This window comes from Merops nubicus, unplaced genomic scaffold (genome assembly GCF_000691845.1).
Source record: "Merops nubicus isolate BGI_N331 unplaced genomic scaffold, ASM69184v1 scaffold6389, whole genome shotgun sequence".
NCBI classification, from domain to species: Eukaryota; Metazoa; Chordata; class Aves; order Coraciiformes; family Meropidae; genus Merops; species Merops nubicus.
The window spans coordinates 17,600-89,349 of NW_008628952.1; the positions used below are offsets into that span (position 1 = coordinate 17,600).

General features: G+C 41.9%; 1 protein-coding gene across 2 annotated transcripts; it reads left to right on the forward strand.

Annotated features, from left to right (window-relative positions):
- Positions 1 to 3,237: 3,237 nt before the first annotated feature.
- Positions 3,238 to 55,954, forward strand: CHL1 (cell adhesion molecule L1-like). Of its 2 annotated transcripts, XM_008946830.1 has the most exons (26): positions 3,238 to 3,411; positions 4,948 to 5,053; positions 6,656 to 6,846; positions 15,470 to 15,592; positions 16,636 to 16,806; positions 19,281 to 19,328; positions 21,197 to 21,317; positions 23,974 to 24,158; positions 29,786 to 29,917; positions 30,457 to 30,594; positions 31,154 to 31,265; positions 31,936 to 32,102; positions 33,458 to 33,623; positions 34,380 to 34,504; positions 37,184 to 37,285; positions 37,470 to 37,667; positions 38,502 to 38,572; positions 40,892 to 41,114; positions 42,904 to 43,019; positions 43,184 to 43,388; positions 43,614 to 43,736; positions 45,082 to 45,261; positions 51,939 to 52,100; positions 52,742 to 52,873; positions 53,693 to 53,765; positions 55,672 to 55,888. In XM_008946830.1, the coding sequence occupies exons 1-26, from the start codon at positions 3,321 to 3,323 to the stop codon at positions 55,886 to 55,888; spliced, it is 3,678 nt and encodes a 1,225-aa protein (XP_008945078.1). In that variant the 5' UTR covers positions 3,238 to 3,320. The 2 variants fall into 2 exon arrangements, with proteins under 2 accessions (XP_008945078.1, XP_008945079.1); XM_008946831.1 differs by lacking the exon at positions 51,939 to 52,100 and having other exon boundaries at positions 55,672 to 55,954.
- Positions 55,955 to 71,750: the final 15,796 nt, after the last annotated feature.

Genomic DNA, 71,750 nt, shown 5'->3' on the forward strand with positions numbered 1-71,750 from the left:
AGAAAGAGGAAGAGGAGGGATCATAAATGTAACATTTGTGGTAGCAACACCTGATCTTTCACTGTGCCAAGGGAAGGTTTTCCTGCAGTGATCTTTTGCCCCCCTCCCCTGCACAAGGGGTGCTGCAGCCAGCTCCTTGGGAGAACAAAGGAGAATGTGGGATTCCTGGGGAAAAAAAACACCTCATTTATTTCTCCAAATTACTTAAGCAGCTAAACTGTTCATTTGCTAGGACTGGCATGAGATGAGAAATTTTGATTTAGAGTTTAATCATCGTCGGAGTGAAAGATTGTGCTGGGCAAAGTTTGGGTGTTTAAGGCGGGGATGGATGGGGTGTCTGCAGGATGTCTGAGGTTGGAAGGATGTCTGATGTTGATGTGTCACTTAGGAAGGGGCTCGGGGTTGTTTGGGGGCTGGAGATGAGAGGGAAGGGCAGTGATTTAATCAGGGACTCAGCAGTTTGAGCTGAGCTGGGGGCCTGAGGCTTGGTGGGGCAGTCAAACGTGTGACAACCATACCAAACGCCTGACACTTGGCAGCCCTGTCTATCCATCACCTTATAGAAGGCAAATCACTTGACACAGGCCTCCTTGGGAGGAGGAGGAATGTCTCACCTGTCTGGCTGCTGAGGGCCATCAGTGTCCAGAACAGGGCACAGAAGGGAGGCCAGTTGAGTGGGGCATGGAGGGGGAGATGTGCCTGAAGTGTTAGCCTTCCACATTAATTGCTGTTGCAACCAGCACAGCCAGGGTAACACCTCTGCTATTCATATATAGAATTATTATTATATATTTTATAGATATACACCCCATTATTTAATATATTACCTCTCATATATATACCTATATAATATGTATGTAACATAGGACCAGGAGATTTATCTTGCTTGACAATGATCACAAAGCAAACACCTCCCCAAAGATGCTGTTGCTTAATTCCCATCACCCTGGCACTGCCCCTTGTGGAAACCACCCCAGAATAACCCAGCAGGGGTTCAAAGCTGCTGCAGGGAGATTTCCAAGTGGCCTTTGGAAGTCTCCAGCTGCTGTGTGTGTGAGTCCAGCACCTTCAGTCCCCAAATGCTGCTTCCAAATGCTGGTGCTGTCAGCCCCTCCATTAGTATTCTGCACAGGGAAAAGGAGCAAGGCACTAGACAGAGCAGCTAATTGCAGCAGCCTGCAGAGGCAAGTCCTGCTGTACCACATGATGAAGGATATCCTTTTCATTTGCTACACTGCTGCTTTGCTCTCCAGCACTTTATTAAAAAAAAGAAAGGGGAAAAAATAATAAAAAGGGGGGAAAAAAAAGGAGAAAGTGTAAGCTAATGGGTTTGGTTAAGGAATCAAGCTGTTTTTCTGGGTTTTCTTGAATTTAATCAGAATCTTTACAATGCTTTGTGATGTTCATTAGGAAAAAAAAAAAAAAAAACACCAAAACTTTCTGCTCCTCAGTCTGCCACCTTAGCAAGCAACACATCTCCTGTAATCTCAGATGCCTTTCCTCTGGCTGGCATCCTGACACGGGCTGCTCTGGTCCCCAGAGCTGTCAGCAGATGGGGGGAGAAGAGGGTTTTGCTGCTGCTAAAGCACCATCTGCAAGCAGCAGCACTGGGCAGATCTTTAGGAGCCTCGATTGCAATTGTGTGGACAGAGGGTTTGTGGTCAGAGCATCTGTTGTAGCATGGATGACACAGATCTGGAGCTGAGCATCTGCCAGGACCAGGTAAAGCAGAGTAGGAGAATCCTGTTCCTGCAGTGACACAGTTTGGGGGGTGGCATCTCAGTCAGCAGGTCCCAACCCCTCCAGTGCCCTTCTGCAGAGGGAGGCACTAAGCAGATTAGTTGGCTTCTTCCATCAATGCCTAAGATACTTATAAGACATCTGCTTTTTAGCCTCATTTCTCTAGAAATGAGGCTTATGTGATTAGAGTGTCTGTCTCTTGTCCTCTCGTGGGCCAATTTCAACCTTCACCCCTGGATTTTAGTCTCAGAGGTGTTAATTTCTAGAAAGTTTTCACTGCTGGTGACTGAGTGATCAGGAATGATCCTGCTAATGTCTCTGGAGAAAAGGGCTCCAGCACAACCTGTTGCTCATCTCCAAGAGCCCTTGTGAGAGGGAGCTCACTGCTCTCTGCTCCAGCTGCAGCCAGCTGTTGGTGGGCAGGACCAGCATCCCCAGCACGCTGCCCAGGTCACTCCTGCCTGTCCCCACATGTTTTGGGTGATCCTAGAATTGATTTTCTGATCAGGGGATTCACTGGGTGGTATGTGCAAAGATAGGGGAGACATGTGTGAGTCTGGAAACACCTTGCCATGGCTGCACAGCTCTGCTCCTGCACTCAGTGGCTTGGCTCAGGGCTGTGCAGGTCTTTGGGCTCACCTCCAGCATCGTAGCCTCCTCTGGAAAATCCCTACTGCAAAGTTATCTTGCCAACTGAAGTCTAAATTCCCTTGAGACTGATGTCCACTAAACACTTAAAAGATGCACAGGTACAAAAGTGATGCTAGTTAAAATTTTGCTGAGAGGCTGTGAATGATGCTGACAACTGAAATCCTCCAGACTCCTGCATTTGTAGAATTCTTTCTCCACTGCTCCTCTGTGAATTACACTTAAGTGCTCATTAGACCTGAATATGGGCCTGATAGGTTTTTTTACTTTGTAAAATACTCCTAAGGATGTATAATGGGTTGTGTAAAACCCACCTATGGTAGTTCTGGGATTATGGAGGAAAAGCAAAGGTTTTGTGTTCTGGTCCTTAATAATGAACTAAAGTAGATTATGTCCTTTTCTGAAGACATAAATGAAAGATAAAAGGCATATGAGATTTATGAACGAGGTCATTAGTGTACCAAATTTCTCTCATTAGCTCTGTTACATTACTTTCCAACTTATACAACTCTCATTAGAAAAATTTATGAAGTGGAATGATTACAAATATACCATCTCTTCAACCATCCCTCCTTTTAACTGTGAACCAAAAAAAACCAATTCTATTTCTAGGTCATAATGGAGTTGTGCTTTTTTTGTGTGTATATATTTTTTTTGTTCTTGTTAGAAATTTAATAGAGGAAACTCTCCCAGCCAGGGAGGGGGGAGAGAAGAGAGAGAATTGTACCACTTAGTGCAATTGGCAATTCAGCAGCAGCTCCTGAAGCGTTGCTTTAATTTAGTAACCTTGTTAGAGCCCAGTTAATACCACGAGCTAATGTGCCTGTTTCTTCTCTTCACCAGACTTTCCATTCCACATCCTCACGTCTGATTTGAAGGGGAGGGATAAGATCCCTCTCGTTCTGGTTGGACTCCTTGTTTACAGAAGAGAGATGGAGATGCTATTAAGCACAAAAGGGATCACCATATGCCTCTTTTTCTTTGTATTGAGTTTGGCAGCTGCTATTGAAATACCATTATCAGGTGAGTTGTATTTTCTGAGCAATTTGCTGGTTTGTTTTAGTGGGTTTTTTTTTCCTATAATCTTTCCTTTAAGAAAAAAAAATGAAATCCTGCTTTTCAGTTGTTCCATTGTGAATTTAATTCTCCCAGAAGAAGGCCTTTGGGAAATTCAGGTGTGATAAAACTGTAAGCTGCTTTGTTTGGACCTGTTTAAAGGTAGCAGTAAACTTGTCTAATAACAGATACCTGGTGTCTGAGATCCAACACACCCCCTGGCTCCGTGGGTTTGCTTGTGTCCTTCCCATAAATTCCTCATTTTTGGCTCTGAATCCCCCTGAAGCTTGTTTGATGTATCTACACCCTTACTTGTCTTGCAACCTGCTGTTTCAGTCTGCAAAAGGAGCAGGTGTATGTCTCGGGGTGTAAAATACTCCCTGGAGAGTGTTTCCTATGCCTCATAAACTGCCCCCAGGAGCCTCTCCTGTAGCCCTCCCCGGCTGTGATGCATTCAAACTGCCTGTTTGACACGGCTGGTGTGGCTTCAGGACACGTGTAAATTATGGGATGAGGCTCACAGAGGATAATCCAATGAAAACCAGTGGACCCCATTGCCTGGAGTACAGCCCAGACCTCCCAGCTTTGCATTTTTCCAACATAAACGGAGCAAGAGGATTGCAAGCTGCAGTTTGCTTGGGTTTGAGGGGGAAAAAACCCACCACCACCAAAGCCAAATTCAACAATATTGGCTTTTTGTGAATTATCATGGAGAAAAAAATAAGTAAACCTAAAGAAAAAGAAATGTAGGCTTCTTCAGGAATCCTTTTTTTTTTTGAGGGAGGTACCACAGTGGCTCCTTTTTGTTTAAATTCGTTGATTCTGATTCTGTTTTACTGATTCTGATTCTGTTTTAGCAAGTAGTGTTGGCTCAATGGTGGGACTTGATGATCTTAAAGGTCTCTTCCAACCTAAAGGATTCTATGGTTCTAAATAAAGCCAAAGTGGAGCTGTGCTGTGAAGTGCAGGGCAAAATGTTTGGACATCCATCGTTTTAAAGTGCCTCCACTGGGGAACCATCTAGCCTTTAATTTGCTTTAATGAAGCATTATTATATTTTAATAAAAAGGAATCACATCTGATCACCGAAGCTGGTGGGCTTGGCAAGTATTCAGCTTTGAGACTATGTGGTATGGCAAGACACCACATTTCACTCCAGCTTTGAGCTTCCTGGACTTAACAGAGAAGCCAAAGAGCCTGTTAATTTTCTTTGTGGGTGTTTATAATGATGGGATGATCCCATTATCCCCCAGCTCCACTGCAGGGAGCATTCTCCCTCGTGCAGCTCTATTACACAGGCATTTGCAACACTTTAATTCCCCTAGAAGAAAAAAAGTTAGTAAAACATCATTGCCATGTGACTGGTAACATGTACCCTGGATGGGGGCATTAAGTCACCCTTGCAGTAGAGCATCCGTGGTGTTGTCCCTTTCCCAGCAAGGACCTGAATGCTGCAGAGTGTTGCTCAAACGTTGTTTTAACCTCATACCCCTTTGTGTTCAGTGGCACAGCTTCCAACCATCACGGAGCAATCTCACACCCAGGTTGCCTACCCTTTTGATGAGGATTTTACAATTAAATGTGAAGCTAGAGGAAACCCCCAGCCCACGTGAGTACTGCCTTCACCTGGAGCAGCAAACAGACACTGAGCTTGCTTTAAGTCTTTGCTTAACATTGCTCTGCTTTTGAGGAGAGGAGGAATAGCTGATGTGCAATAGCTTGCTTATCATCCTAAGGTGGTGGGGGGAGGTTTGGGTTTCCATTTAGGCCATTCCCTCCCACTCTGTGCATAGATCTCAGCACAGCTCCTCTTGTTGGGAGATGTTTGGTTTTGCTAGCCTGTGCTAAGGCCACCCCATGATTTAAGAGCTCCTCTGGGTCGTGCTGCAGAAGATAGGAGATGTGTGAGGTAATCAAAGGGTCTCAGCTATTCTTCTGCCTCTCCCACAGCAACCCTAAAAATACCAAGCACACTAAACTGTGCCTTCAGAGACCACATTTGCATTTTATCAGATACCTTGTCTCTACCTGACATCATCCTGGCTGTGCTGATGGTACAAATCTACACAGGAGGACTTATTCAAATAAATATCCAAAGATAAGATTTTTGTGTTTTACAGCAGGGTTAAATGGAAAAAAAAAAAAAGATTTTTAATGAAAAAGTGATTGACAAAAATATAATAATAATAGAATAAAAGCTACACCTGAGACTTTCACTGCTGGATGGTGTATGGGCTAAATTAATAGCTGGTTTCCAGGTCCTTTTTACTCTTTAATCCTTCTTCTTTCTCTGGAACACAATTTAACCTTGATTGGAAAAGGCTATTGTTACTTTATATCAAGCCAATTCGATCATTTTTAATTGGGCTCTGAGTGGAGATTTGTAGCATGGTAACAAATTTCCTTTGTTTCACTGTTTGGCAGCAGATCAATGAGAAGTTTTCTGGTATATTTAAATGTATAGAACAGTGCTGGTTAGGCAACAGGAAGACATATTCCCCTCCATAAGGTAGCAAGGCAGTATTGCCAATACTGGTGGAGTGCCACAACATACATTTCTGTTGACATTAATTTATTCTCTTAAAACATTGCAAAACATTGAAAAAAAGCAAATCTTCAACTACATGCATGTTAGGCTATAATTTCCAACTTTTTCTCATTTTTGAATGAGTTTAGCCCAATTTTAATCCATCTTGAGACTTCCAGATACATAAACTAGAACCAATACTTCAGCATTCATCAAAATCACACCCCAGTGGCATCAAGTGATTCTGTGTCCAGATCAGCAGAATCTTAGTTGAGTCATCTTGTTTTCTGCTGGGTTCAACCATGGTATCTCCTGTAGATGATGAGAACAGCTCCTGTCAGTCCAAAGTACCAGCTCTTCTACAAACACAGCTTCTCCTGTTCCTTTTGCTGTGTGGCTTTTGTTTTCCCAGACGCTCTCTCTCATTTATTGTCCTTGCCTTAAGCTTTGTCTTCTTATTTCATGTCACATTTATCCAGAAGTAAAGTGTCTGTCAAAAGAGACATGCCCAACAGCTAATACCAAGCTATAATAGCACAGTGGTCATTTTACCATTCAACTTTCTCCTCTTACATCAGGTTTTTCCTTTTACTTTAATATTGGACCCCTATTTACGACTGGTTTTGTACCATAGTGCTCTCTGTTCTGTGACCTGTCCTCTCTAACACTTGGGTTATTTTTCAGCTTTAATTGGACCAAGGATGGAAAACCATTTGATTTGTTATCTGACCCAAGGATAGTTGCATCTAACAACTCTGGAACCTTTGTCATTCAGAACCGTGGGATCATCACCAATTTCCAAGGGAAATATCGTTGCTTTGCATCCAACGTGCTGGGAACTGCCATGTCAGAAGAGATCGAGCTCATAGTTCCAAGTAAGGGCCCTTCCTTCACTTTGGGTTTGGTTTTTTGTTTATTTTTTTTAAGATGAAAACAGTCTTTCCTCAAATGAAACGGGTAAGAACTAGTTGCTAAGGTGGCCTATGGTAAAAAGTGCTGTTTGTTATTCATGGCTCTTGGAAGGGAAAACTCCCTGTGCTGCCTGGAATGATTTTATTTCAGTCCTGGGTTTGAGGACAGAAATCAGATCTGACTGCAGAATTTCAGACACCACCAGTGGACTATCAGCTCCTCACAGGTTTCACTGATACTGACACACCTTATCGACTTCAATCCAAACACAACTGGGTAGATTATGGGTATGTTTTCCCAGATATATTCATTTGGAAAACTATTTGTCATTTACTTTTGCTTTCTGAGCATTGCCTGCCCCACTTTGCCTCCAGGGCTGGGTTAGTGGGTAGACTTGTATAAACTTTTTAACAGCCATCTCAGGAGAACTGAGTGTTCAATCACAGAAAATTGTTTGCTTTGACTTGACTATTTAAATGCCTTTATAAAGCACTTGCTTTGCCTTTGCCATAAAACCCATAAGAATTCTTTTCTGACTTGTATTTGCTTAGAACCACCCTTGTGATGCTTCCACTTCTAATATTTTTTCTGTAAAGAAGAAAGCATAAATATTGATGAGTGTTGTAGTCTGCTAAATTCTCTACATAATCTGGGCAGAGACAATTTGTTTGTGAGCTGATGGCAGCACATCATGAAAACACAGAAATTAAAATATTTGGAGCTAAAACAGAAAGCAGAAAACCCAGCAGAGTAGTTATCTCAGTTGTAGTACAATTATTGGAAGATATTAGCATGAAAGACAGAAATAATGGCCAAGATCTTGAAATACTGTTAGAAATATGCTAAAAAATTAAAGTGCAGTGGTCAATAAAAGAATAGGAAGTTATTGTCAGAGAAAACAAAGCTGGTTTGAGCCAGATAATTTTGAGGATGTGTTGCAAAAGACGTTCTGTGCATTTGGAGAATCCCCTGAGTTAAATTTGGTGTCATCTCTTTAATACCAGTAATTTATTTGATAAAGAATGAGGCACTATGTGATGATTTCACTTTCCAAACATTTATTGGAAAGCAAATGCTGAGAAGAGTCCTAAGACTAGAATATTTCAGCTTGGCAACAGTGAGTGCCCAGAAACTGGGAGGACAATATGGTCTCCACCTCAGAGCAAGGAACATGAAATTAGAAGCTGAGGGGGAAGGGTGGGAGAAGTAGTTTATTAATGCAAATATTTGAAACCTCAAGGGGAAGTGATCCAATCAACTGTGAGTTCATTAGTCTGATGTGAGTTGTGTTCTGGGTTGGGTATAAATACTTCTGGGGGGAGTATTAAAGACCTGGAACTGAATGGAAAATGAGTTCAAATATATAGTAGTGAAAATTACTGATCCTTGAAACTTGTCATTTCATCATTAGCACAGAGGAAGAAATTGATGATTTTAAGGATCAGGTTTATAGAATTGAAATGGAATTTAGTGGTACGAAGTTCAAGGTCTTGATTAGGACAAAAATGATACAACAGAGTTTGTCTCAATACATTCAAGCATTTGTAGTTGGGCAGTAACCTAAAAAGATGAATACACACGTGGTCTTAAATTCAGGGTTGAAATATATGAAATTAGAAGAGGAAAATTTGAAGCAGAGCCTTCCTAGTGGGAGTAGAGGATGAGAAACTTCACTGGCTCCATGGTGGAGCAGAGTGAGAACATGAAGTAGAGTGTTTGATGTAGTTGAGTGGCATAGACAAAGAGGAGAATCAACAAATTGCAGTGCAATTTTTTTTCAGACTAGATCCTACATTTCCAATTTCATACAGTATTTTGTTATCAAACACTCTGAAAGCACCGTGCACACGTGGAATTGGAGTGTCCATGTTGCAGGAGATATCTCCAGTCTTCTTGGCCTTTGCAGTGACAGGAGATGGCTGCCTGCCTACAAAAAAAATGCTTCTACAAGTCAATGCAGATGAAATGGGTTATAAGGAACTCGTGTTATCCCTTTTTCATAGGCTATAACCCTGAGAAGCACTCTAGGCATTGCTGGGGTGGAGGAGTCGTGGTGCTGTGGTCACGTTGAAAATAACACACATCACAGGGGCTGGGAAGGCTCCTGGGAGAGGGCTGCTAAAAATATATCTGCATGGCATCCTCACGAGTGCAAGTCATGAAAGACATTGATTTCTTTTCCTTTCAGCCACTTGTATGGATTTTTTTTTTCCTTGGGAGATTTATTTCACATTGGACTGTGTTGCATTGAGTTCCCTAATGTGGTCACTTGCTGTTTGGAGAGGAATCACCAAAATAACAAGTGTTGCTCTGTGGTTTGGTCTACACCAATTTGCAGTTGCTTTAAGGGAAAAGCATTCCAGAGTAGAGAACTGCACAACATTTTAGGGCAGTAAGTTGAAGTTTGTGGAACTAATGATGATGTAAGTTGGCTCTGCAGGTAGGACAGTGCAGCTGATGTTAAGTGGACTTTGTCAGGAGCAGGAGAGTGAGTGATGCAGTTCCTCAGAGCACTAGACAGAAATAATTATTCATTTTGGAGTCTGGCCAGGGCAGTGGGGTTAATATGACTTCTCTTAAGCAAAGTCTCTCAGACTCATTAGTTTTCAGAGGAGTTCAAGACCTCAGTGTTGTGTTTCCATGAAGGTATGTTACCTCCAGCAGCAGAATATTCTGATACTCCATTGTTACTGAACAAAAAAAGATATTTTAAAATGGAAAACAAGAATGAAGTGATGTCTGCATCTGGAATTATTGACTCTGTACTCAGAGCAGGTAATTTTTGCTTTGAATGAAAAATTGTCTATACTAGCTTGAGTAGATACTAAATACACTGAGGGTAGTTAGCAACAAATTAACTGAGAAGTTACAAACACGGTTGTCATCAAATGCAAGAGGAATTTTAGTGATAATATATGCAAAATCCTAAATCCAGAAAATAAATGAATGGCACTGCTCATCTATTAGAGGGATTTACATGACTCCCACACCTTGTAAGGCACATTTACTTTTCTTCATACTCCTCTGCCATCAATTCTTTCATTTACTGGTGCAATGTAGATGCTGCAAGTTAAATCAGGATTCAGAGAGTAATAGAAGACACCTTTGAATTTCTAAAGTGCTGGATAGTCTACAACTGTGCTTAAGTGAAAGAGAGCTGCTGGTGCCCAGATCTGCTGTAAATTAGGCAATCACTGACACAGAAGAGTTTGGGATAAATTACCTCTATTCACCCTCAAGTTCTGAAGCAGAGACTGGTCCATGTGAGATCACTACATGCATTCATGATAATGATGCAGAGGTGGCAGTGCTTTGCCAGCTGTATTCAAGGAAACTGGAAGCTTCTTGGCAAGTCACTATGCCAATGAAGTGAATGAAGAAAAACCCAGCAAGTCAAACTAGGCCAGGTTCTTTTTTTTCCCTAAATTACTTTTACACTGCAGAAGTAGAATACTGGGTCTGTAAGTTTGCTGCTGAAAAGGAGAACAAAAGGCTGTTTACTCACAGTAGACCTTCCAGGAAAGCAATAGAAATGTCAGCAGAAATGATCATTAAATCTCACCTATATAATGAGGATACCACACCTCCCCTGTATATGGTGACATTAAAGAGAGTGGAGAAGAATGGGGTCTGAGGATCTCTATACATTTGCATCATTTGCAAAGTCCAGATTGGTACAAGATAGATGCAGCATGAAAATGAATTTAGGTGGTGAGAACAAAGAATTCAGCGACCCTCCTCCTGTATTTAGGGAATCTGTTGCTTGAATTATTGAGTAGGCTTAAAGCCAGAGGAAGAAATAGTACAGTTTAAACTTCTTTAATTAACTAGGGTGAAAGACACTTCATTGTAGACTGCATTAAGATTTATGCTGAGTATTTTCTAAAGTCTCTGCTTCAAAAGACTGAAGATCTGAACATGGAGACACAGCCTAAATAAAATTGTCCAGGGGCAGGCTGTGCTATGGCAATGCTGGGCCTTCTAGAATTCCCAAAGACAGCAAAACCTGTGTTAATGTTCAAAAAAACCAGATGTGAATGCTGTGAAGTCATTAAAAGATATTGAGCTGATACTAAAATAGGAGCTTTCAGTAAGGCCCTTTGTGAAGGTGTTCAGCATAGCCCTTATGGAAGAGAAAAACAAAGAGTAATTTGCTGGGACTTTGCAGATGATGGGAGTAAACTTTAAACCTCTTGCCTCTTAAACCAGCTTCCTATACCTTTTACAACTTCTCTGGGCATCTAAATCATTTGGATTGCTCTGATTGTCGCTAGTGACCATCGTTTTGGGAAGGGTGATAAAGAGAGATTTACAGAGAAAAAAAAGACCATCACTGATTCCACCATAAAAGCTTCTTTCAGACCAAGCCTCTGACAGCCAGACTCTCCTAACTTGTTCCATTTAATGCAATAATTAAAAAAAAAAATCCATAAATAAGCAGGCTCATATCTCATAAACAGTTCAAAGGCTGCAATGAAAATTACAGATTGAGCTGCTGCTTGTGCTACATGGATCAGAATATCAAGTGAAGCACTGAGGTGAGTACTGGAAGCTGCCCAAGCTGTATTCAGTACAACTCCTGAGACTGGTGACTAAGTCATGGTTAAAATTCTTTGATGTGTTGGGCTGTTCACTGCACAAGATATAGATCTGGATAACAAATCAGTCAGCTGCTAATTAAAGCGTCTGAGGAGCTGGGAGTTTCAGGATATAGAAATTTCTTGACTATTTTCATTATCCCTCACTCTTACATCCTTTAAGGATTTATTTGCATAGAAGAAATTAAGATATTCATGATGGATCAGGCTAAGCATCTAGCCCAAGTCACACCTCTGGCTTCTATAAGGCTTTTAAAAACAGACCTGTAATGTTTTCCCACAATATTTTCTCAAACTACTTGTTAATTGTAGATTTGTCATAATGAATTGAGTCCCATTTTACACCAAGTGCTGGCAGAAACCAAACGAGGGGATCTCAAGGACTTCTGCAGTTACCTGGGAAAACCCTTTTCTTCAGTTCAATCTCTCAGTGCTTTACCCAAAAATGTAACAAATCAGACTGAATGGGCTCCATTCTCATAGAAACTGCTATAAACTGCCACACTTAACACAATTATAGTTCTGTGAAGTGACTCCTCAGCAGCAGGACAACAACTAAGCTGTAGCACAAAGTGTTTTAGTGGGTATGTGAGTCAATCTGAAGCAATCCCACTGGGGACTGCAGTGCTCCACCTCTGATTGCTCTGTTTCTGAGTCTATAAAATTTAGATTTTATATTGCATTGTGTTGGTCTCCCTCCTGTTTGCTTTTTGTGGAGATATTGCATTTGCTGAGCAGATAAGTAGGAGGGAGTGTCCCAGCCTCCTTTCTGAAATTTCTCTTGGCCAGCCTAATTTGTCATTGCTCTTCCAACCTAATCTCAAATACAGTTCAGTCATTAAACTTTGAGTCACCCCAGGGATTAAGCAGAGCTGGATTCCTTGCACAAATGACTCTGGACACTGATAATCATCCATTTCCATGCTTTTCACACTGCCAAAGCTCTGTGATTCTGGGATTTGATCGTCGTGCAGTGTTCACAGTACAGCCTCATCAGGAAATAATAGTGGGGCAGCAAAGCCTTTCCCAAAACTGTGAGCTTTATGTCAGGGTGGGCTTTTAGAAGATGTCTCCATAACAGAAATCAGGTGCTCAGTTTTCCATCTTCCCTGTGGCCATTTCATCCGTGCCACTTGATTGCTTGTGTCACGAGAACCATCCTGCTGGCACTTCAGCTACAATTTCTGAGAGTCATTAAATACCAGTGTTCTCCCCTGTGTTATGGATGTGTGAGAGGTAACACTTGGAGCTACACTAGTTTCCCGTCCCTTCTCATTATATCTGTGTGTGGGGAATTGCATGAAAGATTGACATGACAGCTTTAATGGTATCGCTGCAAAGAGATCAATTGGTCGTAAATTCTACAGTGTCCATGTGCTGCATTGATAACTCCATGCAGTATTAAATGCTTTCATGGCACAATTAATCTGGTATGATGCTTTCGAGCTGTGATAGCTTCTGTGATCAGCCACAAATCAGGAGTGATTGATTCTGGAATAGCCACTAATTAAAACAAAGGAAAAAAAAATAGTATCGTCTACATATCTATTCTGAAGACTAATGTGCAAGAGCCAAAGTCTAATGAGATAGTAGCTTCTTAGATTTAATATATCTCCTCATACTGAATTCAGAAACAGTTATTTTTCTAGTCTTTGAGACTGATGGGACTCCAGGAAGAAAATACATTGGTCAGAACATTTGGCTCAGGAATTGATCAGGAAAGCTGAGCTTTCCTCTCTTGCAAAACTTCAAGGGTTCAAACCACACAAAGTTTTGCACTGGGGGGCAAGTCCAAGTTTTTCAGTGTTTTTCACAGTTAACTAAGCAAAACAAAACAGCATGGAAGAACCCAGAAGTCCTGACCACCAGTGGTTCAAGCACTTGCTCAAGGTGAAGGACATCTGGGTTCAAATTGTTGTTTCCTCAAGTGAAATCCAGGAGAAGACCTCTGGGCCACACACTGGAGATGAATGTCTGTGCTGCCAGCTAATGACACCAAGACCATGACTTTCCACTGTCTCCTGGTTGGAATTTCTATCTTTTTTTTTGGAATTCTGTAATTATTTGCTACAGAAGTTGACTGAGACCCAACTGTGATACCGGAGACCCAAATTTAGTTGTGTCAAATGAAGAAGAAAAATGGGTTTGAACAAGAGTTTCCAATGTCCTCAGTGAATGATCTCACTGTTTGTTTATTTACTGGTCCCCTTGGTTTAGTCAGAAATCCTCTCTCCTTCACCTGACCCAGCTTTCTTGAAGTTTTGTTGAGTGATGTGCTTTTGGGAATAAGTCAGTCTTAGATCAAGAAATTGGTGTTTTCCTATGGGAAACCCTCCACCTCTCCAACAGTCAGCAGATGTTTTCCAGGGCTTGAAGTTTATAGGTTATTGAATGTAATGGATTTGAATATATAGTCCCCTTTGCTACCTGAAATTTCACCTACAAAGAAGGTAATGCTCATTAGCTCCATTTTGCCTCTCCTAAGAGTTGATGATGTCTTAATTATCCTCCTAGAGACAAAAATCTATGCACAATCTACATGCAGGCAATCAGCATTATTGTGATTGCTTCTCTTTATGTTTACTAATTACTAATCCTACACTGTATAAAGTCTCCTCACAGTCCTGGCCCTGCAGTTCTCACCCTCCCTCCTTTGGTTGGACTCTTGCAATGTGACCTTGCAGATATCCTGAGGAGCTGCTGGACCACTGAAGTTTCAAGCTGTTTATTTGTTATGAGAGTTCCCTGCCATGACTTGAACACCAGGATGGCAACATGTGCTGTGCCAGTTTGACTCTGCACAACCAGGGTGTTTTCATTCCTTTCAGGTTTAATTGCTGTTAATTTTTTCTGTTTAATGCAGCTGCCTGGACTGAAACTTTTGCTTGTTTGAACTTGCCCAAAATGAAAGCAGAAGATGTCTTCCCTGAAACTGTCTGAGCTAAATTAATTTAAGGAGTGGTTATATTTTTCAGACTAATTTCTTTGCAATAAACTCTGAGCTGGGTTTGCTGGGGGGCTCCAGCCCAGCTCTGCTTCCCCTCTACTTGGATGTGCTCTGGTTGTATTTTGGGCTCCCAAGGCTGACCAGGTTGCCCAGGTTTGCCAAGTATGAAACAGGCTTTGATGCTCTGGGTGATTAAACAATTGATCCTTGATCCATTAATCATTTGACCTATATTTAAGCCTAAATAGTGCAGCCCTCACACGTCCCTGTGTATCCTTTTGTGCACAACTTGCCTCTGCATCCTGGAGGACAAGCTTGCTGAGGTCTGCAGGTCTTGAGGGCAGAGGTTTTATACCTGAGGGGATGAGGCAATATGAGGTTCAAACCAGACGTTGGCTTTATCTGATTCTGGGGATGGATAAGAATTGGGGCAATGCCAGGCAGAAGGCAGAAGAGCTGCCTGATGTCTGTCCCCACCTGTATTGACTTGCAGTGGCTTCCTGGGAACTGTTTTTTAGCCTTTCCAGAACATACTGCACTCCCAGAGTGATTTCTGATCTCCCAGGAACATCCTGGGTGCCATCAGTGCACAGTTCTCTACGTGGATCCTGGCCTCAGGCTTTTGTGTCATGTGGCTTTGGAGTTGTCCCTTCCAGGCAATGCAAACAAAGGAACCATAGAAAAGTTTTGAAAATAAAGGCATTAAAATAAAGACCTAGGCAAAGCTCGTGGCCATCACAGACACATGTTAAACCTCACCACTTGGTTGCCTGGTTTCAGTACTGCAGTCTGTGCATTTTATGAATGAAAAATGCTACCAGAGAGTTCATGCTGCCAGTAAAAGTGTGTCATTACTCTAGATCACTTTGTAAATAATAAATAATACTAATAAATAGTAATAAATAATAGTAACTAAAGGCAGAGAATGCAAAAGATGATGTTAAGGTCAATATTTTCTTCAGAACTACATTAAGGGGAAAGCAAAGGGCAAATTTTCCAAAAGCAACAATAAAAAGAGGAACTTTTTTTGCTTTTCTCCAGGTGTACCAAAATTCCCCAAAGAAAAAATCGAGCCCCTTGACGTGGAGCATGGTGATTCTGTGATTTTGCACTGTAACCCCCCAAAAGGCATCCCTCCTTTGCATATCTATTGGATGAATATTGGTGAGTAAACAATTTTTACACACCTCACACGAAGACACTCAAAACATTCGTCTTCCAGAGGGGTTTCCTTAGAGGTTCATAATTGATGGGAATGGTAATTGTGCAAGTTGGATATTGAAAAACAAAATTGAGAAATGGAGAACTGGAGATGTGTTTTCACATAACACAGGAGTTATTTTGTGTCAATGCACTTTACAATTTATTATTAAATATGAGCTCTCAGAAAGCTTACACTTCAGTAAATGAGTCTCCCAGTAATGAGGGTGACTTCATTTACAGTAGAGAGGATAAAATGTCTCAAGATATTATTTCTATCATTACTATTTTCCTCTTTTCATAAGCTAATGGTTGATTTATGATACCAAGAAAAATCTGTCAGGTATGTGTAATTAGTTCCTCGTGGGGCTCTGTCACATTATTCTTCAGCACTGGTGTTCTGCAGGAATATCTGGCTCTTGGGAAGCCAAGTAACTCAGATTGCCTCCAGGGCACAAAGGGTTGGTTTCTGATGCTGACCAAGCTCTTGAGGTGCCAGGTTAAACCCCTGATCCTACAAGGCAGCCTCTCTACTCCTGACATTCTTATTGAACTCTGGCTGGATCCACACTGAGTCAGTGCAGCAACCTCAGTCCATCCTAAGGCTCCCCTGGTGTAATCTGTAGTTACCCAAGAGTCAAGATCTTGGGAGAGCCTGGCTGTGGGGGACATCTGTAATGGTGGCCAACAAATCATCATTAGAGGCCTCTGTGTTGGAGGGAGATGCTGCTGATATCCTTTGACCTGAGCAAGAACTTCGTACTGAGCGTTTTTTAATTATTAATAGTTTCATTTTTGTTTTTGAATATATTATTAAATATTTCTTATCCATTATTAATCATAGGTAGAATACAGGTAAACAACTCATTGGCTATGCTGTATCTTCTGCCTCTTTCCTGTCAAAGTTGCATTCTGCCTCTGGAGATGTGACAGGAGAGCATCAGTAGTCCCGTTGGGGAAAGAGCTCGATATCATTCCCATATCATCATCATTTTTTTCCTTGCTAGATTTGCAGCACATTCCACAAGATGAAAGGGTCTCCATGAGCCTGAAGGGAGATCTCTACTTTGCAAACGTGGAAGAGAATGACAGCAGGAGTGACTACTGCTGCTTTGCAGCCTTCCCCCGTCTCAGGACCATTGTGCAGAAGATGCCCATGACGCTGAAGGTTTCCAGGTGTAAGTCTGGAGGAGGCTCCTCTTTCTTCTTGGGTTTTGATTCCCCAGGCTCCACTGAATGCAAACGGGTGCCCTGTGTCTCTGGTGTGATTCTCTCTGAAGCAAATGCCTGTTACTGGGGTTGTTTCTGAATTATCCACCTTGCTCGAAGGGTTAAATTGAACTGGTACCATCATTTTGGAGCTATTGGGTCCCCAAAGTGTGTCCTGTTCTTAGCAAATGCATGTTACTGGGGTTATTTCTGAATTTTCAACCTGGCTCGATGGGTTAAATTCAACTGGTACCATCATTTTGGAGCTGTTGGGTCCCCAAAGTGTGTCCTGTTCTTCAATCCTTTTCTCCCACCAGTGAATTCTTAGGGGAATCTCTTGCAGTCCAGTGGGTCACTGATGGATGGGACTTCACTGGGTCTTGAGGACGTTGATGTTACTGGGGTTATTTCTGAATTTTCAACCTGGCTCGATGGGTTAAATTCAACTGGTACCATCATTTTGGAGCTGTTGGGTCCCCAAAGTGTGTCCTGTTCTTCAATCCTTTTCTCCCACCAGTGAATTCTTAGGGGAATCTCTTGCAGTCCAGTGGGTCACTGATGGATGGGACTTCACTGGGTCTTGAGGACGTTGTTTGGGCAGCTCCTCCCTGGGTGCAGGGCTGGTTTTGGTGCAGGTGTCCCAAGGCAGCTAGGAAGGACAATGCTTTCCATGTCTTTGCAGGCTGACTTGAGCACCAAGTAGTGTCACACGAGGCATTTTCCATTTCATAGAATGGTTTAGACTGGAAGGGACCTTAAAGATCCTCTCGTTCCATCCCCTCTGCCATGAGGAGGGACACATTCCACTAAACCAGGTTGCTCCTGTACAACCTGGTCTTGAACACACCCCCAGTGATGGAGCATCCACAGCCTCTCTGGGGGACCTATGCCAGTGCCTCACCACCCTCACAGTGAAGAGCTTCTTCCATATATCTAATCTAAAGCTGCCTTCATTTAGTTTAAAGCCATTCCAGTTTGTCCTATCACTACAAGCCCTTGCAGAAAGCCTCCTTCCAGCTTTCCTGTAGGGCCTGTTTAGATACATGAAGGCTGCAATAAGGTCTCCCCAGAGACATTACCATTATTATTTCCTTAATAAAATGTTATATAGGGAACATCACATTTTATTTAGTTAGTTTAACATCTCTGTATTCCTCTAGTCTCTGAGGGTCTTACACAAAAGGTGGTTTCAGGTTCTTCCCCTGAGTCTCACTGGGGTGTGGGAGATTTGCTGCCACATCATCATCTGCATGTTTTTGTTTGGTGTTTACCCACCCATGGCTGCATCAAAACATTACTTTGAGCTGTGCAAAGCCACTGAATAGATGGGGTGTACTACTCTGAGCGTTAGAGGAGATGAACACAACTATCCAAACAAAAAAAACAGGCAATTTTTTAGGGCATTCTCTTGGTTGTGTTAAATCAGCAAAGCCCAACAGAAGCCAGAGGAACTAAGGCAGCTTATACCAGCTGGAGATCCATCCCACTTTGCCTGACTCTCTTTTAGCTCTAATAGCTTCTGGTATCACTTGTACCACTCCCTGAGGCTGCCTGTGCCCTTAATATGTGTCTTCTCTTCCACTAATACCTCTGACCTTTGGGGCTTACGGAGCCCTCACTGCCAAGGAGATTTTTCTTCATGAATGAAAGCCTAATATTTAATATATGGTTTTGTGAGTTTTCTTGTTGGGATTAAAAGATAAAGGATTAGTAGTGGGTTTGTGTATCTTAATACTTGCTTAAACCCTATCTTGGGATAATAATTGTGAGAAAAAGTATCAGAATGGAATGTTTGCTCTCCATAGCTTTTCTAATGGGTCCAGTCCCACACGTTGGTGCATACAGATTAGAGGAAAAACCAGACAGGGTTTGGCTGTGGGGCCACTGGTAGCCCTGGCAGTGGTCAGCAAAACACCTCAGTGTAAGCACTTTGTCCTTAGAGCCATGAGGTTGGGGACAGGCAAAAAATTGAGGCATAAACTCAAAGGGTTTTGTAAATTCAGCTTGAATCTCCCCACTCCACTCCATACCAAGTCCCTCTTGAGAGACTGTACAGAAAAACTACACCAAAAAATGTAGGGAATAAGAAAAATGGGAATGGATAAATTTTATAAAATTTCTTTATAGAGAGAAAAAAATTTCTTTATAAGTGCATACTTAGGGTTTAGTGATTTTTTTCATTATACTAGGCTGAAATGATGATTCTCTAGGATGAAATAATGATTCTATCACCCACGAAGCATTTTTGCAAAGTAACACATATCTTGAAATAATTTTCTTTGTATTTTCAGAGATTCATTGTTCATCCGTTGCTTTACTTTGTGTTTTCCATCATTTCTTTCTTTTATGGCCAAAATTGGGGGCGGGGCATGTTTTTATTGTTTCTTTTGATTCTCATCAACTCTGCATGTTTGTGTTTGGTTGTCACTTTTATTTATTTCAGTTAAGCATGCTAATGACTCAGGCTCACCTAACGCTGCTGTTACTAAGGGTGAGTTGAACACATCTGTTGTTTAGCCTTTAAACTGAGACTCTACCAGCTGAGATGAAATGGGAGCTGCTCTTTAGGAAAAAGAGAAAAAAAAATCACTAAAACCTTTTTATTGCAATGGGATGGATTTAAGTGGGTCCGTGGAGTACAATTTGCTCATCTTGTATTTTTTTTTGACAGAAATCTGGAGGGTTTTTAACACATTGGTAGTTTTCTTGCATGAGAAAAGAACATTCACATCTCCTTATGTGATATAAATAAGGAGACTGATGTTCTGGGTTTCTCCTGTTGCCAGTTCAAGGCTGGGTGCTCCAAATCTTCTTCTGGCAGTGAAGAAGACACTGGCATTAAGTACCCACAGTTGGAAATCATTTATTCATGTCTAAAGGGTCACCTTGATGCTGCATGACTCTGGGGTGAGCTTAAGGTGTGAATTCCCAGAGCTTTGAGTGTTAATTGTCCCCACCTACAGCTACACCTCCAGGTAGGAGGGAGGGTGTTCCCTTGGGTGTCTCTTGTCCTCTCTGATACAGGTGAGCAGTGTAATGAAACACTTCTTATCCTGGGGATTTCCATCCTCCCTCCTGTGGAGCAGTCCCCTGGAAATGCTCTCCTGAGCTTTATCCAGGCAACGTGGACAAGTCAAAAGGCAGCTAGCAACTGCTCCTGCAATGCTCCACTCAGTTAATTTTGTTTAAAATAGGTAAAAAAAAATCAGATTCTTGGGTTTTGGGCAGAGCTCTCGACTCAATTTATTTGCTTGAATTGCTTCTGAGAGTCTCTGTTTGTTAAAACACCCAGTTTGAGGCCCCAGAATGACCTTGGGTGGGTGCTGGAGTTTTTGAAGAGAGGGTTCTCCCACCAATCACCCTCAAGCCTTGTGAGCAGAACAAGCAGGGCTTGTGCAGAGTGACAGACACTCAAAACCTGTTTTTTTTCCCTTGGAGAGATGTCTGAACTCTTGCTGCTGCTCGGGAGGGGGACTGTGCCTGACTTTGGCAGCAGGGGGTGGAGGGCAGATGGAAAATGTGTGAGCATATCCAGAGGCACCAAAGAGTTCTGCTGCAGCCCTGGGCACTTGTGACACAGATTTTAGAGAGACAAAGCAAAGGGAGGGAAAGGAAAAAATAAATTAGAAAGTGGTTCTGAGAGATACATGTGGTCTTTGACCAAATCATCTGTCACTGGCTATATTTGAAGGACTACTACCATTTGGGGACTTATTAATTACTTTGCTAATTGTTATGATAGTGATAACTGGATAACCATTTGACTCCATGCATATTTCATCATGGAACTGTTGTTTGGCAGGCTGGAACAAATGGTCTGTTGGAATCAAATGCAGGTCAATCTTGTTTTATTATTTTAACAGCCTTCCTTACAAATTGTGTCTTCATTGCTGTAGATTTAATAATTGTAGGAAAAAGGATATTTCTGTGGGATGTTCAGGTCAGGAAAGATGAGTTTTCATCTGGGATTTAACAGGTGATGGAGTCACTATAGAAGAAAGATGATAAGAAAGATGGTGTAGACCACCAGAAGATCAACAACTGAGAGGACCAGTGGACCAAGGGAGCCTGAGGTGTATGATAGGAAGGGTCAGTGCTTAGAAAACAGGGTATGAACCTGTAGTTAAAGGGGCTTCACCAGTACTGCTGCCTGTATTTAGTAATGTAGCCATCTTCTGACTGTTATCAAGAGAAATAGGAGAGTCCTGGATTAGCCTCAAACTATCTAAATAAAAGAGAAAACTTTCAAACTGTCTCTGAAACCTCCTGACAGAAGTAACGTTTGTGGCATTATTGAAGGATGAGGAACAGCTCCTAGATTTCATATCTAACTTTTTATTTTATTATTTTATTTTATAGCAAATTTTATCAAGGAAAGAAAACCCAAACTGCTGATCCCTCCTGAATCTGCTGGTAGCAGCTCCTCAGTCACTGTCATCAAGGGAGGTGTCCTGCTACTCGAGTGTATTGCTGAAGGGCTGTGAGTAATGCACCACACTGCACAAACTTCATCACCTTGCCAAATGGCATTGGGCAAAGCAAAAGCTGTCTTAAGAATTAATACAACCACAAATGAATATACCCACCTGCCTAGAGTTTTTAAACTGAATCTCTTTGCAGAGTTTTATTTTCCTGAGGTGTGTGTGCTCCTTGTAGAGCAGCACAGAGCTAGAGTGCAACATTCACCTATTTGTTATTGATATAGCTTATAAGCAAGTAATTAAAATCATATCAGGGTTAGTATTGATTTTTCTTTTTTACTGTTATATTAAAAAAATAAACCCCTTATTATTGAATTTTTTTCCACTAGCACTACTTTTGACATGTTGAGACCATGGATAACATCAGGATTCAGCTTCTGTGGTTTGGCTCACAACCTTTTTTTTTCTAGTTTTGTCAACTCATTTTTCCTTCAATGCTCAAAAACTCTTCAGCATTTTTCCAGCTGTTGGATCTCAGGGTTTTAAAAGCAAAGTTTTTGAGTGATGCAATACAAGACATCCATTAAAGAAATGCCCCATTCTGTGAAACTGGTGGTCTGTCCAGCCCAGGTTTGATCCTGCCGAAACTATAAATAATGGGCTAACTCCAAATTGAGTTCTAGTCCCAAGTTTCCTGCTTGGGCCCATTCCTGTGGATGCTTCTGGTGCTTTGTGATTCGTGGACATCTCAAGCTGGTTATCACTATCAGCATTTATGGTTGTATTAAGCAAGGCAGAGGATCTCCATGAAGTGTTCACCTAAAAATATAAGGAAGGGTTAAAGGAGATGGTATGTGACAGGAAATCAAGACAATTTTGTTCCTTCTTGTAAATAACAGAGGACAAAATAAGGGTAAGGAATGGCTAAAGGAATGTCAAGTGCAGTCCTCACAATGAAGCTCTGAATACCTTTCCCAAACTATAAAATCCCCTCTATATAATTCCAAAAATCAGGATATTTATCTGGCTGAGCAAACATGTTCAGGGTATTTTGTTTTTTTTTACCATGTAAAAAAGGCTTGAAAGGGCATTGCCAGTTTAATTTGGCAAGGTTACACCTCTGCTGTTGGTTGCCACTGGGCTGAGAGAAGGTGAATTACTTGTCTCTGCTGGACTCATTCCACGTTATCTGCAGTGAGTTTCAGTTCCCTGTTGCAACACTTCCTTGTCTAATTCACTCCCTGTCAAGCTAATTGGGAGGCCCACAAACCTCCACAAGTCCAGAGCTATGAGTTTATAGTGTTTTCAAGGCACTGAGTAGGAAATTCACCTTGGAAATGCATAAATGTGAATTTTCACGTGCAAGAATTAATATCATGAACAGGAAGAGAAAGCTATAAAAAAAGGAAATATTTAAAAAAAAATATTTCCCTCAAAATTTTCCAGCCAAATTCTTTAAAACTCATTTTTTCAGGCAAAAAGGTTTTTATTTTTAAACTAGTTACTTTTGAACAAGAATTAGTATCATGAACAGGAAGAAAAAGCCATAAAAAAAGGAATTATTTAAAAAAAAAAATTCCCTCAAAATTTTCCATCCAAATTCTTTAAAACTCATTTTTTCAGGCAAAAAGGTTTTTATTTTTAAACTAGTTACTTTTGAAAGAAGACAAAGTACTTCTTTGTCTAGTCACCAAACATTTTGTTCATTAAAATCCTTCAAAAATGCAACATTTAGACCAAAACAGTTATATTTTTATAGGCTAAATTTCCCATTTTCAGGAGAAAAAAAATGATCAGCTTTGCCTAGATGGCTGCCAATCCATCCCACCAAATGTCCACAAACCACAGAAGCGAATAGACTGAGCCAGATTTCAAGTAACTAAGATCAGGGGCAGCCAACTGTAAAAATAAGGAATTAAGGACATTTCCAATCTGTCATTTTTTGAAGACTTATATTCTGAGTAATGACAGTGTCAGGAGGGCATTGCCTCTGTACAACACCAAGGCAACAAAGAGCCCAACTTTGGGGCAAGAGCAGGACAAGGACTCTTGGAGGACAAAATGGGCTATTTGCTCACTGCTCGTGGAAAACCATCATTTCTTGGTACCTGGGGCTTGGAGGAGCTCGTGCCCGGGCATTTTGCCACGATGACAGATGGCCACAAGAGTAAGCAGATATGACACTGTGTATGTGTGTCGTGCATGGTGTCGGGGTCACGGAGCCCAGCTGGGAGTGTGCAGACAACAGCCTGTCCCCAGTTTCTGTGTCACTGCCATCTCGCCTTCTAAAACCACAAGAAGCATTTTCAGCCATCTCCAACAGTTGGCCACCTTTCAAGGCACTGAGTGAAGTCACTGTAATGAAGTCTTTACCTCCTTGTCTGTCCTCAAGTGCCCTTTTGGAGTAGAGCACAACGAGCTCCGTCCCCTCTCCCACAGTTTGTGCCAACACTCGTATGAGGAAAGCAGCCTCATGTCATGGTCTGATATTGGCTGTGGAGAACCTCTTCATAGGGGTCCTTCAAATCAAGAAGTAGCATAGATAATTTGTGGATGATATTAGAATCTTTAGTGTATCTTCAGTGTCTTAAAAGAGCTCAAAAGATTGAAAACTTCACCTTGTAAATCATATGCCTAAAGTCCATTCCAGTAGCCTAGTATTTAACTCCAAATCTTCTTTCTTTCTGATTCTTTTTTTTTTTTCTTTGCTATTAGCCCAACTCCTCATCTAAGCTGGGTCAAGGTCACTGGAAACTTGCCCAGGGATGAACCAGAAACAGAAAACTTTGGGAAGATATTGAAGATAGACCAAGTGACTGCAGCAGATGAAGGAACGTACCAGTGCACTGCCAGCAACCCCATGGGGAGAGCAAAGCATGAGTTCCATGTTCACGTGGAAGGTGCAGAGAACACATTACTAATCTTACTGATTTTTGAACAGAAGGGTGGTCAAGAGGTAGTGAATAAGGCCCTTGGTTAATATCTCTTGGTGGAATGCATAAATTCAACCAGTTCTGTCCATTTATGCTAGCCAAGGACCAGCCTAAATAGTTTTGAGAAGCTTGCAGAAAGAAGCACGTTTAAAAAGCACAAAAAAAAGAGAAAAAAGAAAAAGAAATAAGCCTTTTTTTCCCCCTGAACTGGGCGGGTTCTCCAAAGTGGTGAACAGAGTACAAATACGTGAGCAGATCCCAATACTCTAAAGACTTGAGTTAGTCAAGCAGAGATATTGATGAAATGTCTTGTATTAACCTGAATGTCAGATCAAAAGATCTAATTATTCTGTTTGCTCTTAAAATAATGTGAAAATGGCCATCCTGGGCCAGAGCAGAGGTATATTTAGCTCAATTTCCTTTCTTGGCCTTCCACCAGAAGTGAATGTTGGGGGAGGACTGTAAAAATGCAGTGAGCAGATGTGGTACCACCCTCCTCTTCTCCTTCATGTGCTCCATCACTGTCATTTTTGCACAGGGACAGCCTATGCTAGGAGCAGAACCTGCTCCACCTCAACCTCCTTTCTTCCCTCTATTCCCCAAACCCTGAAAGTGTGAGCCCTTCTGGGGCTGTTTAGCTTGGAGAAAAGTCAGAGGGAATCTGATCCATTCTTATCAATGTCTAAAGGGTGGAGGTCAAGAGGTTTGGGCCAGACTCTTTTCAGTGGTGCCCAGCAACAGGACAAGGGGCAATGGGCACAAACTGATAGACAGGAGGTTCTATTGGAACAAGAGGAAAAAATTCTTTCCTGTGAGGGTGGCAGAGCCTGGAGCAGCTGCCCAGAGAGGTTGTGGAATCTCCTTCTCTGGAGAGACTCCAAACCTGCCTGGACATGATCCTGGCCAACCTGCTGGGGGCAACCCTGCTGGAGAAGGAGTGTTGGATGAGGTGATCTTCAGAGGTCCCTTCCAAGCCCCACCATGCTGGGATTCACATGAGATGGGTGCAGATGCTCTTTGCCAGGAGCAAAGGGCAGCTCCAGTGAGATTTAGCAGAGACTAGTGAGCCCTGCAGAGGTGTCAGTGCCACGGGAACTCTTTCAGCAACGCTGCCCATAAAGAGCTACAAAATGAGAATCCTGAAGCATGGCTGGAAAACTTATTGAAATCATTTTCTCTTTACGGATGAAAAATGTTCTGCAGAGTGAAAAACAACCCCAGAAACCTAAAATCACAGCGTTAAACTGTCGGTGTCTGCCAATTGCTTCATTTTAGTCAGTGCTTCTTCTCATGCCATCTTCACCAGGAGTCCTGATGGGAATAATGGCACTTCTCAGCTACTTGCTCTGTATTTACTCATCAGCTGAGGAAAAGCTTTTTCTCCCAGTATGTGATGAATCATCCCTCTTCACTTGACACAGCCTTGTGCCTTTACAGTCTTCTTCCCCTTCCTGGCAGGCTGGTGGGAGGAGGGGATACCAGGGCATGGCAAGTTTTCAGCTGTGGTGGAGGGGAAGTGCTGACTCCTAGAAATCATTCCAGATGGTTTGAAGCATCTCTGCTGTAGCTGAATATTTTAACAATCTGGCTGTGATTTTCTCGGCTGTAAAAATGGAATCCTTCAAAGAAATTGCAGGAGCTGCAAAAACTAAAATACCAGAGAATAACATTAATTAAACAGCTCAGAATATTGACCCCCTTCTCCCCCAGTCTCTACAGGGAGGAAAGTTTCCAGCAAATTGTTGTTCCTGCTCATTAACAAACAAATACTTTAATATAAAACAAAAGGGAGGAAAGAATCCCACTGTAGCCACTGCAAGGTAAAAAATGCTTTTGCTTTTGCCATATAAATTCATTTTTGTATGTGTAGCTAACATTGACTGCTGTGACTAGCAGGAATTCTTCCTATTAAGAGTCACCTCACACACAGGGTCTCAAGGTAAAATTGAGCCCAAACACTGTCTTCTGCTAGAATTTCTAACCAGAAAACATCTCTCCCATTAATCAGGGATGGGCACGTTCATCATTCTTGCAGCAACTCCTGTGTGAGAGCTCAAGGGCAGATCTTGAGTTGGTGGAAGTGAGCATTAATTTCAGTTGGCTTCAGGGAGGTTACGCTGACGTCGGGCATCCTCACATCTCACAGGCTCTGGCCAAAGGATGTGTGGAGAGAGAGGGAAATTAAATATGGAGGAGAAATTATCTCAGTTATTAACCACCAACCATTCTCCAACAATTAGGATTTTTCTATTGTTTCTGCTCTATGTCACAATTTCTGTTCTTTCTGGTATTTGAGGATCTCAGATCAATACACCAGCCTTCTAAATAACAGTCTTAATTAATGATTTTTACATGCAGCCCACTTACTAATCCTGCAGGAGTCTGAGGGCAAAGATTTAGGCAATTATTGCCAAGCATACGAAAATATTCAGCTAGCAAATTGCTTGGCTGTTTGAGCATTTTAATCTCTCATTGCAAGGAAAGATGTAGCCTGGAACACTGGAGCAGGCACAAAACCCCACTGTTGTTATTAGTATGAGAGGGAATGATTAAAAAAAGGCAAAGAAAGTCCTACAAATTGTCTCAACTTTGAATGTTTGGTTATTTTATAGAAACCACCAAGCCCAATGTAAAGTGTACCTATAACCTCAAAATCTTGTCACTGTCAGCTCCTGTTCTAATGATACCTTGATCCTAGGCTGTGTTTCATAGAAATAATTATTACAATATAATAATTAATCACAGTAATGATATAATAGCTAAGGGCCCTTACCATTATATCCTGTAATACTTTCATTACTCAGCTAGAGAAAAATAAAATAGATCAAACTCATGTGAGGCAGAACCATGGCTGGTGGTGTTAATCAGGCTCAAAGTGTAGCTCTGTTTCCCTGGAAAACTGCTTTGAGGGGGATGCAAACCCCAAGGTGATCACTGCATCTGAAGCTGCAGATGATGCCCCCAAAGGGGGATGGGTTGCCAGGACTTGGGAAGACAGAAAAAGCAAAAATCATCCTGGAAAGTATAAAGAAAATTGTTGTAAGAGAGACTACCAAGAGCTAGCAAGGCTTCATGTGACATCACCAATTTTACATCATGCACTTCATCAAGGCTGGTGTTAAAGCAGTCCAGGAGAAGGCAGCAAGGGTAGTCACAGAGCTCAAAACCAGTTGTTGGAGGAAAAAATTGATAGATGTGCTTCATTTAGGAAAGAATGAATCTGGGGATCATAGAGCAAGCTATAGCTGCACCAAAGTTTCTTCAGAATAAATAGTAATGAATTGTTCTCCTTGTTCCCCTGGGGGGTGATGCAAGATACAGTAGACTGAAGTAGCAGCAAGGCAGAAGCTGGTTAGACATTAAAAATGTGTTCTGGTTCTAGGCAGCATGGGAAGCTGTGAAGGTTTGGATCCATCAGGGGTTGTTTAGGTGTAGATGATCCTGCTTTGTTGCAGAAGGATGGACTAGATACCCATTTTAGATCCCTTTTGATTTGGGTCTGTCATTACATTCCTATAAAAGCATAAATCTCTTCATCTGGTCCCCCACATGGATAACTCTCCCCAAGAAGAATATATTAGGCAATAAAATATTTGCTATACCATATTACTTATACAGATCAGCTCTTTTGACTGTCCAGCTCGTTTTGGTAGTTGTTAAAAAGTGTGTATACTTTGTTATACTGGTATTTTGTCTAATTCTAAGTAGTCAGATCTGCCACAGAGAAAAGAAGTTCTCCAGGCTTTCTGTGAAATCACATTTCATGCCTGACAAAATCTCATTGCCCATGGCTTTGGAGCTGCATCACTTTCTTGGGGCAAGCACAGCAATTTCAGTGTTGAGAAGGGCAAGCAGTGGCATCATCCATCTGCAGCTCACTTGCAGAGAGCATGGGCAGATGGAGATAGGCAAAGGATCCATGGGGTGGTTTGTATTCAGTCCGAGCTGGGTGTCTCAACTCCTCCAAAACATCTCATCTCAACCACTGGGTTTGTAGCAGACTTAGTGGGAAACTAAATGAACTCATCAGGGCTCTTACAAACCTTTACACCTCCGTGCCTTTGACCTGTCTTTTCCTGAGGAAAGCATAAGGTATATGACAGAGAGAGAAGGAAAAACATCTCCAAACTCCAAATGTTCTGCTGCTTGCAAAAGTTTTCTTTTCCTGGAGTCAAAATACAAGGAAGCATCACAGGTATGGTCACGCCATGAGAGGGCAACCAGCACTTGGTGAGGAAGGTGGTGGAAGAAACCTGTCCTGTGGGAAGGAACTGCAAAGATGTGATTTTAGATAAGCTTCAGCATCTTGAATTTTCCTTCATTTTTTAGCTGTGGCTTAACGGTGTCTCTCCATGGATGCTCTGCTGGGGAAGTGGTGGACTGTGTGCAGCAGCTCCTGTGTATCACACTTCAGGGGTGGCTTTTTTAATACATCTGTAGGACTGTGAGCCATGAGGCTTTGTTTTAGTGTATGGCACTGATAACATCTGGAGATGTATTACCAGGCAACAGCTCTGTTAATCTTCAAAGCGCTTTATAAGCATTAACTAATGAATCCTCATGTTCCCCATACATTAGCTCATCTTTTTCAACCACACTGAGACGCCCAGTGACCTGCCCAGCACATGCAGAAGAGGCAGTGTTAGGTCTAAAATTAATATTTGAAAGTTTGTTGCATCTCAGGGAGAGGGAAGGATGAATTCAAGGCTGATTTTTTTGGATTGAGGCTGCCTGCTGAAAGGGAGGCAGGCTCAGGGACCTGAATTCAGCCTGTAGAAATCAGATTAATGGGGTTTTCCCCTCCCTACTTCCCTTCCCTCCCTTATGGTTGTGTTTTTCCAACTCAGAAAAACAAAAAAAGAGGGTTTCCCCAGTTTATCTGGCAGTGCTGGGAGAGAGGAGAGGATGCAGCAGCACCTTCCTGCTCCTCTACCACCACCTTGTGGGCAACCCTTCCGGACTGCTCCTCGGGTTCATGATTCTCTCCTCCCTAATGTTTCATCATTTCTAAACGTTAGGGACCAGCCTCTCCTCTGAATACACGATGGAGAAGCAGGATTTTGGAAATCGTGGTGCATCTCCCCAGCCCAGGTAGCCGAGCAGGTGGAGGTGCTGCATCCTCTCGTGGAGCTCCCAAGTCGTGGTGCTCTGTCCTCCAGCAGCTCCTGGGCAAGTCGTGGAAGCTGCTTGCTCGAGGGTTTTGAGCTGGATGGATTTTTGCATCTTGTTTGAGTTGTTGAACTAGTCTCACCTCATTTCCCAGCCCCACAACCTCACGCCTGAGGGTCCTTGTGGACCCCTTCAGGTTGACATCCCTCCCCAGCCTCTCACCTTCCCATTGGCATCTGTTTTCTCCTTGGCTGAGCACCACCAACTCCTGACACTCCCTGACAAACGCATTTCACCGAGTCTGAAGGACAGAACTTGATGATAATTGTACCTCTTGTAACACGGGTTTGCAAGGAATCCAGCTCAGCCACCCAACAGGCTGGGAACTGTGGGCAGCGTTTGCCATCTCCTGGAGGACCACCGCAATAGCAGAGCCAGGCTTTTGCTGTGTGCCACCTCATCCTTGCCATGTCCCCTCTTTCCAGAGCCTCCTCGGTGGATAAAGGAGCCCGAAGGTGGTGTCTACAGTGTAGGAACAAATCTGGTGCTGCTGTGCGAAGCTATTGGCAACCCAGAGCCCACCATTCACTGGAAGATGAACGGGATGCCCATAGACAGTAAGTGCAAAACCCAACCTGCTCCTTCCCTGGTGGCTGAGGGTTTGATGTGCCTGTGTTGTGCCCAGTTGGATCACACAAATCAGCTGTCTGCTTTGACATCTATTTAGACACGGATTAATATTTATTTACTTCATAAAGCCAATGGTTAAACTGAAGAGAGGATGGGTGGAAGCTGCAGGGTGTGGTGGGACCTGGTGGCTGAGGGTTTGATGTGCCTGTGTTGTGCCCAGTTAGATGGATCACACAAATCAGATGTCTGCTTTGACATCTATTTAGACACGGATTAATATTTATTTACTTCATAAAGCTAATGGTTAAACTGAAGAGAGGATGGTGAAAGCTGCAGGGTGTGGTGGCACCCATGAGTTCCTGCCTCACCCTGTAACCTTGTCTGTTGGATCTGGGATAGCTCATGTCCATAGAGGGCTCCTGGTCTTTGTGCTTTTGAAGAAGCCTTTGGTTCTAAAGCAGTGAGGAGAGGTTGTGAACTCCATCTGTGTTTTCTCCATCTCCTGATATAGTCTGGGTCTTTCCAGGTAGGACCTTCAGAGGAAGAATCTCTGCCAGAGAGATCAGCCTTACCAACCTTCAGCTTCAGGACAGTGCTGTGTACCAGTGTGAGGCCAGCAACAAGCATGGCACCATCCTTGCTAGTGCCAACGTGAACGTCCTCAGTGAGTATCCTCCAGATTTTAAGAGCTACATTGTCCAGACCAACACAACAAGGTCTTATCATGTGCAATATTGTTTGCTTAGTCCTTATGAGCTTTGATGTCTTCTTAATTTTAAAAACAAGACTGAGGTTGTGCTCAAAAAACTTTTGAAACAACTTGGGGGCTGCATTGTGACCACAGCTCTGTTTTTGAATTACCAAGTGTATTGTTAATCTTTAAATTCAGTTGTTGATGCTCAGCCTGGTCTTTGGAGAGAGTGGTGGGAATTTATTTAACAGAAAGGGTCTGTAGAGGAAGCCCATCCAGGTCTGTTTTCTCTCCTGGAGCACACTGAGGTTTTGTGTTCTGACATAAATATCCAGCAGTCAATCACCTTTATGTCTGTCAGCAAAGATTTTGGGAGGTAGGTTGCTCAGTGCAACTGGTTCCAAAAGTTAGTGAAATTCCCATTCAGTGGCTAAGCCTTTGACCTTTGCTGGAAGAGGGCATGAGGCAAGGACAGTATTTATCTTCCCAGTTCTGAAATGCAGTGCTGCTCATGTTGCATTCTCTCCTGCAGATATTGCTCCCTTAATTCTGACCTCAGATGGTGAAAACTATGCCACGGTCGTGGGTTCCAGTGCCTTCCTGCACTGTGACATTTTTGCCTCACCTGCAGCAGATGTTCGATGGTAAGCCACCAAGAGCTGATGTTTCCAGATGCAATAAGTTCATCCAGGCTCCCTAAATGTTGAAAATTGTGCTAGTTATTATTTTTAAGCAGATAAAATTAGAGATTTGTAACAAAGCTGTATGCAATAAAAGTATTCTGTGTTTAAATGCTCTTTCAAGAACCCTGGAGAAGTGGTTTATGAGGAAAGGTTAATGAAAGTCCTTAATCCTAGTGAGACAAGTGATGGGATATTCAGCAAACCAAGCCATGCTGGAGACAGCTAAACCCTGCTGCAGCTTCATTGGCCTTAGTTTAGTTTTGCCAACTTTCAAAATCTGGACACCTTATTGGGGTGGAAACCTCAGAGCCTATTTATTTGGAAATGGTTCCCTCCTGTTGGAAATCACAGAGTTGTCATGGTACTTGACAGGTTCACTAAAATTGTGGATTAGAGACTCAGCCAGACTAGTTTAAAGATCTTTTTAGATGCCATCAGTGTGGCTATGGTTTGCAGGAAGCTGATATCCCTTTACAATTTGCCTGCACGTGAGCTCCTCTTGACTTGGTTGCTCAGTGGCAGACCTGAGACCAGCTCCCAAATTCCTGTGTTCCCTGCAATAGCTGCTAACCAGGAAATAAGAGTTTCTGCAGCCCTAGAAATAAGCCATAACTACCTTTATCATCTTTAGGACCAAGGATGACAGCATAGAGCCACTCTCCACACAACGTTATGAGTTAAATGAGAATGGCACCCTGGAGATCAAAGAAACCCAGAAGGAAGACTCAGGGTCCTACGCTTGCTGGGCTGCAAACTCTGTTGGGAAAAGAGCCATCACTGCTAACCTGGATATCAGAGGTAACATCTCACAAGCAGAAAGACCTTTGGCAGCTGCTAAGGTTTTCTATTTATAAATTTTCAGTAAGCAATTAGTAACTATTCAGTCCAAGATACAGATTTATTCTCGGAGGCTACAAATACTCTGTATACTAAATATACATATTTATATGTAGCAGTTAATACTGTCTCCATTTTTCTGTGGGGTTTCCCCACGTTTTCACATGATGTTCACTTTCTTCTTGACGCTTGCAGAAGTTGTGAAACCCACCAAAACCTTTCACCTTACTTCTCAGAGGTGTTAACTTTATTATCTTGAAAGGATTTTCCCTCCTTCTTGCCATCCAGCCCTGTTATATTCAGAGGAGGTTCTTGGATTTGAGTATTTCTAAATAGAGGGGGGAAAAAAATTACTGAATGTGTTTACTTATCAATTTCAGATACATACCTTGTATTCCAGTTCTCTTTAAAGGGATTTATGTGGATGAATGGGCAGGAGGGGTTTTCCCATGGAGGGTGTGATTGCAGTCAACAGTTTCTGTTGAGCACAAAGGTTAAATTTAGTAGGTTGTATGCTAATTTATTTAGGATTATGGGCTTGTTAAAGGAAAAAAAACCCAACCAAACAAAAAAACCCAAAGCAAAACAAAAAAAAAGAACCAAAACAACTATGCCAAACTAAATACTAAATAAATACTCAGTTAGTAAAGTCCTCAAACTATTCTCAGATGCAGATTTGCAATAATAAACTTGAGCAAAATAACCCCACTCTTTTTGTATTCTATTTCTACTCCCTTTGCTTTGTAAATTTTACAGGGATAATAAACATGAAAATATACAATGTAATTCTCACAGAGCAACATTTCACTGTAAAAATAAATTCAGCCCAGTGCTTGCTTCTTACTTAGTCGTCTGTTTTCGCATTCAGACTAGAGTCAATTAAAAGAACAAACTTGATTGCAATAATTTTGTCTCACTTGACTTTAATAAGCTTGTAATTTTTCTTGGATCGTTGCCAAAGCCTATTTCAAATGGCAATTGGACATAAAAATCACATTCAAGCCTGTTTTTTTTTATCATCCACTGCATGACAGTCTGCTAACAAGGATTTTCACCTGTGACTTTATGTTGTGGTTTCTTTTTCTGCATCTCTTTGGTTTGCAATGAACTAAAAATAAATTTTTCAAGATGGTATTTGCCAGGATTTAATTTTTCTATTTCAAAACCCACACTCCTTCACTTGAAATGGATGTATATATAACAAAAAAAAAGACATGATTGTTGCTCCTAAGGTTGATTTTTACCTATGAAGTGGTTGGTGAAAATTTAATGTGATAGTCTCTCCTAATCAAAGTGTTTTTTCTATGATCAATCAGATGCTACAAAAGTTGTCGTTACTCCGAAGAACCCCCGAGTGTTGAAATCACATCCAATTTTATTGAAATGTCAGTCTGAGTATGATTCACACTTGAAACACAGTTTTAAATTATCCTGGAGAAAAGATGGAGATGAGCTGCCAGTCAACAGCACGGAAGATGGCAGGTAAAGGAGACAAGAATCAAGAGTTTTCCTGATCTCAGCAGAATAGTGCTGAACATGAGTTTCAAGAAACACAAGTCTTAATAGCTTGAAATGCAAATTTATGTCTGCAAGAATTCCTCATGCAATCTGTGACTAGATCTGCATTTTCTATACCTATAAATATAAACACATCTATGAGAGCCATGGCTGGCTGGCAATGGTTTTGGTTTTTATCAACTCTCTCACCAGCACAGCAGAACGTTGTGGAAATGGTTCAACCCAAACCCACAGCCCTACCCCTAGTGCTGTCAACTGAGGTTTTGTTTCTCCACTTCAGTGGAATGAATATTTTTCCTGGGTTTTACACCTGTTCAGCCCAAGCAAAAAGTCCTTGTGATGCTGAAATGAATGGAAAATGCTTCTGGGATTCTGCCTAAAATAATACATGTTAAAAGCAATTAGTTTTTCCTACATATAGGTTTAGAACTTCCAAGTTCAGGCTGAATTTTGCCCTACTCTTGTGTTGCCATTGACCTTGAGGGGATGAAGCTCTGCCTTTGTCCCATGAGTAGGGTCCCACAGTGGGATGTCACAGGTCTTTATTAATCACCACAGAAGAGAGGAGAGAAGAAGAGAATAACATGAAATTATGTTATTCAAAATGTCCCGTTACCAAGGGTTTTTTTAATGAATATTTTTTCAGAGAACGGTGTGTCTTTATGTTTATCTTATAGATTTTTTTCTCTTCCTTATTTGCCTGTATTTTTTTCCACCTAGGATAATTCTGAACAGGGACACACTGTTCATATCGAGCGTGACACGGGAGGACCAAGGAATTTACACGTGCGTGGCTAGAACCTCTCTGGACAGCACCACAGCCCAGTCACAGCTAATTGTTCTTGGTAAGAGGATGTTTTTGGGGTGTGCAGAGAGCTCCCTGTACTCCATAATGCCACCACAGCACTTTGGTTTACTTGCTTTCTTCTGCCCAATTCAGTTCCAGAGCCTCAAAAACCCAATTTCAGAGAGGTGCAGTGTCCCTCTCACTCAATAACCTCACTTGTATCTCCTGGAATGGGAATGCTGACACCAACTTCAGTGATTAATCCAATACCTAGGAGATGACAGCCTTTTTTTCTCAGTTCAGGAGTCACCCACAGTGGCTGTAGGAGCTTGCCCAGGCTAGAAGGTGTACTAGCATATTAATAATGGTTCTGCTTCTGTTTTGAAGTCCTTGGTCAGTCCTTCACCTGCCTTTCCTAGAGATTTGCACACAAATTGCTCCTTGGATCATATTATTTTTGAAGAAGACTTAAGGCTGGCAGCTAGATGTCCAACTCCTCTGAAAGTTAAGCACCTAAAAGGATTCATTATCTCTGTGAATCTGAGCATAAATTATTGTCCAGTGCCAAAGAGAAAGTCCACAGCAAAGAAGAGCCTTGACCCACACGACTTGAAGCTTGACCTTGTGTAAGCACCCTTACAACCTACCTCTCCTTCTGAAGGACCACTTGAAATTAAGAGAGTGAACGTGTGGAATGATGTGCAATCCTTTGCACATGTGCCTAAGGGCATCAGTCAATAACTAAAGTTCTGGTTTGTAGAGAGTTTTGTATAATTTTAATGAAATTTTGCTTCATTTCACATTTTTCGTTTATTTCTGGCAGTGATTGCAACAAGAACTAAGACAATCTGACCTTCAAGATGTTTTCAAACTTTAAATGGATGGTATTTTTTAGTAAATTAAGAAGAGGCTATGCATATTATTTATGGTACTGTGTTCTTTGGTGCTGTATAATTCAAAATGTTTGTAGACTCTTCGTTACATATGAAAATTTCATGAAGCAATTCATTCCCTTCTAAAAAGGTGATTTGCAGAAGAGGAAGAACAGTCTGGTGCTCTTTCCCCCTTGTTTATTTTATAGAAGAAAGGTCTTGGTGACTTAACAATATCTGTTATTCTCCAAATGAAAAATTGAGGCTTCTTTTGCAACGAAAGGCTTGTGAGATGGCTAAAAAACTAAACATGGCATGGATAGAGACATCAAAATATGGGCAACAAAGAGCAAAAGGATATTCTGTTAGAATAGTTCTAGATATTTGTTCTATGATTAATGAATGGATAGAGGGGTGAGTATCTTTAAGATGCACCATTGCTCTCTTTAAATGAATATACTGAATTTTAACACCAGATATGCTTCAAGAGTAGAACTGTTGGTGGCTGAATTTAGTTGGTTTTGCTCTGAGAAATGACATTATCAGCCAAAAATGTAGTTGGGACGTTGGGGCAGGAGGAAGTCAAAGACCTGAAGTTGGGCAATCTGATTTCCTGGGTCTGTACATTTTTTTTGACTTTGAAACTCTAGCCCTGTGTTTAAGGAGGGGGAGTGTGTGTGACTTTGGAAGGGTGAGGGTGTTTTTTGGTTGGGTGTGACATTTAAGATCATCAAGTCCAACTAGTAACTCATCACTGCTGGGTCACCACTGACCCATGTCCCTCAGCACCACATCTACAGGGGTTTTAAAACTTTCCAGGGATGAGGACTCCACTACTGCCCTGGACACCCTGTTCCAGGGCTTGACAACCCTTTTGGGGAAGAAATTTTTCCTAATATCCCACCTCAGCCTTCCCTGGTGCAACTTGAGGCTTTTTCCTCTTGTCCTATTGATAAACATAGGTCAATCTGAAAACATTGAATTTGAAAGAGTTCATTCAATCACAGGTAATTTGGCAAATGAGCCACATCACAGACCACCTCTTCTGCCCCTGGTGCTGTTGAGAAATCAGGTCATGCTGTAGAGATGTGTCCCTGTTGCTGTCTGCCAGGACTGTGAAGGGGAGCAGCCTGTTTTGGTGGTGCTGGTAACCTCAGCCCTGGTTAAAACCCCATCTCTGAGAAGTGACCACATCTCTGGAAAGTGAACTCTGACAGGAATGGAGTAATCCCATGCTCAGGGTTTCTATGGTCCCCCCACTTGGTCCTGGGAGGTGTAGTGCAGTTATCACACCAACCACCACCTCTGACTCTGATGTTTTCTCTAGACTGCATTAGTTGAGATGGCAGGTAAGGAATTTTCTTGTTTCTTTTTAATATAGCTCCCCATGGCTGGGATAATGAAGGTTTTGCTTTCACTCATCATCTAAAAGGCCAAGCTCAATAACTGCTGGAGCTGAGTCACCTTCTACCCCTCTGGTTTGCACCAGAGTGAATCCTAGTGATGCTAATAAAACTTCCTGCTTAGAGCAATGTCAATATCCATTAATGATTAAATAGACCTTCGTGTTGATTGGAAAAGAAAAATCTGTTGCTGCAAGCCCAGCAATGAAAGTGGATGGAAATGAACTCCAGAAGGGATATTGCATTTATAAAGGAGAAAGCAGGACCAGAAGACTCAGCCTGGTTTTCTCTAATAAAAAGGTTCTTTAAAAGCAATTCTCACTTTCCTAATCTTGTCCATTTTGAAAGCAAAAGGTGCTTTACCACCGTCTGCACTGAACTTGCTCTTCCAGTCCTTCAGCAAACACCAAGGCGAACAGAAGTATTTTGTCATGCTCTTGACACCTTTTCATTATTTCTCAGATGTTCCTGATCCTCCAGAAGACCTTCAGCTCTCAGAAAATCAAAACCGAAGCGTTCGACTCTCCTGGAAAGCTGGGGCCAGTCACAACAGCCCAATTAATGGTATGAGGGATTTTTATGGCCTCATCCTGCACTGGCATGGCTCTTAGAAGACACAAACCATGCTCATAACCATAGTTAATCAATTTTACTATGACTGTTAATGTGTTGTAAGTTCATTTCCAGCCTCTTATTTATAAGCTCTTTATACAAGCTCTGCCTTTTTTTTGTTTCTTTTCCTGCCCAGAGTCGATTATAGAGTTTGAAGAGAACAGGTGGGAGCCAGGGAGGTGGCAGGAGCTCACCCGAGTCCCAGGCAATGACACCACAACCCTCCTGTCCCTGGCCCCATATGTGAATTACCAGTTTCGTGTCATCTCTGTGAACGCCGTGGGAAGGAGCCAGCCCAGTAAAGCATCCCTGCGCTACGCCACACCTCCAGCTGGTAAGCACTGCCAGCTAGTTTGACTGAATATTAATATTTTTCCTCTTGTTTTCAGCATTGTTGGGGTTGTGCGTGTGTCCTGCTATGCTTCAGAAGGGGGTGAAGAACCCACGGTCACTTTGCTGCTCATTGGGAGCCCAGGGATGCCAAAGTTGAAGAGCTCACGCCGCTGTGGTCAGCAGGGGGTGTCCTACCAGGGTACCTCCAGCTCGGCTGGTTTTGAGCCCCTTGCAGCAATTTATGGACAAGCAGGTGCTGGAGAAGATGAGGGGTTATGGGCAGCCTTTCAACAGCACTAAGCTTGTCAAAAATCTCCAGTCACAGTGCGTTTCACATTCTGACAGGAAACGTCGTGTCTCTGAAAGTCATTTTAGAAGCCAACTGTTCAGCACAACATCTGCATTCCTTGGTGTTTTTTTCCCTTTTTTCCCCCCTTCCACTTCAATTTCAGGTCCTTCTTCAGCTTTTCAGCTGCGTGCATCCCACTAATGATACACCTTCTGTTTGCTATCCCCACGGGGAGAAAAACCTCTCCCTCATAACCCCCTTACATCTGCTGCTTTGAAATCCAAAAGTCACCATTTCATGTTAGCTGGTGGCTCCAACCAACAAGGGCACTCAGGAATCCAAACTGCATAAACAATGTGTTTTGGTCACAGCAGCTTTGCTGATCCAAGTAATTAATCTCATGAAAGTTTTTTGTCTACGTGTCTTTCACTCTTAATAATGTGGAAATAAATGTTTTGCACCTTTCTTTTTTTTTTTTAATTTAAATAATAAATGCAAATAAACCCCAGGATATGCAAACTAACCTGCTCACCTGTGTGGTTCCAGCTCCTGACAAGAACCCAGAAAACATCCGAGTGGAAGCTTCTGAACCAAATGAAATGGTGATGAAATGGGAGGTAAGGGAAATGTGCCTGTCAGTGATACAGCAGCAGAAAGAGATTCTCCCTTCAAGCAGCAGTTTCTAAAGCAGGATGGAATTTATCAGGATATTGTTTTACTATAATCACACTAAAAAAAACAAACAATAGCCCCCTTTACTTTATCTCCCCCTCCCCTACCCCTGGATTTTAGGAAATATTAGCTAATTCCATGAGTAAGATCCCTGATGCTCCTGAAGTCAAAGGTAAAGTTGTTATTGACTTAAACATGTTCTGAATTTCCTCCCTCATTTCTTACCAGCTCTGATCCCTTGGCCAAGAGACAGCAAGCTAGAATTTTTACATCAAGAACTAAAGGAGTCTAGATAAAGCTCCTAAGCAATATGTGGCAAAGGAATTGTGGAAAAATCTTGAGGATGGTTTCCAGGCTTCACATTCCCTGGCTTTTGGGATTACAGCTTCTGTGCCAGCAGTTTAAAGAGCTATTTAAACAGAAATGTCATTAGCTCCATTTAACAAAAAATTTCAACAACTGTGGAAGGAAGCATATTATTTTTTTTTTGTGGCTGGAATTAAACACAATTTACAGGAGATTTACTTCTCAATCTGCTGCTTGCAGCAAAGAACACTAAACGTTTCCCCAGTGTGAATTCATGGTTTAGGCTATAATTACACCAAAAAGGAGGTGGCTCTCTAGATTTACCAACTTGGATTTGAAGGGGGATTTTTGCTGTTATGACATAGCCCAGGGTCAGAGGAGGCAACCCTGCTTCTCAGAAGAAATGCAGAGCAGTAGTAACCAGCATGGCTGGGAAATGTTGCTATGGCCAACGTTGAACAGTGCCCAAGTGCTGCTCCTCACCAGGCTGCCCATCATCAGACAGGGCAAAACTCAAAGGGACAGCTGGGGCTGAAGGGAGAGAATGGGATGGACAGGCTTCCTTAAATCTTGTTGAATCATTTCAACGTTGTAAACAGGATATTAATTTATGTCTAGTAGTAGGCTTTTCTGAGGAAATGCTGGGCACTGAACGTGCTATTTCTGGCAGACAAAGGCTGCAAAATGATGTTAATCTGCCTACTTGGGTTTAAGTGTCCAGATGAGCATTAGTGACTGGCTTTTCAGCCAAGGATTTGCAGCATTAAGGGAGATCAAAATAAGAGTCAAGCAGTGCTGCAATTTCACTCTGAACAAGGAGCTATTTTTTTTTTTATTAGGAATTTTTTTACTTCCTCAGCTTCTCTTGCAAATCCCATTCCCTGGGATCTTTGCTATGGAGATGGAGATCATTCTCCCAGCAGTGCCTCTTAGAAAGCTGCCCAATCTCCCAGCTCCTTCACCACAGTCATCCCAAAGGTCTTCACACCCTCAGAGTAGACAAATGGGAATTTTTGGAGATCCCCCAGACTTAGACCTAGGTCCCCCCACACAAAAGGACCATCAATGGGGCTTTGCTTTCTGCTGGCACTTGCAAGTCAATGCCATGTCATTTCAGACCTCTGTGTGCAGCTCAGATACATATCAGTTATTATATATCTATAAATGTATAATTTATAGTTAATTATTATTAAAAGTAGGCTACGTGATGGGAAATACCCACAGCTGTTTCAGTGGACTGGAATAACCCTCATCATTTTGGTGACTAGTTAACTTTATTAATTAAAGAAGTACATTTTCAGAGAAAGAAACTCAACTGGAGATGGTCTCATGACAAGCCATTGCTATACATCTTCTAATATTTTATAAATTAATCTTAATTAGATGGGAACCACGCTGGGATGAATTCTTCAGCTGATCAGTAAAAAAGGAGTAGCACAGCAGTGGCCCATTAAATGTCCACACGTAGTTTCAAGCATTTGGTGCATAGTTAGCACAAATCTAAATTTTAATGGCCCAGCTTGCTGTACCACATAAAATTCTAAGAGAAAATGCAGATTTTTAGCTGCACTAAAAGGCACACACAGCCTCATGCCAAAATATGCATTTTAGCTGTGCTAAAAGGCGTGTGATTTTACATCACACAAGGAAACAAAAACCTGGGGCAAAGCACAACCTGATGTCTGTAGTATGCAGAAATGTGTCTACTGGCAAATCTTCTGGTTTTAAATTGACCGTTTCTCTGCCTTTCATCCACCTTTCTCTTGAAGTCATGACATTTTTCCTCAACCACCTTAAAATTAACGTGACAGCGAAAAGTTCAAGCTTCCTTTTTTCCCCTCCCTCTCCTCTCCCTGTGTTGTAACCCACTCCAAAATGATCTCCCCCACTCCCTTCAGCTGCTGTTTCATGATTCCTGCAACAAAGGGAGACGAGATCTCTTTTAACTTCTTCTGCAGCCCCTGAAACCCGTGGAGAGGAACGGGCCAGGGCTGGAGTACAAAGTCAGCTGGCGGCAGCGGGGGGTGGAGGCGGATTGGAACGAGGAGCTGGTGAAGAAACATTCTCTGACCCTAAGAAACACCCCCACCTTCGTGCCTTACGAGATCAAAGTCCAAGCAGTCAATAATTTAGGATCTGGTCCTGAACCCAACGTTACCATTGGATATTCAGGAGAGGATGGTAAGTGGTGGAATCTTTCTCGTGAAGATGCTCTGCGGGAGGGGGATTCTTGTGATGCTAAACCCTGGGGTAGGGAGGGATGGATTAGGCAGCCCGGGGGGAAAAGTGTTGACATGCCAGTGCTCCATATGAGGGGCTACATGAGACACACACGCCTGCTCCTGGGTGCCAAGGATGGCAGCTTGCTGCAGGTTGAGGGGTATTTTTTTTGGAAAGGTCAGTTGTGCTCTCATTAATCTCAGTTGGTGGCTTAGTGTAGGTTCCTGTCTGAAGGCCACAGTCCGTAAGAAGTCTGTGAAGTGTAGCAGCCTCTGTGTTGGATTTGGTGGGGAAAAAATAATCTTTAGCTTGTCTGGGGCCCAATTTGATGGTTTAACACTGGCAGAAGTGAAGGTAATTAAGTACAAACTCTCAGGCTCTAGGTGTTGTGAATTTATAGATGATGCCCCATTCCCATGGATGCTGAGTGTTACCTTGTCTGTGGAGGCCTGGAAGAATAAGTCCTCTTCTCCAGCCTGAGCTTCTGCCCAGTGGCTTTCCATGGCTCCAGGGTGGCACAGCCTCCTCTCAGCTCTCCCTGTGTCTCTGGAGAAGTCGTCCTACACTGGGGGTCTACTCTTGCTCCAAGCCCTCTCCCTGGGTCTTCTCAGTATCTGTCCACCTCTGATTTTTGGGGTCTGCCTAGCATCATCCAGGCTAGAACAGACAAAGAGGCTTTCTCCTCTTGCCACCCATTGTCACAAAATAGATGCCCTGGGCTTCAAACCCTTGTGATACCTACAACCTGCACATGCTCTTGGAGCTCCAGCTTCAGGGTGGGCTTTAATAATCATGTTCCATTAAGAGGTGAGCATATGGGAGGATTGCCCTGCTAATAGAATGAGCACACACGTCCCACAAGGGATGTGACAGCCCTGCTACATCTGTGGGACACTGAATAACATCACTGCTGAGGCCACCTGAACGTCTCTGAGCAGCAGCATGTCCCCTTTGGTGTTGACTTTATGAGTAGAGAAGATATTTGGAGGACTGGAAATAAATCCAGGAAAAAAAGAAAAAAAAGAAAATAAAAAGGGTTTTTTTGTATTAATTAAAGATTTAAACCATCAAGGGAGTAGTCAGCATTGGGTCTAGCTAACGTGGGGTGCCAACAAAGAGGTGGGCAACAGGAAGGTTTGATGGTGCATCTTCTCTCCCCTGGAGAGTCTATGGCAGAAGAGGTGGTGGATAGTGAGAAGAGAGCAAGGAACCCTACAGCACTTTTGTTTTCTTTGTGTGTTTGTGATGGATCTAATTTTATATCTATCAGTGGAAAATCTGCCTTGCAATTCAGTCGTCGATGGATCAAGGCCTCTTCTTTTCAGGCTCTATAATAGTTCTCTGTGTTCTGTAGTGATTAAAATCCTACTGTTTAATGAGCTTAGCTGTAAAAGGAAATTGATTATAAAAAGAAACTTTATGATTGCCTTCTTGAGTGCTGTGTTAATCATCTTTTTATTCTTCTCACTGCTGTAAGCATTCCTTGAAACAGGAAATCATAAACACTGCTGTAGAAATTCATGGGTCCCCATGCACCTGCATTCCAGCCCTCAGCAAAAAACCCTAATATGGCAAAACAATGTTTATTGACCCATTTCACCCAGCAGGTGCAGGTGGAATGGCTTTTTTTTCCTTGCCTGAGGTAAGACTACGTGAACTGCCACAGCTTGAGCTGGGAAGCCAAACCCTGTAGCTGTGAACAGTGTGAAACTGAGCTCTTGGAAGGGTCTTTAATGGGTTGTTTTTACAGTTCCAGATGCTGCTCCTTCTGGCGTGTCAGTGGATATTGTGAACAGCACGTTGGCCAAAGTCTTCTGGCTTGGAATACCAAGGGACAGAGTCCGTGGGCATTTAAGAGGCTACAAGGTTACAAATTTCTCTTTCAATATTGGTATATCGAATAAACTGTTAAATGAATTCCAGGTCAAGGATAGATTGTGATCTCTCATTTCTGGGAAGATGAGAGAAAGCAATATCATCTTCGGCCTCACAGAACATGATTTGTTATAGAAATGCCAATCTCAATGCAGGTCAGCTGGTGGAAAACAAAAAGCATGCTGGATGGAAAAAGGCATCACCCAGAGAAACACTTCCTAACGTTTGTAGGAGACAGGAACTATGGGATGATTCCTGGCCTAGAGCCCTTCAGTGAATTCCACTTAACTGTTTTGGCTTACAACGCCAAAGGAGATGGCCCTGAGAGCTCCCCTGTTGTGTTTGAGACTCCAGAAGGAGGTAAGACAGAGTGAGACTATGGGATGGAGGGATTTAAATAGGAGTTGTCCCTGTAACGAGGCAAGTTGATTTCCTTGTCTACAGTGACTATAAAATCTCTGATATTCATAAAACGCTTCACTGGAAAGGGGAACTGTAGGTGTTGAGCAATATCCTCATTTAACATGTGTAGAGACAGAGCTGGCCAATCTTCTTCTCTGAAAGCTTAATCCATGTTTCTTCCAGTCCCTGAACAACCACGCTTCCTAAGGATCCTAAACTTTGACAAGGACTCCCTCACTCTGTCATGGGGACTTCCTAAGAAAGCCAATGGCCACCTTATTGGCTACATTTTGCAATACCAGATAAGTATGTGCTTGTTTTAACCTTGATTTTAGAATTTACGTGCACTTTTCTGATGCAAGCTTCCACTGCTGCCATGCCCTAGTCCATATTTATAGACTAATTCAGTTATTTTGTATTTGTAAGTTATATCTAATGCAGTAATGAAGAGGACCCATAAATTGTAGGTGTATTTTACTGGAGTGAAACTCATTCAAAGCAAAATCATTTGTAACAAAGGTACTTTAGCCACTTTTATTTAGATCTTCACGTTACATCCGTGAGCACCTTCCCCCTGTAGAATGCCTCAGCAGAAACTCAGGCAGTGAGTCCTTTTATTGAGTCATTACATCAAGAAACAACCAAATTCCAGTGGTACTTTTTTCCTTCTTGCCTATGGAAGAACTGAGTAGCTGGGGAAACACTAAGCAGATAACCTCAGGCAAGATCCAGTATGGGTCCCAGACTGCCACAGCAGCAGCTGTGAGGTGTGGTGACTGTTCAGGGTGTTTTATATCTTCTTTGGGGATGGAATAGGGTTAGACTGTGCCCTAGTCACATAAAAACACCTCATATACTTTTCACTCATCTCTGTTAAATAGCAGAACTGCCCAGTTGGCTTTGCAAGCAGGGGCTGGAGCCTGGATCTTCCTTGTATTTTTGACACTGGCTCTCCAGGAAGGTCCCTGCCCTTGGCAGGGGAACTGGAACTAAATGATCTTTAAGGTCTCTTCCAACCCAACCCATTCTGTGATTCTAGGATTCTACCACCACGGGCAAAGAGTAGATCCATCTGTTTAGGTAGTTTGGGAGTGGCAACCCCTCCTTCAGCTGCCAGCTGTGCCAAGGCAGGAGCAGAGCAAAGCTGAACAACCATCCATTATCTTGCTTGCAAAAGTTTGCAGATGTTTGGAAGCAAAGCGAGAAGCAATTAATGTATTTTTAATGATCTAGGAGACAGCATCTTTTGCCTCCCACTCAGTATGTGCATATCTAGAATTAGAGAGTTTTTTAAGAACAGTAAAAGCTCACTGAGTAGTTGGGAGGTGGATTGAAGGAGATAAATCCCATTTAAGTACTTGGCAAGAAGGAGAGAAATGCTCATCCAGGCTTCATCCTTGCTCCTTACAGCAGAGCCCCCCTCTTGTATGCATATCTGGAATCAGAGAGCTTTATAAGAACAGTAAAAGCTCAATGAGTAGTTGTGGATTGAACGAGATAAATCCCATTTAAGTACTTGGCAAGAAGGAGAGAAATGCTCATCCAGGCTTCATCCTTGCTCCTTACAGCAGAGCCCCCCTCTTGTAGGAGTGTCCATGGCACGTTTCATGCTCAGTTGCTGGATCTGACTCAAATGCCTTTTCCCTTTCAGTAAATGAAACCCATGAAGTGGGACCTCTGAATGACATCCACGTAGCCAACCGCTCCACGCTGAGCTGGAGGTTTGCAGGGCTCAGCTCCAGCACCAAGTACAAGTTCTATGTGAAGGCTTGTACAGTCAAAGGCTGTGGGAAGCCAGTCACAGAAGAAGGACTCACGATGGCTCAAGGGAGTAAGTTAATAGGCAATATGTGGTTTTTTTTATGTGGAGAAGCTCAAACAATAATAGAAAAATCTATTGAGAATATTCCAGGCTTGACATTTCTTTTGTAATTAGAGGGAATAAATTTGGTTTTCTTTCCGTGAGAAGAATCAATGAACTTTGTAATGGAGCCATGCAGCTCTTTAGGAAAGTAGAGCTTATCTGTCTCATTTTGCTGGACTGTTTCTAGTCCCACTGATCAACTCTTTAAGCTGGGCTAGAAAAAGTGAGTTGCATTTGGTCACAAACAGAAAACTGAAGATCTAAATAATCTGTTCTCAGTAATATAAAAACATATTCTCCCCTTGCTTGAAGATGTGGGGCTGCCAGTAAAATTAGGGGAAATTAGGGGCATGGAAAATCCAGCTGAACATAAAGTTGACTGTAATGCATTTAACCCATTATTATTTTATTGGAGACTGGAAGTGAGCATTTATGTGCCACTTACACCCTACCCTAAAACAGTGCTGCTCAGTGATTTAAAGGAGGATTGCAAGCACTATATGATAGCTCATCCTTCACATTCAGCTGAGATGAAGTAAAATATACTGTGCACAGCAAGTCTGAAAACTCCACGATGAGAAGGAACAAGTCCTGGCTATTAATCAGAAGCCATTGCTGTGCATGGGGAAGGAGAAAGAGAATGTGATAAGCAAAAGAGTCCTGGCTTCATCATTTTTAGCAATGATAACAGTCTGGAACAACGTATATGGAACAGAAATTTATTTTTAATGATATAAAATAGAAAAATGGTCTTTGTTGCACAACATCCTACCAGATTTCTGAGTTGCAGAGTCTTTCCAGCTGTTGGTAAAACAAGTAAAAAGTGCTTTAAACACATCACACCCCAGTTCAGAATCCAATCATGAGCCATGATCTATTTTCTCAAGTAGTGAAACCCCTTCTCAGCTGTCTTGTAGCCTCCAGTCTCATTGTAGTGCAGGTACTCAACCAGTAGTAACTATTAATCTATCAGCATGGTTTAAAATTTATTCTTCATTAAGGAAAATAAAAAGTCCTTCTTTTTTTTTTTCCTCCCAAGTTAAAACTAGGCAATTTTACCTCATTAGTTACCTTCTCTGGCCTTCGTTGAACAGCCAGAACGATGTATTTTGGCCACTTGAATGTCTATAACTTCTTTGAATAACCTTGTCAGGTTTTATTAAACACACCTCTGCCTGATGTGCTTAAAAAGATGATAACCTTGCCATTTATTTTGTTCTTGTTCTCTTCTTTCCTAAGCCTTTGTTCGAGCAGTGGCAAGAACTGATTCTTGTGAACTTGTTGTAGAATAGAGTATAATTAATAAAAACTGCAGGGGTCCAGTTCTGCAATTAATGTGTGCTCCTTGCTGGTTCTCAAGCCACCCTAAATTAAGTCCCTGCATCTGTCACTGAGATGCCTTTAGAGTTTTGGCTAAATTGTTCAGATATTTTTCAACTAAACATGATAAGCTGAAGAAAAACTATCACTCTTTTCAGTGACCTTCTTGAGGTTTTAAGCTGTGGGATGGGAAGCAAGGCAATTGCTCAAAATTAAAACAATCTCTCTTTTTGAAGAAAGGGAGTGATTTCAGAAGTCAAAGTGTATTATTTTAAATGACCCACATAAATGACAGAGATAAAACGTGGTGCCCTCTGAAATGAAACTCTGTGATAGAGCACTCCAAGTTTCTTTGGGTTTTGATTCAGTGATTCTATATCTGCTATTGTTCCAGTTTTAGTAATAAAAACATAAAGCAAAGATCTCTTCCAAGCAGAATGATTTTATGATTCTATATTCCACATCCTGACAATAAATTTGTAGTAGCATAAATGACTGAAGTCAGTAAAAGAAGTTTCTCTCAGTTAAATAAATGGAACTAATTGGGTAGACAATACCCTTTGCCTACAACTTCAGCATCTTCTGCTGTGAATGGACCAAATTCAGGTTTTTGTCAGTGCTTTGAGTTAGCAGCACTTTACCAAAAAGCCAATGGCTGGATATTGATAGGAATAGACTATTCCATGTTCACATCTCTGTGTCTTCATCCTCTGGTGGATCAATGCCACATTCTGCACCCTCTTGGTGTGGGGCAGAGGTGGAGTCCTCTGCTCTGTCAGACAGGGGTTGTTTCTTTGTAATTCCTTAGCAGAGGAAAACCACACTTTAATATTTCTCTCATAATATATCTCTCTCTTAGTCAGGCCCAGTGGAATTAATGAGAACTAGGCAATATAAAAGCTCTCATTTATAGCATCCTTGTTGCATGACTCACCACCACTGGCCTGGGCCAGTATAAAGTCAATGAAATAAAAAGCCTCTTTGTTGTCAAAGGTCTTAAACATAGCCAAAATAACTCAGATATGAAACACTGAGAGAGAACTAAAGATTTTTATCAGTTGTTGGTAAATACTGGGGGCAATCATGAAGAAAGGATATTTCATGGGCACAAGGATATTTGCATTGTGATGCAAAATGATAGTTTAATTTTTGTGGCTTCACCTTGGTTTCATTCATGCTGTCCTTAGAAAATGACTTTTGTCTCTAACTTTTTATTTCCCAGCAGTATTTCTTAAATGACCTAAACCAAATTAACTTTCCCCATGAAAATTTTGATTGCCACATGATCATTAGCCCTCCAAGCATAATACAAAATAATGTTCTTACATAAATGACAAAAAATTCATTAAATATAACAGACCTTCCCTAACACAAAGCTTCTTTTCATCCAGAGCTACCAGTGTTTCTAGAGGATTACTAAATGCATATTACATGTTAGGAATGATTACTGTGTGTCCAAAAATTCAGACCTTAATGAAAAATTCATCCAGAGGAAGCTGTACAACTGTAGTTTTATTTTCCAGAGAAGCCAAAACAGAGAAGTTCACCAGTTGCCTTATATTTCAGTGGCAATTGGCATGTAAATCCCATAGGCTTTTTGAAAATCTTAGCTGGAGGGGACTAACCTTCATGACACACCATAAGATGAGGAGAGGAATCATTTGTTTCAGTGAGTTTAGTTCTCTTTTGCTGTAGGCACGATGAAAAAGGAATAATACAACAAGCCATGTGTAACCACTGGTTTTGTTACCACGCCCCACCCCAACATGCCCTGTTTGCTCACAATCTCATGAAATATTGGTGAAAAGTTTCTTTTTGTGTCATTTATGCCACTCCTACTCTGGTGCTGCTTCTTCAGCCAGGAGAGCTGTAGCCCATCAAACCCTGGGGCTAATCGTAGGCAATGAAGCATCCTGCCCACCCAGGTCCTGCACGTGGGAAAAGGAATAGGTGCTATAAACTGCTTCAAACCCTGATCATTTTGAGCAAGAAAAACAGACGTGTGAAGTAGAGTATGGTAAACATATCAGTCTTGGAGACTTGAAGCAAATTTGTGATTAACTGTATATTTTTGCTTCCTTTTTTATTTGCTTTCTCCTCTTTTATCACCCTGCCTCGGTGCAGCCAACAGAGAGCTAAAGAGAAGCAGCAAGAGATCAACAAGATGACAATTAGTGCAGATCATTAACTCACCTCTACATTCTTCTCCATTCTTCTCCATTCTTCTCCACAGCCTTTACACAGGGCAGGGTTACTAATCTCCATAGCTTACAATATTCCCAAATTAGCATGAACTACCTCCTGCACTAAAAAAGTCCAGAAGATGAAGGAGACTCGTGTTGCATATTTATACACTTTTAATAGCCAGGCAGTAGGGGAAAACTAATGAAAGTTCCACTTTCCATTTACTGCAGCAGATGTATTTAGACAGGTATGGTTATAAATTAAGATGTTGCCCACAATTAATATTTAGCTATTAGACTGACAGCTTTTTTTTTTAATATAAGTACTTTTTATAACAGATGTGCTAACTTTTGGAGAACTAGCACTCTTGTAAGTCTTTGGGGGCAGTTTATATTGTTTTTCCCTTTGTACCATAAGCTTCTATGAAAAAAAAATCTGTGCTCTGTTGTTCTCATAAATCTTGAAGCCCAGTAGGAATATTGTAAAATTGCAGTTCAGTGTTTAATGTTCATGTGAGTCCCATGGTATGGCTGATAAATAGTGGAGAAAGATGAGAAGTGCTGGTGATATTCCTTTATTACTAATGCTTCTTCTCCCTTATTGTAGATTAAAAACCTAACCCAACTGCTTTCAATTTTCTGCAGCTAATTTCTGCAGCTCGCTGACCTTTCACTATATTGAGCTTTGCCTTATCTGTATATCTTTTGCTTTTATTTTTCAGGATGCTACACTGCTTTTTCTATTCCAGCCATCAAACTTGCCCCAATTAGCAAAGCTTTCTCTTCTGTAGGTGCTTTAATGAGAGTGTAACACAGACCAGAAAGGAATCACGTGGAAAGGAACCTCATAATCACCCACCACTGGACATCTAGACTGAGTTTTAAAGAAAAAAATGTTATTTAGTGCTTTGGGATGGGTGGTGATAAACAGCCTGGGGAGCCAATGGTAAATCCCCAGTCCCTGGACAGGTTGGGCTCAAACCCTCAGTCCAGTTCATACACCCCAACCCTGAGCTGCTCAGTGTGCCAGGGCAGCTGGAGGGGCTGATCCAGCTGAAAAATAACCTGAAAAATGAAAAAAAAGGTTATTTTCCAGCCATATCAGTTCCCTCTTTCTGCTTCTGACCATTCAAACAGACGAGATTGGTAGAAGCTGCCAACAAATGGGTGATAGACATGGACTGGTTAAGCTGGTTGAAGAAAAGGCACAACAAATGACCATGCATATCATGCATAAGTGTTATGTGGTGTTTAATATGCAATGGATTGAAGGTTCACGTTCATTCCTGTTATTTTATGGCCAGTGTTTCCATCAAATACTTTTCTGTGTTTCTGTTTTCTGTTGTCTTGATCTTAGAACATGTCATCCAAATGTACCTGTGGTATCCTGTCGCTTAATTTGCAGTTGGATTAAAAATTATAGCTCAATTTCACACACTTCCTTCAGCAAAAGTTGCCAATAGATGGATTAATTTATGCTAATAATCTGTGCTTCAGGATCAGCAGAATTTCAGCTGGATGTGCTGTCTCTGGGTCCCAATGGTCTGCTAATTTTAACTGCTTATTGTAATACATGTAGAATTGCCTTGGAAAACTTATCTTGAACTGCTGCTTTGATTGTGCTTGGATTTGTCTTAACCTGTTTTTTTTCCTTCAGCTGTCAACTAAGCCTTAATCTCTGAAAGCTTCTTGCTTTGCTTGTTTACTAGTTTAAGTATTAATGAGCATTGTTTTGGTGTCAGTGCTAATGGGTCGAGTAGTTTTCAAATTCTGCTGTGTGCTCAACCCTTAGTTTGGATGACTTTGGATAAAGCAGGCGAATTAGGCAACTGAACACACTTAAAGAGTTATATTTATTAAAAGTAGCCCTTCCAAATCTCTCTCCTGCCATCGAGGGCAGGCACGTGCCTGTGTTGTGCCTGTGGGTTGACTAAAGAGATTCCCCCAATGGGGCAAAGCTGGCAGTGGGCAGATTCAGGCTGGACATGAGGAAGAAGTTCTTCCCCATGAGAGTGGTGAGACCCTGGGATGGGTTGCCCAGGGAGGGGGTTGAGGCCCCATCCCTGGGGGTCTTTAAGGCCAGGCGGGAGGAGGCTCTGGGCAGCCTGAGCTAGTGGGAGGTGTCCCTGCTCATGGCAGAGGGGGTGGAACTGGGGGATCCTTGTGGTCCCTTCCAACCCTGACAGATTCTGATCTGTTTTAGCAGAGGACTTTAGAGCCCTATTGGCTCAATGGTTGGACTTGATGATCTTAAAGATCCCTTCCAACCTAAAGGATTCTGAGATTCTATGATTCTAAGATGCAGTTCTGTATTTGCTCATATGAACGAGCATCTCATGGTCAGCCAGTGATTGTTAACCTCTGTAGATGTCTTTTTTTTCCTGTTCTCCACAAATGCTATTTTTAAAAAGCTTGTTTAATACCCTGCAATCTTAATGCAGACAGAAATTACAGTAGGCATTTGGCAAGTAAGAAAGCTCTAAAATGAGGGCTACTGGAATTTCCCTTCTACCTCCTAATCAAATATTGAACTCATCAGCAGCATTTAAATGCCTAAATATCAATTGAAAAGCAAAACTTCAGCTGTGTATGAACAATGAGTTGTGCAGGCATTGTGGAACTGAATAGGATGTGGAAAATGACTGTCAGGAGAGAAATGAGTACAAATCCCAATGTTAATTTTTTCCGTGAGACATATGAGAATCCATTTCCAGCTAACAAGCTGTCTGGGCTTCCCTGCTGAGCTCAGTTCAATGGGAGAAGCATCAAACCCCAGATTATCTACACAAAGCAAGCCCATTTTCAAGTTGTAATTTTTTTAAGCACGCATTAGTTAAAGCAGATCCATAATCCCCCATCAATATTAACTTTCATCCTGGGAAATGTACAAACCCCTTCATAAACATCAGGATTACTTCGGTCTGCTGTTTATTTTATCTGATTGAATATTAAAAAAAATCAAATAGAGGAGATGGTTTTTACTGCCTGCTTTTGAAAATCAGATTACCCAGTGACAAATGTTAAAAATCCTTACGTGTCGTTTTGGTGTGTTATTTACCTTATTTGTAACTGTGCATTTCACAGGCCTTTTGTTTGATGAAGACCATTAATTATTATGACTTGAATATGTGCATTCCATAGGTAAAGGGATCGGCAAGATTTCAGAAGCAGTAAAGCCCACCCAAAAGTTTCACCCCATTGAGGCGCTTGAGCCTGGAACTGAATACACAGTTCGTCTAGTGACTAAGAATTGGGTTGATAACAATAGCATTTTTGAAGATGTAATTGAGACAAGGGGGAGAGGTGAGACACAAAACCAAGTGTTGAAGATTTCTTTTGAATGCAAATAAATGTTGAGGTGGCACCTGACGTTTGTGCAGTGATGGTGGGCACCCAAGTCGTCGTTTGTTCTGTGATTTGGAAGTGATGGGAGCACAGATGCATCGTGGCTCTCGGCCAGTCCGATGCTTTCCTTGATGCACAATAGCCTGGAACAATCACAAACCTTTACAAAAACCATTTCCCCTCCTGTGTGATTTTGAAGAACCCCTTTTAAGTGTGTCAGTCCAGCGGTTTGCATGCACCGGGTGCAGGTTTAACTCCATTTCTTTTGCAAAACTGCTTTTGCATGAGAGGCTTAACAATTCTCTGTCCAGCTTTCCTATTTGGCATTAATCCTTTGAGTCGGCTGCTCTCTCAGAATTACCCTTCCAAAATGTCTGTATTGTGCCTTGTAGACTGTGCATTCCCCTTAAGCCTAAAAATGTCACGCTCTGGACATATTTCTGTCTGGCATTCCTTTAAGCTGAACACAATAAGTAGTGATAGACTGGTTCAATTAGGATCCAGTGAGGAACATGTTGTGTAGTGGTGTTGTAGTAGGGTGATGCCCTTTTCCTGTGATTCATTTTCTTCTTTTTTTACTCCTCTTCTGTTTCACAAAGCCTACGCTGGCATTTACGACGGAATTTCCACCCAGGGGTGGTTTATTGGATTGATGTGTGCCATCGCTTTGCTCACCCTACTGCTCCTAACTATTTGCTTTGTCAGAAGAAATAAAGGAGGAAAATATTCAGGTAAATGGATTTATTGTCCTTTTGCTTTGTTCACATGCTAATAACAAGCATCCTTCAGGCTTTTATCTCTGGAGGCTGCAAAGCCGCGAGCAGAAACATCCAATTAGGATTTGTAGCTTTTGATAAATATCTGCAGAAGGGATTCTAATGGATATAAGTGAAACTGTGCTCTCTGGGTGAGATAGTGCTGTGTGCTGGGCAGAGATGCTGCAAAGACCTTTGATAGTGCTTGTTGAATCTTCCAGGGCTTAATCCAGCTATCGAGTCAAGGTCCTTCACCAGCTGAGCCTCTGTTGGCAGGGCTACCTGCTGATAACAGCTGCTTGACACACTGACAGAACTTCCACGGGTAGCCAAACTGTTTAATGAGAGAGTATTTTGCTAAAAGTAATTCTGCAAATTTCAAAACAACGAGTGAGGGTTTAAGTATAAATATTTAAGTGTAGATCTGGTTGCCCAGAGAAGATAGTAGAAGCCCCATCCCTGGAAACGTTCCAGGTCAGGTTGGATGGGGTGCTGAGCAACCTGCTCTAGCTGCAGATGTCCTTGCTCACTGCAGGGGGGGTGGACTGGATGGCCTTTAAAGGTCCCTTCCAACCCCAACCAGTCTGTGACTCTAGAGTTCTTAAAAATGAAGGAATGGCCCCAAACCCTTTGATGGAAACACGTTGGTTGCATCCAGCAGACACGTGGTGCGAGCTGCTGGCCCTCCAGGTTTGGTTGTAGGTGATGAGAGGTCACTTCCCCATTGCACCTGCAGAAAGAAAAGTCCACAGTGGTACGTGGTGTACAGATCTGTGCTTTATTTTATTTGTACAGTGAAAGAAAAAGAAGATTTGCATCCAGATCCTGAAGCTCAATCAATAAAAGATGAAATCTTTGGGGAATATAGGTAAATAGGACCTGCTTTAACAAGCATTTGTGTGTGTTGGGGTTTTGTTTGTTTCCAGATGTCATCATTATTTAGAACATTTTTATAGCATGCCATTAACCCTATTTTTCATTTTCAAAGCAAACGTCACAGGAGTGGATGATAGTAGGAATATAAAGGTATATCCAATATACTTAAATACACCCAAGCTGGGATATAAGTAAATGTTGATGTATCAGTGGTTATTTTTCACTTCTGGCTTGTTTTGTTTTCAATTTACATTGTATGAATAATGTAAATATATATAATAATTTGGGTTCCTGCTGTAATGGCCACTGAAGTCAGTAAAAAGACTTTTATGGTTTCAGAAACCCAAATTTCAGGCCCAAATTGTGGAATATGGGAAAGAAAGTAAAGTTTGAAATAGAGCAAGAAATGGCAAAAGCCCAAACAAACCTCCCTACAGAAGTTTCTGTAGGAGAACTGAAATAATCACTTTGGCTTCTTTAAAAAAAACTAAAGCTTACAATATTAGTTAACTATGGTATGAAGAAAAAAAATACATCATTTTAAGAATCATGTTGGAAAACTGGTGTCACTGCCCTTAAGGGGATAAAATTTCTGTTGAAGTCCCACTTTTATATATATATACTACATTATTTGTACTGGAATAGGGTTTTTTTTTTCTGCATAATTTCATCTTTATTTAATTTTTAATGCTTTCTAATGGGACAAATATTTAGAAAGGTAAGAAAGTCCTGAGGTTAATCACTTTGACCCCCTCCTTTTCTCCCAAACTCCAAACTTATCTTTTTTTTATGAATAGAAATGCAAGAATAGTAGCAAAATAGTTTTACTGTATTGATGGTACACGTTATTGATTACATGCTGAACAGGTAAAACTCAGGCACATTTCTCTCTCCTTCCATAGATAACATTTCCAAAGCTTTGACACTGAGTTGGCATCAGCAAGGGTCATAACTGAGTAATTATCTACCTAGTTCAGAGGCCTAATTTGTTGGGTTTTGGGTTTTGAGTGGTTTTTTTTTTTGTAGTCTTTTAATCTATGGTCCAAATCCCCCCAAATGTTGTGTTCAATCAGAAATCAGGCTCTTTTGGTCTTCTTCTGTGCTGCCATTAGGAGGAGTGGCCAGTGGGATTTCCATTTTTTCTTGAAGTTTGGTGGTCAATCCATCTTTTTTCATGACATTGCCATTGAACGTAGACTGTATATGAGCAGATATAGACACTTGGATTCTGCTTTCATTTTTTCCCTGTTCCTCCTATGTAGCAATGAGAAACTTCATCAGTTACAGTAAAATAAGAGCAGAGCAAATTAATAAAGGGAAAAAGGCCTCTGTCAATCATCTAAAATCAAATGCTCACAAAGGCATGAGATATACCCTACAGCTGATGCCTCATCCCACAATTTTACACCAGTTCACCCACCCTCCTCAAAAGAAAAAGGAGATAAATAGGGCCTGAATATCACCCAGATTTGTGACATGAAAATGGCTCTTTTTGGAAGGTGCTGAAGTCTTGACATCAGCACTGATCGCTAGAATGGATCCCTCAAATCCTTTCCAGTATTCTCTTCTCTTTCCCCTTCACTTTCTGTCCATTCTTCTGTCTCTCTGAGGCAAGAAGGAAAAAGAACCTTAAAATACATGTGTAGTTTTCACAGATGTTTGCCTTTTTGACCAATTCCCTTGTTGTAATAATGACAAAATCATGTCCTAGGTGCATGACCCGGTTGAGGGGCACCAGACCGAGCAAGACTCACGGGGTCAGATCACTCTCAATGTACAACCCACATAGAAATATTTCCCTCTGTCTTCCCTCCTGTTTTCTTTCCCAATTAAAAAAGCAGATTCCATGCTTGCAGTTAAAAGCTAGATTTTTGGAAAAGCATTTCTTTGTTTTGTAGTGACAGCGATGAAAAGCCACTGAAAGGCAGCCTCCAGTCACTTAACGGGGACATTAAAGCCACTGAAAGTGCTGATAGTCTGGTAGATTATGGAGAAGGGGAGCATGGGATGTTCAATGAAGATGGTTCATTTATTGGAGCTTATTCTGGATCTAAGGAAAAAGGATCAGTGGAAAGCACTGGGAGTTCTACGGCAACTTTTCCTCTCCACGCCTAAACTATAAGCAAGAAGGATTTGTCTTTAATTGTGCTATTTATCTTGATTAGTCCTCCACAGTTACCATATGGGATTGGAAGCAGGGTGCCAATTGAGCCAGTCAGAAACCTGACATCCAGGTAATACAAAAATAAGTCACTGCCACTAAAAGATGATTTTTCCATCCCTAATTTCTAGGTGGTTTTCTTCTGATTAAAACAAAACAAATAATTCTTTACTACACAAAATGTCTTAACCTCACCCAAACAATTTCTCTATATATTTAACTGCTACTCCATGTGTTCCTTAGCTTTGGAATATGTTTCTCTGGAGAGTTTTTTCCCCCCTCTATGGTCATAGTCACTTTGTCCATAGATTTATATGTTCTATTCCCTCATGTGCCGTGGCCTCAGCATTGTAGGGGTTATAATACAGCAAGAAAATCAAACAAAACCAACAGGTTGCTCTGCAAAGTGACACGATGACACTGAGAAAAACAATCCTTTAAAAGACCAGAGAAATGTATTCTATATATTGTATGATTTGTTTCATGGAAAACACTCAAAAAATTGTTTTAGTGGTGATAGCTGACTGCAGTTATCAATACTTAGAGATGCAACTTTATCCACAGAAAAATTGCTCTTAAAAGACAAAGCCTTGTGGATGGATCTTCTGTCCAGTAGCTGGCACTATTTCCTTAAATATGTTAAGCTGCAGTTTCTCCTGTGGCAAGGCAAAACAGGGTTCCCATCCACCATCATCAGAAAATAGTTTAATTTGTTTTTCCCCAGCCTCTGCAAGCTGCATTTCTCAGCAAAACGCTTTGTTGTCTGTCTCATATCTGTATATTTTTGGGCTAGCATCCATTTCATGGAGACGTTGTATATATGATATTAATATTGACCCAAGATAAATAATCAGCCTTGTTTTATTTTGAAATGAGACGTTGCTAGCATGTATAGATGTGTAGGAATGAATAGAATTGCTTCTCAATATGAGTTTGGACCAGCAAAACTAGTTTTCAGAAGGAGTTGTGTGTATAGCAGTCATATAAATCTCCCATCTTTTCTAGTAGCACATAAAACAGACCTACCTGACTTTCAAGAGATCTTTTATTTTCAAGTTATTCCTCATTAAATAAACAAAAAGCGAAAGAAAAGAGAAAATATTATGGCATAATTTCTTTCCTATTTTGTTTACTGAACGCTGGTTAAAATCTGCTTCTTTTCTTTGCTTCACCACTAACCCAGCAAAGCTGTACAGCACTTTTTTTTTTTTTAATTGGAATCTCCTGAATTTCTTTAAAAGCATCTGTATTTTTGATTGTGCTTGTTTGAGTATCACTATGGCTCCATCTCTTCTGGCACCTACAAGTGACTGTTGCTTCAATGATAATTTTTCAATTGTTACTGCAGGAGAAATAGACCCTAAAAGCCATTTGGTATCCTGATAGTCATTAGGCAAATATCCCCAATGGCTCCTTCACGGGCTCCATTACTTCAATGGATGAAAGAGAGGAAGCAAGAATTACTCAGATGGTTACGAGCTTCCAGTAATGGCTACAATTAAGACCCGTTAGTTGCCCACAGAAATGGAGGTTGTGACCAGCAGAAAGGTTCATACACAGCTCCCCTCACACTTGGGCTGCTCCCCAGCACCCATCAATTTCTGGAAGCAATCAGTGGCCTTTGGTGCTTGATGCTTCTGCAGATCTGTTCCTCTGTTTTTTATTATTATTATCCCACCAGGATCTATCTCTGCTACTCTTCTCTGCTGCAGCCCCAACCAGATTAAGTCTAAGGACTGATCAGGCTTGTGGCAACCTTTGTTGCAAGCTTTGGGCTGTTTTTAATGTATATTTTTCTAAGAATAATCTGTACAAGCACATGATTTTCAGGACATGGTTTAGTGGTCATGGTAGTGTTGGATTGATGGTTGGATTTGATGATCCTAGAGGTCTTTTCCAACCTTAATGATTCCATAATTCTATGATGAAAGCTCTTTGCAATAGAAACAAAATTAGGGGAAAAAATAATGTGGTGGACTCCCTCAGAGCCTCACTAACCTCCCTGTGCTGAGGGCTGGGGATGGGCTGGACCAGAGCCCAGCAGAACTCCTCCAGCCATGGGGCAGAGGCACATGGGTGAGGCTGGATGTGACCTGCCATCCATCTCCACGTACTTTGGCTTGCTGCAGACCAACAAAACTCCTTGTCCCAGAAAATGCCAATGCAAAACAGATGCAAATTTCAAACCATATTAGGGAGTGTCAAATTATCGAATAATGAATATAAATCCCCTGTGCTCTCCCTTGCTCTGTGGCTGCTCAGAGATGTTTATGACATTCCTGGGATGTGCTACTCATCTGTGCCCGTGTGAGGGCTTTTTCTATTCAAATTTTAATTCACAGCCTTAAATCTTAATGTTGGTGTTTCATGATGCCTCAGGGCCTAAAAATCACGCAGTGAGAAAAAGATGGGCAGTGGAATTTGTACAGTGCATGCTGACTTTGGAAGAATATGCCCAGTGAATATTAAACAAATGGCTAAAAGTCCCAGGGAAAACTCACCCACCTGAATTTTTATCCTTTTTCTCAATAATTTATTTTCCTTTTTTCTTTATGCCCCTCTCCCCCTCAGTTATTTTCTTTTCTAAGAGTTACCAATCATACAGTGTACCTTGCAAAGTGCAGGGCACTAATGGTTATTTAGAGATTTTGAGGTTATTTACTTTCAAAAGTAAACTAACAGAGCAAGTTTAGGTTTTCCTGAGCAGTTTTTTTTGTCATTGCCAGGAGATGGGCTGCACTTTTTGCTAAAGGACTCTGTTACAGGGATGAGGACATGTGGTTCATGAATAAAAAGCAACCCCAATTGCACTGCAGTTCTGAAATAGGACATTAAATCTAATAATTATTTTTTTTTAACTCTATCCAGGAGCGTTTATTAAAATTAGTAGATGGAAATTAGTGGTGATTTCATTAATTAACACCCAGCAGGGAATTTCCAGCTGCCTGCTGGGAAGAGGGAGTGAGAGCTGGCCAGCCCTGTGAGCTTGCAGCCCATGCTGGATGGGGAATTATTGGTGGCCCAGTGCCATGGCTCTGAGATGGGTCACGTTTGGTTATGACACCTCATTATATTTTGCTGGCAGTACAAGTGTGAGAGGGGAAATGACACTTTCAGATGGGGTATTTCAGTCAACCTGGGGTGCAATTTCATCCAGCAAGGAGGAGGCATTTCCCTGGCCTCAGGGATCCTGGCTTGTGGATTTAAGCAGCTTCCTCTGGAACAAAAGAGGGATGGATGTTTCTCAAAAAAAAAGTTGTGCAGTTTTTGACTGGGCATGAGATTAAACCCATAAAATCAGCTCTTGCTAATTAGTGGGGCCCACCCCCCAACCCTTCCCCATGTGCTGATTCCCATGCAAGTGAGCTGGTTGCAGCCACAGAGCAGATTTGGTAATCTCAAACCTAAAAATAATTAAGATATAATGTAATTGCACCATCCAGAACTTGGAGGAATGGCCTCAGCTTTGTTGCCTGGTAAAATTTGGGGAGCTTGATGTAAGATCTTCACTTGCACTTGACTCTGCTCTTCAGCAAGGGTAATGGTGCAGGGCTGGGCATCGAAGCCCTTCTGGGGCTGGATCTTCAGGAAGGGCAGAATTAGGAACCAAATCTGAAAATGACTTTCCCCTCTGGATAAAAATATGTATGTATGCATAATAAATTAGAAAGCCTTCTTTGTAACTCAAGTTTTAACTGGCTCTAATTAGCATATCATTTAATGATTTATGTTAATTGTTCTGTTGTGTTCTTATCACACCAATTTTCACGAGGGGCTCTTTTTCTGGGAATTATTTCCATTGATTGAATGGGTCAAAACCAATGCACGAGAGGTTTTAATAAAAGTTTTCAGGCTGATATTATTTTTTGAGATGAAAACAAACACTGGCACAATCTTTCTGTATAGAGAGGTGGGGGGTTAACAGTGATTCCACATGCAGCTTTGTAAACTCAAGTTAGAAGAACATTCTCTGATCCTTACACACTTTGAAAGGAAACAGAATCATTTTTATAGCCATCATTTTGCAGATGAGTGGTAAAAACCTCCATTATTTTACATATCTCAAAGAAAAAGCTCTGAAGAAAGGAAATTCTTCATGACAACAGAATTTCTTGTGTTTGACAATAGATCAAGCCCTCAGCTGCCTCTCTGTTAATATTTAGGATTTCAAAATAAGGCTTATAAATGGTCTTGGAGTACCAGTACATGTTTACATTGCAGCTCTGGATCTCTCACGTAAAAGTCTCATATGATCTGCACTGATTTGTTCAGTTTTCAGGCAGGAACCAGTAGGTGGGTTTGAGCCAAAGCATATTGTCTGTTTTGTTATTTTTTTTATTATTATTATTACTTTAAACAAGAGACTTTGTAACTTCAGGAGAAAAGAGCAAAGCAAACGTGGTGTCACCGTTCCAATGTTACTTTTTGAGCTAAATGTTAGTGTGCATTTAATAAAGTTTAGAGAAACGTGTTGTACTGTAGCTGCTGTTTGTATCATGCATATGTGCACGTATGGTTTGGAAAGATATTTTCATTTTCCATGAAATACAACTTTGCTAATAAAAGTTTGACTTGATGTAATCTTCAAAAACCTCAGCTGTAATCAGCGAGTTTCTCATTTCGGTTTGGGTTCGTTGGGGGTTGTTTTGGTTTTTCTCCTGCTAGCATTTCTTTGCTGGGAATCTGTTTTGATTTTCATTCATAGCCTTCTCTGGCTTGTAGCCTGGGGTGAGTTTTCTTGGCCCTGCACCAAGGTCAAGCTGCCCTTGGCTTTCACTGGGACTGTTGGACACCATGGACAACCAACTCTGTATGACTTACACCAAAGAAGGGATGAACCTGCTCTGCAACCACCCCCAATTCAAATGCCTCATTTATTTCATGGTATGATCATCTCCTGGACCAAACCATCATCCTATATAATGGGAGCATCTATAACAGGCTTTATATACTTCGTGTGGGTTAACATCACATAACCTCCCAAGCAGACAGAGCTTGAAGCTAAGTGGCACGTGAAATACCTGCAAAAACAACATCATCCAGTATCCAAATACACTCAACCATGACATGGAAGACAAAAGCTCAACCTCCCAGACATGACCAGAGGTGAAGGGAGCTGATGCAGTTGTACATGATGGAATACAGCTTGAAGGAGTAGCAGGGTGAATTTCTACTCCTCTTCATTAAAGATCACCAGAATAAGGGTGATTTTATAAATATCCAGACACCTAGAAACCCACTAATGCTCATTCTTTTCCTCTTATCCCTTAGTCAGTTACTTATGCTAAAAATCTGGACTCTATATGTATTCATTCTATAGAAATACAATGAATGTTCTTTGTCTGAGAAAGGAAATAGGAAAAGAGCAAAATGCCTTAGTTCTTTTGTCACTGAGCATTCAGTCACCCTCTCTTCCCCCCCTCCTCCTCCCAATATTCAGCATTTTATAATTTTTTTTAATTCTATGCTGCCTGTCCGTGGAGAGAGGTTAACCAGGCAGGACTGTGCTAACTAGCACTCACCTTTCAGGAAGGCATCAAGGGCATCCCAAGGTTGGGTTTTTTTTAATTCTTCTTCTTCACATTGTGGCTAATGAGATTTACACTTTTCTCAAGAACATAATGGGGAGGAAAAAGTCTTACAATCATGTGCTTCACTGGAGTGAGGATAAAGACAGAGCTGCCACAGTCAGCTGCAGATCCCAGCTCACCACATCCCACAAACCTCTGCTGACAAATCCCTGAGCAAAAACTTAAGGAGAAAGTATGGGATCGAGATACCTTTATTTGATATTTTGCTTTGTATATCAAGCTGCAATTATTGGCACTATTTTGGGGCAGAGCGTTATTTCTTCACGTTCAAACATTTCATTCTCTTCTTTGGCATTACAGTGAAAGGTCATCACTTTTGGACTTCTACCATCTGTTAATAACCTTGAAATGCAGAGAAGCCAGTCAGTCACCCAAGAGGAAACAGCAGCAGCCTCACTGGCTGGAAATATGGAAGCCCTGCAAGTTTATAAGCCTTATTTCACAAGATCAGTGCATTGGTTTTGCCATACTCAAGGCTCTGGTGGCTTCACTGAGGCCACATCCTTATTTTATGTGGCTTGACCTGCACAGAAGTCCTGTCCCACCCTATCACTGCCTGGAGATGTGGGTATTCCTCTAAAAACCCACCCTGCTCCACTGCCTAGCTACACAGTGCCCAGCTGGCAACGCCTGTCCTGCTGCTCTCTTTTGTGGAGCATCTCTGAAATGGGCTTGAGTTGCACCAAGGGAGGGTTAGATTGGATATTTAGAAGCAGTTCCTTCCTGCCAGAGTGGTGAGACTTTGACCCAGGCTGCCCAGGAAGGTGGTGGAGTCACCAGCCCTGGAGATATTCAACAAACATGTGGATCATGACATGATTTGGTGGCATTGTTAGTGTTGGACTGATGGTTGGATTTGATGATCTTAGAGGTCTTTTCCAACCTTAATGATTCTGTGTAGGGACAGGAGACATTCCTGCCTGGATGCAGGACTCTGCATTTACAAAAGAATCCCCTGCAGAGTTTATTCTCCCCTGCTGGACATCCAGCCCAGCCTGGGGGATGCAGCATCGTCCTCCCAATTTGTCTGGGACATGGATATCAGTGCAGGAACATTCCAAAGCAGAATCCATGCAGCAGTACACTTTGATTGGGTTGCTTTTAGCATAGACTAGAATCCTAGAATGTTTAGGTTTGGAAGGGACTAGCTGGAAGTCATCTAGCCCATCCCACCTGCAGGGAGCAGGGACATCCCCAACTAGAGCAGGTTGCTCAGAGCCCTGGCCCACCCCACCTGGGATGTTTCCAGGGATGGAGCTTCTACCACCTCTCTGGGGCAACCAGGGCCAGTGTTTCACCACCCTCAGTGTAAAACAGCTCTTCCTTATATCTCATTTAATTATCTCCTATTTAGTTTAAAACATCACCCCTTCACCTGTCACAACAAGCCCTGCTGAAAAGATTGTCTCCATCTTTTTTATAGGCTCCTTTTAAGTACTGATAGGCTACAATAATGTCTCCTGGAACCCTCTCTTCTCCAAGCTGGAGAATGTTGTTGCTTTGATGACCTGGTCTTATTTTGGAGCTCCATGGCTTGGTGTTCCTATGTTTTTTAGCATGCTTTCAGTACTTCTACTGACTTAATCCTCTTAAAACTGGTGGCTAAGAATCTGGGATAGAGGTGGGAAGCAGTTGGTGTGAGGAAGACTGGGAGGGTGTGAAGTGATGGGCAGCTGTGGCTGGCACAGGGTGGGCAGAGAACCCTTGTCTCTGCTCAGCATCCTCTGGGGTTACATGATGGGAACACCCTGGAGCCAGCAGCATGGAGCCAGAAGAACTGCCTCGTGTTCAGTTGCTCCTCCTGAAGGAAATGACATCCATGTGGTGCTTCTTTGCTAATTATCCTGCTAATCAGGAGCCTCTCCTTCCCATATGGAGTGCAGTTACCTTAATAACTGCAAAGTGTTTCTGTCTCCTCTTGATGGATGATAAAGATCTGCAGAGGTGTTAGAACCTGGTGTGTGGGAACAGCACTGGGAGGTGAGGCTGTGTCTCCTGTGGGTTTGCTGGGATGGAGCTCCAGACACCCAGGTAAGACCATATCAGTGCTGGGGAAATGATTTTGTGGCTGTTTTGACCTGAAAGAGCAATGTGAGAACCTAAAAAAGCAGTGTGGGAACTTGAGAAAGCAAGGTGAGAAGGTCAGGAGATCTTCCTGGGGAGATTTACAGAGCTGTGATCCCTCCCAAAGGGTTTTGCCTCACCAGGGCTGGTTCACTGGGTGTGTTGTGGGTTTAACTCTTTCTCTTGGCTGGATAATGTAGCTGGTGTTCTGTGATTCTTCTCCATCAGGATCTGTCTTTACTGAGCCCTTAACTCCCCAGTCTCTGGGACTGGAAAACTTCCAACCTGTTTTCTATCAGTGCTGTATTGGTGCTTCTTCCTCATCATGTGTTTTTGTCACTACCTGTAACCTCCTTCAGCTTTTTAGGGTGGAAGAAGTGCCCCACTTACAACTCTAAGTGCTGTGGGTCAAAGTGGCTCAACTGTTTCAGGCTCTTTTTTTTTTTGGTGGGGTTGTTTCTTTGAACATAGAAAACCAAATCCTTAAAAAATTGTTTATTTTAGTTTTCAAACAAACCAAAAAAGGTGAGATTAATCTGCAAGTTTTATTACTCCTGGCAATAAATGCTCATTTCTGGAGGAGAGACTCAAAGGGGAGCATGACCTGTGGTGCATCCCTCAGCAGAATCAAGCAGGGTGCATGAAGAGCTCAGTTGGGCACCCTGGGGCAACGTGGCTCTCATTGGAAAGCAGAGGGCTAGTGCTAAGGTTTTAGCTGAAGACTCAACAGTTTGTCCAAGGTGGTTCCTCAGGGTGGTGTAAAAAAGTTCCATGGGGGTGTTGAGCTCCCAACCAGTGTTGTGAGGTCGCTGGTGTGGAGATCTTCCTTAGCTTGGTCCTGCTGCAGGATTTAACCTGGGGATGACCCGTGGCTCCCTCCTGGGGGCTTCTGCCAAACTGGGTGTCTGCAGGTGGCTGGACACGTGGGAACTGAGTTTGCTTATGATTTTAAGTGAGTTCTGGTGTTCTGATGATTAATTAAAAGCACAAATGTAGTTTCAAATAAAAATAAGCTTCCTGTATAAGAGAGATGTTATCCTTTATGACTTCAGGCATTTAGTTCCTTCTGAGTGCCAGTTTATGCAAAATATGCACAGACAAAAAAAAGTTACTGGGCTATTTAGACAGACAGTGAAGCAGCAACTTCCAATAGAGCCAGAGTTCCAGTTAATTATTTATAATCTTAAAAAAAAGAATCCCTTTTTCCAAACTCAGCATGGAACTGAGAGGCCACTGAGCAGCTAAACTTACACAAAGCACAGTGAAATCAGATCACTCAACACACTGATTTGCCTAATGTAAAAATAACTTTAAATAAATCTTGTGGAGAAGGAATTGTTGGCAAGGTTAGTGTCTCTTCCTCAGCTTCGTTGCCCTTTTCTGGACATGCTCCAGCCCCTCAGTGTCCTTCTTGTAGTGGATGGCCCAAAACTGAACACAAAGAGAGGGAAAGCTGTTCAAGTTGCTTCTATTCATTAACTTCTTCATCAGGAGTAAATTGAGTGATTTTTTTGTCACAAGCGTTTTTTCGGGGGAGGAAATTATTTGCTGAAAAATGTTTGCTTTGTTTCCTTTCTCATAACCATTAGTTGTTGTGGATTTTTTTCATTAAATATATCAAGAAAAATGAAATTTTTACTAAAATAAAACCCTTAAAACCTTTTTTTCTGCATGTACTTAGTGCTAAGCCCTGCTAGGCAGGGACACCTCCTCCTAGATAAGGCTGCTCCATCCAACTTGGCATCTTCAGACTGTTTCAATAAGGAAAAAAAATAATAAGTATAATCTACCTCAAGGAAGAAACGTCCCCAAGCTCAGCTTGTTAAATTCTCACTAAATTATATTTCAGATTTTTTCCTTTAAAGAAATAGTTGCAACCCCCTCCCTGCTTCCCAACCTTGAGGAGCTTGGAAAGAACCCCTGAACCAGAAGGTTCACCAAGCCATGGGGGCTGGAAGAAGAGCATGTGAGTTCTTTAACCATACAGAATTGTGACTCTCCAGCTGTCTCTCAAAATTCAGAAGCCCTTATTTTGACTAATTTGGGCCAACCTCATTAAAACCTGCACTTCTCAGTTGTGAGTTTCAATTTGCCTGCATCTCTTCTTCCAAACGTTCTGGAGGTTAAAATCTTCTCACATCTGCAATTTCAGTTTCCAGTGAAGGAACTTTCAACTTGACTGGCTCATTTCATCAGCCTGTTAACAGTGCCCATTGTGTTTTCAGGTTTTTGTCAGTCTGACAAGACATAGCTGAATCCATTTCTTCTTCTAAGCAAGGTAATAATTACTAAAAATGGATGGATTTTGCTGCAGTTGAAAATACAGACTAATTCTTGCCATAATTATCAAGTCTTTAAATGGTAATTGCACGCTGTTACCATCTATCTGCTGTCAAATTTATTTCAGTAATTGACCTCCTAGTCCAGGAATTAGAGACAGCCTTTGATTATTGGTCCAATTAGTCTTAAAACATCATGTCTTCTCTTTTTTTTTCCCCTTTTATAAGGTATTTTAGCTATCCAGCCAGAGAAAGTACCAAGAATGTAGCTAAATACTTCTTATCTTTATCACTTTCCACCAGTACTTGTTGGGTCTCATTTTAACTGGTGTTAGTGAGATATATGGATATTTTTGATGAGGGATTGTTGGTTGTCTTTGTATTTTTTCTTCATTTCAACCTTTAACAGCACTTTTCTTGGGCGAGGGGCTGGGATGCTGATCCAAGCAGCTTTTATTGGCCTTCCAGGAACAGAAAAGGAATCAAGAGTAGCTCCTGTAAACTGTTGTACCCAAACTTTCTAGTATGAGGAAGGAGGAAAGAAGAATTTCTGTATTTTCTAGGATTCTTAGTGTAAGAGAGGCTTTCTAGAACAAACTGACCAGTGTTTGAAGGAATGGAAGGAAAGAAATACCATGTTCTTGACATCCACAGCCACGTAGAGATGGAGAAATTCATCCAGCTTTTTTTCTTCTCATTTTTGTGTAAACCAAAAGTAATTCCACGGATTTCAGCAACAGTTTCTACTCTGATTTTACTCATGTAAATGAAAGATAACGTGTGGCAACAAGGAGCAAAAATAAGTGTTGTTATTTTTCTTTTTTCCTTGGAATTTTTTAACTATTTAAGTGCTTTTTTTTTTTCTTTTATAAAAAAATTCCTTTATTGACTCCCTGACTCATTTTATTTAACCTCTTTATTGACTGCCTAACCAGGGGCTGTGCTGTTTTCTGTGGCAGGATTTATTCTGTAGCTGGGAGATGAGGAGGGAGAAGAACACAGGGAGTAAAACTCATGTCTGGGCGAGGTGTCTATGCAAACACCACACACATCCAGCTTAGATTGTCCAGCCAAATTAATCACTGCCTTTGTTTTAAGTTGTATGTGCAAAGGTGGATTTTAGACAAAGCCCTGCCTGATAAGCAGCTGAAAGGGCAAAGAGATTTGAGGTGGAATTAAATCAGTATCGGACCTGATCTTGTCATGCAGGGAAGAAATAAAACCTACTCTGGTAGTCTTAAATTTGCCTTTCCCTCACTTCCCCAAGCTCCTTTTCCCAACGTTTGCAGAAATTTTTCCTCTCCCTCACCTTGCACACTTTCCCCATGGAAATTCAGCATATCCCATAAGGGTTTTTAATATATTTTTCTGCTGTTGCTGCAGGTACACAAATAAATGTTCATGAATAGAAGAAAAGGAATGACATAAAACAGGAACCTGTTCTCTGCTTTCCACCCTAAGCAGTAAAATAAAGTTAAACCCTGTATGTAAGAGATCCATGAGCTAGACATTTTAGTTATTCAGTTCTACCTTAATTTTAATTAAGGTTCCATATTGCACTCCCCATCCCTCCAGGCACTGTAGCACAGCTATCTTTCATTCATCCATCTTCTGCAGACCCCAACATCTGCTGGTGATGCAAACCAAAGTCATGCTTGATTTTTTAATTCCAGATGATCCCCATTTGATAACTTTTTTTCATAAGAGCCAACGTTTGCTAAATATAAAGAAATGCAGGCTGGAATTTCACACTCTGTAGTATTCACCTGGTGGTTCCACTCCCTGCTATTCTCCCAAATCCCTTCTGTTCCCTGCCAGTCAGAGCAGAAAAACAAGTGTTGCTGTGGTTACACCAGGGAAATAGGCAGATGCTGCAATGTGCATGATGGCTCTTCCAGGAAATGCTTCAAGATAATTACCAGCAGCATTTGGGCCAGGGATGCTGCTTGTTCCTGCATCTCCTCGGAGAATAACTTTTATAACCTTCTTGGCTGTGTCCCCTGGAAGGATTTGAGGGTGCAGTGATTGTAAGAAAACATCTGAGATGATTATTTCCCTGTGTCTTCTCCCTCCTGGACTGAATGAGAGCTTTCCTCACAGCTCAACAGTGTCTGCTCTGACTCTCATCTCCAGTTCTTGAGCTTTACTTGTGTTTCAGCAACTAGATTTTATTTTTAGAACTTTTGCTGCTTGAGGATTTAAGAATTTCAGGACAGCTAAAGCATCAGTCCAGTGTGTAGCTGCTGCCCAACCTGCTCAGCACCTCTGGGTGTATTTTAATACTGAACTTTATCACTTCCCTGTAGCCCCTTCCCTGGTGTGGGTCTATGTTCTCCTCCAGCATACTTGTACTGGTGGGACTGGGCTTCCAGCAAGGACCCTGGGAGCAAGGACCTTGTGACAGGAGAGATGACACAGAGACCCAGCTGAGGCTGGAGGGTCCCATCTAAAAGGGTGATCCAGCAAAGAGTGGGGTGCTTGAAGTGAATAAATCAATCCCACAGGAAAAGCAAAACCATCCTTTAGTCTTACTTCAGCAGTAGTTGCTGCTCTTTCCGGCAGTAAAATGCAAAAAGCTCCAGAAAGGCACAAGATTTAAGATGTTTGAAAGGCATCTTGAGCTTCAGTGCCCCCTGTTTGCTGGGACCTGGCTCCTGCCAAGGCTGTGAGGGGTTGAGGATCTCTCCCAATGTGTTTCTATGGAGTGTTTTACCCAATTTAAGAAAACAACAGTGGAAGCAACATCTCTTCCAAGTTATCTCTGAGAACTGGCCTTCAGTCAACTCATTCATTTCATTATTAAAAAAGCATAAACAGTTGGAATTCAGCAGCCCCCTCCCCTCTGGAACTCAGCCACCACCTCAGCATTGCCAAATATATCATTATTTATTTCCCCCCCCCTTCCCGTACAAAACAACAAGCTTAGCTGCTTCCCTGAGACTATTCCTTTTCACCACATCAGGAACTTATTAATTCTTGATGAGAATTCAAGCATTAATCAATCCTTGATTGAACTCTCCCCAGAGGGAAAGAGGAGAAACTGGGCCAGATTTGCCTTTTGGCTGCTTTGAGCTCTGTCTTTGACTCTCCTACATGGTAAGAGTGGTATAATCAGGCTGCTCAGCTTCAGCTCTACAGCAAACACAGCTCAGGGAGGACTCTGAAGACAATCTCCCTGCTACAGGTACTTGGTGAGGAGCAGAAAGTGGCCAGACCCAACCCTGCAGTGCTTCACCTTTGCAGCCCTCCTGTAGAAAGGAGAATAGCCTGAGGGTTGCTCTAACAGGGGTCAGGCATGCAAGAGGAGAGAAAAGACAATGAAAATAGATTTTAAATAGCTATCTCTCTTCCTTCAGCTGGGTTTTACGTGGTGCAGCCACACCTTGGGGTCTGGCCAGCAGGGAAAGATGCAGGAGGACTGAGCACTGGGAATGGAAGTCGTGTCTGGAGTCGAAGAGCTTCATGCTTCTGCTGGTCCAGAGTCACAGTTGATTTAGAGGCAAGGATGTCAGGTTTCTGCACTGGGGTCTGAAATCAGGTCCCTGTTTGCTGTTAATAAGTTTTTATATGGAAGCTGTTTGCTTGTAGTGCAAACCTTGCAAGCACACTGTTCCAGAAAAATCAAGTCAGATGTTTCAGAGATCTCCTCATGGTTTCCAGAAGAATTCACATCCAGCTTTCTACAGCTGACCCACTTCTTCTAACCATGTTTTGCAGAAGGAGGAAGTTTCCCTGTTAGATTTTTTCGAGCTGTTTAGCTGAATTTTATTTGACAGGTCCCTGTAATTTATTTTATGATTCCCTTACAATGCATTAGAAATAATTTACCTTCATGCTAAAGATTTGCCCTATTCTCAAAGGGAGCCCAACTTCCTTTATTTGTCTTGTACTTATGAAAAGTAAAACGTGATGACTTCAATTCCAAGGTGAATTAGACATGGCACAAGCTCTAAAGGGATGTCTACAATACACTTAATTTAAGCTGCACTCTCAGCTTGTGGATCTCTCAACTGCAGAATGTGGATTTATTGTGATTTGGGGTTTGTTTTGGTTCTTTTTTTTTTCAGTAAGTTTATTATTGTTCCTTTAGAAAAGGTTTTCTCTTTCCCCCTTCTTCCTGAAGGTAGAATTCCAGTCAGGCTCCATTCCTACTCAACACTAATATTTACATTTCTTTTTTCTTTGCTATCACAGCCAGAACTTTAATGCAGGAGTTTGGCATGGATGATGTTGTATGCATTTCCCTGACAGAAGCTCCTAGCACAAACTCTTCCTAGAGGAAAATGGAGATGAGAGAGGACTGCCCATTGTCTTTCTACATGACCTCTTGTCCTCAGCACACCACCCTGTTACCTCCAGATAGAGCTGCTGTTGATAGGGTTGCTGGAGTGATGAGCCATAGCTGGTGGCTTTTTGCAGTCCCTGCAATGTTCACCTGTACATAAACCTGTTCTTTTGTGGTCTTTTCCTTAGCAAAATGTGTTGAAACCTACAGATAAAAGTGATTTATAAGACCTGCTGCTGCTATTTTTATCCCTTATTCCAAGGGGAGGAAAAAAAAAAGAACAAAACACATAATTTTATGAAAACTGCCAGAACAACCAAGGAAATTTTATTCTTATTAATTGCAAGAGAATGAGTTTTTGAAGTCCCCACTGATGCCTGGTCCCCTCACCGGGGAGTTTTGCATGGGAAGGAGCAGCACAATGAGCATCTTTAGGTTAGTGTAGGATCTGCAAGGCAATCCTCTGCTCTTTTAAGACGTCCCAGCAGCTCTGCTGGTCTGAGCTGACTCCTGAGCGCAGGCTCTGTGGATGGACCTGTGATGCTCAGCCCCAGCAGCTTGTTCCTTCCTCCCTCCTTCACGCTCGTGCAGTTGAAAACTGTGCTTCATTTTTATTACTTCCAACCCTTCAAAGACCAGCTTGGCTGCTTTGAAGTGGTTGTGGCTGGAAGCAGTAACCTCACCTGCATTAGAGTAACCCCACTTTGAGCACTAACTGGAGGGAGTGAAGGCTGTGGGAACTCTGCTGCCCAACCCAAAGAAAAAGCAGCTTCAGGAGGGAATTGGAGCCCAGGACAAGGACAAAACGTTTGGGCATTTCCTCTGGGTTTGGGTAGAGAGCTGAGCTCACCTAAGAGAGAACTACTGAGAAGCTGCAGAAGAGGAGTTGGGTTTTAAGCTGCTTTATTGGAATTTTCAGGTTTCTGAATTGCAGCAGAAGTGGCACCCTGGGGAAAGAACAGGGTGAGCTTTAACCTGGATGCTGGAGTGTGGGTGCCTGAGGAGCAGAGCTGGAGCATTCTCTGTGCTACCAGGAGGAGCAGCTGCCCGTGGGTCAGTCCTCTCTGGTTTGGGACTTAAAAGAGCAGAATGTTTTGCTGTTAATTCACATTTTGGACAATATCGTGGTGGCTTTGCAGTGCTGGGGCATCTGCCTGTCTCAGCAAGCTTCAGACCCCCACCACGGTGATGATGATGATGATCCATGTGGAGGGTGATGGCATCACAGCCTCTGTTTTCACCCATGAATGGCTTTAGAGGATTTAAATGGGTGAAAGAAGATAAATGTCTAAATTTTCTTCTTAAAGGCACTTCATGCTCTAAGTGGCAGTGGTAGGACACAATGGGGGCTGGGTTTTATAGGTTGCTGTGCTGCCCCTCTGGAAGGAGACAACTTCTGTTTCAACCAGCCTCAGCTAGAAGAGCTCAGGGGGAAGGGCAGAAAACAGCTTAATAAAAGAAAAAAAAAAAAAGGAAAGGTCAGTAGGGGACTGAGGGAGCACTTGAAATGAAGTTGTCAGCAATGAAATGAAGATTTATCAATTCTAGTGACCTGTATAAACAGATGAGAGGAGATGGAGCTGGTCACTTATAACCA

Coding starts and splice junctions, on each gene's coding strand:
- CHL1 (XM_008946830.1), top strand. CDS start 3,321: ATGGAGATGCTATTAAGCACAAAAGGGATCACCATATGCCTCTTTTTC. Junction 29,918..30,456: donor GAACGGGATGCCCATAGACA/GTAAGTGCAAAA, acceptor GGGTCTTTCCAG/GTAGGACCTTCAGAGGAAGA. Junction 53,766..55,671: donor GAAATCTTTGGGGAATATAG/GTAAATAGGACC, acceptor TTTGTTTTGTAG/TGACAGCGATGAAAAGCCAC.